This window comes from Pinus tabuliformis, chromosome 7, assembly GCF_031772625.1.
Source record: "Pinus tabuliformis cultivar Carrire ecotype Pingquan chromosome 7, CPIR1, whole genome shotgun sequence".
NCBI lineage: Eukaryota > Viridiplantae > Streptophyta > Pinopsida > Pinales > Pinaceae > Pinus > Pinus tabuliformis.
The window spans coordinates 2,044,816,447-2,044,888,535 of NC_142293.1; the positions used below are offsets into that span (position 1 = coordinate 2,044,816,447).

The window sequence follows — 72,089 nt, forward strand, 5'->3', positions numbered from 1 at the left end:
TCTCAATTTGCCTCAAGAATGGATGTCAATAGAAACTACAATCATTTGGCTGGTAGAGTTGATAATCACAGGAGTTTCTTCAATGGCCAATGTTTCTCTTGTCATAACTTTGGTCACAAAGTAGCTCAGTGTGTTGCCTACAAAACTATCATGACTAGAGAAGCTCAAAAATAGAGGAGTATGACTGGGATCATGAAAAGAACCTACAATAACTTTTCTGCTCTTGAAAATGAAATAGAATGTTCTATTTGTAACAATTTCGGTCATGAAGATTCTGAATGCAGGAGCAAGTTTCGGCAGACAACTCAGAAGGAGAAAACCTCAAGTGCCAAAATATGGAGAATGAAAGAACCACAACTAGAAAGATGTGGTATAGCCTTATATGCGGAAGGGCAGGAAAATCAATGGTACATCGATAGTGGATGTTCGAAACATATGACGGGTGATAAAGAAAAACTTCAGTCATATAGTGCCTTAGAGAAGGAGAAGAAGGTCTCATTTGGAAATGACACCCCTGCACTCATAAAAGGTAAAGGTTCTGTTCAGTTGAAAGAAAAGGTCAAAGCTGGAAATGTTATGTATGTTGATGGCTTAAAGCATAATCTATTGAGTGTCAGTCAGATGTGTGATCAAGGAACTAATGTAATATTTCGATCAAATGGATGTAGTGTTCGTGATCTTGATACGAGAAAAACAGTGATCAAAGGCATAAGAACTCCAAATAATTTATACATATTCAAAGAAGGACAACATCAATGCTATCTAAGCAAGAATGATGAACACTGGCTGTGGCACCGGAGATTAGGGCATCTAAGCTTCTCTCAAATTAGGAAAGCATGCAAATACCAGGCAGTTCGTGGTCTTCCAAACATCAGAATTCCAGATAATACAATATGCAAATCATGTCAGTTTGGTAAGCAAACTAGAACTAACTTCCCTGAGAAGGAAGTATCAACTAGCAGGACACTTGAACTTGTCCATACTGATGTATGTGGTCCATCTAGGAAAAGGTCACCTCGAGGAGAAGAATACTTTATATTAGTCATTGACAATTTTTCCAGGATGTGTTGGATAGGACTTATGAAACACAAAGACGAAGCCTTCGAAAAATTCAAATCTTTCAAAGCCTTGGTTGAAAACGAATCAGATCACAAAATCAAATGCCTCAGGTCTGATAGAGGTGGGGAGTTTACCTCAAATGAATTTTTCGATTTTTGTGAAGAACATGGAATAAGAAGGGAATTCTCTACTGCAAGGACTCCTCAACAAAATGGAGTAGTGGAAAGGATGAACAGAACGGTTCAACAAATGGCTCGTGCTATGATGGATGAGTCTGGAACTCCCGCAACTTTCTGGGGTGAAGCTGCATTTGCTGCAGTTGTTATTCTCAACAAGACAAACGTCCGGGTAAACAGCACTCAAACTCCTCATGAGCTCTGGTATGGTAAGACTCCTTCGGTAAAATATTTCAAAATTTTTGGAAGCAAATGCTATATCAAAAATACTGATGAAAATCTTGGCAAGTTTGAACCTAGAGTAGATGAAGGCATTCTCCTTGGTTACTCTCCCCACAACAAAGCATACAAGTGTTACAATAAAAGACTTGGAAGAATTGTTGACAGCATTGATGTAGTGGTTGACGAAGAAGGAAACATTCCTAGGCAAGTAAGTTCCGAAAATTTTGAAGATGATGAGGACTATCCTTCAACATCAAATCAGAATCATGATGAAGAAGAAGCTCAAGAGGCACTAGAAGAACAGATAAGGATAGAAGATAAGACTCCATCCAGATACGTTCAAAAGAATCATCCAGAATCTCAAATTCTGGGGCAGAAAGAGGCAGGTATACAAACAAGAAGAACAATTTCTGAAGCTTCAAGCTATTTGGCATTGCCCTCCTCCACTGAACCACAAAATGTAAAAGAGGCATGCAAAGATGAATGCTGGGTCAAGGTAATGGATGAAGAACTTGAGCAGATTGAAAAGAATAACACTTGGGAGTTGGTTCCTAGACCAAAGGATAAGAATGTCATAGGGACAAAAGGGATATTCAAAAACAAGTTGAATGAAAATGGGGAAGTTATTAGAAACAAGGCCACACTTGTTTATAAAGGGTATGCTCAACAAGAAGTAATAGACTTTGAAGAAACTTTTTCTCCCGTTGCTAGACTTGAGGCCATCCGAATGTTCCTTGATCTCTCAAGCTTTCAGAAGTTCAAAATATTTCAAATGGACGTGAAATCAGCTTTTCTAAATGGAGACTTAGAAGAAGAAGTGTATATTGAGCAACCAGATGGATTCATTCTTGGAAATGATCCAAAACTTGTATGCAGACTTAAGAAGGCTCTCTATGGTCTTAAACAAGCTCCAAGGGCTTGGTATTATCGTCTGGACAAATATCTTCATCAACAAGGTTTCTCAAAAGGATCAGCAGATAGCAATCTTTATATAAAAATTGAAAATAACAAATTGCTAATACTTGTTGTGTATGTTGATGATATCATCTTTGGCAGCAATGAAGAAGCTATGAGTCAAAACTTTGCCTTGGTGATGCAGAAAGAATTCGAAATGTCCTTGCTTGGAGAACTGACATATTTTCTTGGATTACAAATCCAACAAAATGAAGGTGGTATCTTTTTATCTCAAACCAAGTACCTCAAGCAGATTTTGAAGAAGTATGGCATGGAATATTCGAAACCAGTATGTACCCCTATGGTTACAGGATGTAGCCTCAGTGCAAATGATGAATCAACAGCAGTGCATCAACCAACTTATAGATCCATGATTGGAAGTCTGCTCTATTTAATAGGTACCCGACCAGACATCATGCATGCAGTGGGAATGGTTGGAAGATTTTAGGCAAATCCTAAGGAAACTAATTTTCAGGAAGTAAAGAGAATTTTCAAGTATCTTCAAGGAACTCAAAACTATGGCCTGTGGTATCTAAGAGATACAGATCTCACTCTTCATGCTTATACAGATGTAGATTGGGCTGGAAGTGTGGATGACAGAAAAAGAACAAGTGGTGGTGCATTCTTTATGGGTTCCAGATTAGTATCTTGGTTCAACAAGAAACAGAGTTCGATTGCTTTATCTACAGCTAAAGCAGAATATGTGGTTGCCGCATCTTGTTGCACACAAATCCTTTGGATGATGCAAACTTTGCAGGATTTTCAAATCACTTGTACTCCACCTATCTCCATCTTATGTGATAATACAAGTGCTATCAGTATCTCAAAGAATCTTGTCATGCATTCAAAGACTAAGCACATACCGATCAAGTATCATTTTCTCCGGGAACAAGTGTTGGAACAAAAGGTCAAATTGGAGTATGTTCCCTCTAAGGAACAAGTTGCTGATATTCTCACCAAACCACTGCCCAGGGAAACTTTTGAATACCTCAGACAGAAGCTGGGAGTAGTTGATGCATCATCTTGCTGTTGAAACTTGTCTGTTTCAGAGAAAAGTGGGTGTACGTGAGTTGCCTGAGGAGGATCCACATACATACGCCAGTTTATGCAGAGACAGTCGCGTATATGGTAGTTTGAAAGAAATCAGTGGGGACAAACTCTGGTTGAAGAAAGTCTGATATGGGTCTGACAGAGACCATCTGGCACAGGTTCAGGGGGAGCAGATAAACTTCTGATAATGCATTGTTGGCATTACATTAGAAGCTCTTGGTTCGAGTACACATCTATTTTGGGTTCATGTGGATCAGCTGCAGAAGTGTAGGTTTTAACCCCGTACAGAAATTACCTGCATACGAATTCTAAATCACAGAAAGATAAACAATGCGAGAGCATAACACATAAAACACATATACACAGAGATTTTCCCCTCGATCCCAAAACCGGGACTACCAGCTTGATTTTTCATTATATTCCTTTCAATGTTACAATACATATTTATACATGCCGAAGCATCCAAAACCATGGACCGAAAACCATAGGTAGGTTCGCCCAACCTAATATAGGGTCCAAAAAAAAAAAATTCCCAGGGCACTGCCCTGGACCCCGTAGAGGGGGGCTACCCGCCCCCCTCAAACCCCCCAGACAGGGGGGGGCGGCGCGCAATCAGCGCAACGAAGGGGGGGCTCCACCCCCCCTCTAACCCCCCGGTTCACTACGTAGGTTAGTCGTGGAAAGAATATAACACAACCCAACAATCTCCCACTTGTTGTTTTCTTTCCACAGGGGGGCACAAGAGAGCTTAGTCATTTTCCAGCCCTGAAATGCCCATTGTTTCTCTACACCAAGAGAACTTCTCAGAGCTCACAGATTTTTTCAATGCATCTGCAGTATTCTTCAAAGTGTCCACCTTTACCAGCAACACCTTTTTGTCTTCTATCATATCCCTCACAAAGTGATACTGAACATCAATGTGCTTTGTCTTTGAATGATAAGCATGGTTCTTTTCCAAGAAAATTGCACTTTGGCTGTCACAGTCTATTCTTATAGCTCCCTGTACTAACCCCATACTTGAACACAATCTCTGCAACCAAACTGCTTCCTTGCTTGCATGAGTGGCTACCATGTATTCTGCCTCTGTAGTTGATAGTGCCACTATAGATTGTTTCTTACTCATCCAACTGACTGCACCTCCAAATAGGTTAAATACATACCCACTTGTAGATCTTCTCTGATCCAGATCTCCAGCCCAGTCTGCATCAACAAAGCCACAATTATCCAACACTCTGTCCAATCCTGGTCTTCCTTGGTAGCACACACCATAATCACTAGTGCCACGCAAATACCTGAAAACCCGTTTCACTGTTGTCCAGTGCTCCTTCCCTGGTTTTGACATAAACTTGCTCAATACTCCCACTGCATGTGCAATGTCTGGTCGAGTACAGACCATTGCATACATCAAGCTACCGACTGCACTCGCATATGGAACACGGGACATGTCCTCTTCCTCTTCTTGTGTCTTGGGACACTGTTCAGCAGATAACCTCACACCTACAGGAATAGGAACCTTCACCGGTTTACTATCCTGCATATTAAACCTCTGCAGTATTGTCTCGACATACTTCCTCTGGTTTAACCAGAGCTTCCTCTTTGCCTGATCTCTTTTAATTTCCATGCCCAAAATATAGTTTGTAGCACCAAGATCTTTTATGTCGAATTTGGAGGACAATTGGGTCTTCAAATCCTGGATAATTTCTTTGTCATTTCCAACCAGCAACATATCATCCACATACAAGACCAGATAAATAACACGGTCACCAATTAATTTCAAATACACACAGTGATCTGCTTTGCTTCTGGTGAAGCCAAGTCCCCGTATAAATGTATCAAATTTCTGATACCACATCCTTGGTGACAGTTTTAACCCATACAGAGACTTCTTTAACTTGCATACCAGTTCTTTCTTACCCTTCACCGCAAAGCCTTCAGGTTGCTTCATGTAGATTTCCTCTTCCAAATCCCCGTGAAGAAATGCTATCTTCACATCCATCTGTTCTACCTCAAAATCAAAAGCAGCAGCAACAGATAAAAGTAACCTAATAGAAGTTACCTTGGCAACAGGGGAAAAAATATCACCAAAATCAATTCCCGGCACCTGGGAATAACCTTTTGCTACCAACCGAGCTTTGTATTTCTCCACCTTCCCTTCTGCATTTGTCTTCTTTTTGAACACCCATTTGCTGCCAATGGGTTTCCTTCCAGCCGGCAACTCCACCAGATCCCAAGCCTCATTTTTGTGTAAAGATGCCATTTCATCAACCATGGCCTCTTTCCAGAGTTTTTCATCCTCTGAATCCACTGCTTCCTTCACAGTTCTGGGATCATCATCAGTAACAGACAAAGCAAAATTTGAACAGAAAGCAGATGGACTATACCTTTCTGGCTGCCTTCTTTCTCGAATTGATCTTCTCAGAACCGGAGTTTGTGGCTCTTCATCTTCTGATTCCTCCTCTGTTGTAGAGTCTGATTCCTCCTCCTTTAGCTCAAACTCTATCTTCTCAGGTTCCTTTGGTTGGACTTCATGTTTAATAACATCTTTTACCTCTCTAAACACCACATCTCGACTGTACACAACCTTCCGTGTGACTGGGTTCCAAAGCTTATAACCTTTTAAACCATCCTTATACCCAATAAAGATGCACTTTTCATATTTACTATCCAACTTGGTTCGTTTCTCCTTTGGAACATGTACATATGCATCACATCCAAATACCCTCAGATGTGAAAGAGAGGGTTTCTTACCAGTCCATACTTCTTGTGGAGTCTTATCCTCCAACGCTGATGAAGGTGACCTGTTGACCAAGTAACATGCAGTATCCATCGCCTCTGCCCAGAATTCTTGTCCTAACCTGGCACCACTGAGCATGCTTCTTGCCCTTTCCATCAACGTCTTGTTCATTCTTTCTGCGACTCCATTTTGCTAAGGTGTATATGGAGTAGTCTTCTGCCGTGCTATACCACACTTCTTTCAGAATTCTTCAAATTCCTTGCCGCAAAACTCTCCACCATTATCTGTCCTCAACACCTTTATCTTCTTCTATGTTTGATTTTCCACCAGAGCCTTAAATTCTTTAAACCTGTCAAAGACTTCAGATTTCTTCTTAAGGAAATATATCCATGTATTCCTTGAGAAGTCATCTATAAATGATACATAGTACACAGACTTACCCAGTGATGGAACTTTCACAGGTCCAAACACATCACTGTGCACAAGCTCTAATATCTGTTTCGCCCTCTTAGCACCAGAGGGGAAACTCACCCGATTCTGCTTCCCATATACACAATTTTCACAGAAATCAAAATCCAAAGAGCTATTACTCATACTTTCTACCATAACTTTACCATGAAGTATTCGAAGGCCCTTCTCTCCAATATGTCCAAGCCTTTGATGCCACAGCATGGTCTTCTCTCTAGAGACCACTAGATTTTCAGCTCCACTTTCAGGAACCACAGAACTGTTACACCCATCAACAACAGTGCTACCTTGCAGCTTGTACAGAGTTCCAGTCCGAACTCCCCGCATCAATACCAGTGCTCCCCGAACCATCTTCCAGGTATCCTTCTCGAACACTGTTTTTGCACCTGCATCATCCAACTTGCTTACAGAAATCAGATTTCTGGCCAATGCAGGAATATGCAGAACACCCGAAAGTGCTCTAACCCTTCCACCTTGCAACTTCAACTTTACTTTTCCGCGACCAATGATTCTAGCCTTCCTATCATCTCCTAAGAAGACATCACCACCATCGTATTTCTCATACTCACAGAACCACTCTCTATGGGGAGTGAAGTGAAAGGATGCACCTTAGTCAATCAACCATGCCTCATGATCTACATGTGTACTTGAAGAAGCCAAGTACACATCCCCACCTTCATCTGATGTGGTTTTCGCCTCTGCAGAAGGAGCATCATCAGATCCCTTTCCTTTATCAAGAGCTTTAGATTTACAATCCCTTTTGAAGTGCCCTTCCTTTCCACATTTCCAGCACACCACCTTTACAGGTTTTCCTGGAGATTTAGATCTCCCTCTAGATTTAGATCTCCCACTCGATGACTTATTTTTGTTTCTATTCTAGGACAGTCCTCGTACAGACAAGGCATCACCATTCTCGCTCTCCATATTTTTCCATCTCATCTCCTCCATCAGCAAGGCTGAGACTATTTCATCAAACTGCAAAGCAATTGCATTGCTACCTATTGCAATAACCAGACTATCCCACGAATCTGGTATAGAACACAACAAACTGATGCACTTATCTTCATCTAGAATTTTAATATCAACAAATGCTAACTGACTTACCACAGTATTAAATGCGTTCAGATGCTCTGTCACCAAGTCTCCATCTTTCATCCTCAGGTTATACAGCTTTTTCCGTAGGAACAGTTTATTCACCAGAGACTTAGATTGGTACAAAGTCCCTAACTTGTCCCACAAAGCCTTCGTCGTAGCTTCCCCTGATACATTCAGCAATACTAAATCTGAGACACACAATTGTATTGTGCTCTTTGCCTTCCGATCCAATTTCTTCCATTCTTCATCGATGACTCCCATTGGTTTAGTACCTGGATCTACCGCGATCCACTGATCTTTATCCACCAACAGATCCTCCATCTTGAGTTTCCACAACTCAAAACTCTGACCATTGAACTTCTCGATCTCTATCTTTCCGTTGCTCGCCATCTTCTTTCACCACCAGAATCGATCTCGCAGATCTCCCACTGAACAGGGTCTACCACAGGCCCGAGCAAAACCCCTCAGCAACAAAGGCGTCCCCTTGAAGCCAAACCAGCTCTGATACCAAATGTAGGGTTTAACGCCGTACAGAAATTACCTGCATACGAATTCTAAATCACCGAAAAATAAATAATGCGAGAGCATAACACATAAAACACATATACACAGAGATTTCCCCGGATCCCAAAACCGGGACTACCAGCTTGATTTTTCATTATATTCCTTTCAATGTTACAATACATATTTATACATGCCGAAGCATCCAATACCATGGACCGAAAACCATTGCGTCCAAAACCATGGACCGAAAACCATAGGTAGGTTCGCCCAACCTAATATAGGGTCCAAAAAAAAAAATTCCCGGGGCACTGCCCCGGACCCCGTAGAGGGGGGCTACCCACCCCCCTCAAACCCCCCGGACAGAGGGGGCTGCCGCTATGCAATCGGCGCAATGAAGGGGGGGCTCCGCCCCCCCTCTAACCCCCCGGTTCACTACGTGGGTTAGTCGTGGAAAGATTATAACACAACCCAACAAGAAGGAGAACAGAAGGAAAACATGGTTGCTGATCTGAATAGTAATTGACAGATGTTGCTGATATCAGTTATTAGTGACTTTCATAAGTCTTGCTCTAGATATTTCGTCTCTATGTCATGTATATCGTTTATTGTCAAGGTCATGTAACGGCCTATTTTGGTTTCCCCACTATGCCTGGGATGAATGATGTAATGTACTTGGTTTTCATATGTAAATTTCTAGATGATCCCCACTTGGTTGGCCGATGGATGTATGTATAGAGTCTTTTGGTGATAGGAAGGTCTTTTATGATGTATAAGTCATGGTTCTTCTTGAAGAACATCTTTTTACAGATCTTGCCTACAGTCAGGGGGAGCATGGTCAGCACAGCAGAGCAGGGATTTCAGCATGTACTCAGGGGGAGCACAACCCTAATGGCACAGGTTTGGCACTATGGCACAGGTGTTGTTCTTGATGGAAACTCTCTCTGGTGACAGATCTCAGTTCAGCCTCTCAGAATGAAAGAAAAATATATATACGCAGGTTCACCATGACGTATACGCGTATACACGCGGGTTAGTCGTTCATAAGTTGCATATACGTATATACGCACTTTCATGCAAGGAAAAGCGCGTACATGTGGGAGAACTTATTTTTGGTTCGTGGTATTTAGTCCTTGGGTATTTGAACCTATGGTTTTAGGCCATGGTATCTCATCAGAAGTGTTGATCCCAAGTATTGGGTCCATGGTATTGTTTTGTTATGGTTTTGGACCATGGTATTGTGAAAGGCCTAAGACTATAAAAGAGGAAGGAGATCAGTTGGAAAAAGAGCATCTGAATTAATGAATATCTGATAAAGTGCTAGATCTGGAATATTGGTGATTGGATTATGGTGCAGAACTGGATCTGAATGAAGGAGGAACCTGAGCACAAGGAGAAGGATAAGTTCTATTGATGGGTCAAAATCTTAAGGCTTGAATAATAGTATCTTTGTATAATTTTGATATGTTATATGTGGCGCATGCTTGATCTATAAATTTGGTAATCTGGGTCAACTAATGTCTAAATGTGTGAAAGAGTGAATTATCCTTTATAGATCTATACGCAAGTTCAGTGAAGCGAAGGCACGTATACACGCTGGTTCTGTGAGTAAAAACAGCGTATACGCAGGTTGGTCCAAACACAAAAGCGTATGCACGCAGGTTTTTGGTTATTGAAGTAGCATACATCTCTTAAATTGTGTTCTATATGCTTCTGTTTATTGCTGCAGTGTTCTGGGTTCAGAATTTGGTGTGTGGTTACTGTTACTGTGTTCTGGGTACAACTATCAGAGAAGTTTCTATTTGATTCAGTGTTAATTAGTGAAAAGAAGATTGTTTGATACAGAAATTCTTGATGATTGATTGATGTTCATGGATCCAGTCTGAAAATTTATGAAACGTGGTCCCTGGAAGCAAAGAGAAGGTTGTAGCCTTCTGCAGGTAGCAGCCTGTGTACTAGTATCCAAGCTAGTACAAGAACTAAGGGGGTTGTAGCTCCCTTCCAGGAGAAGCCGGAGAACGAGAGAGGGTTGTAGCTCTCTGCAAGTAGCAACCTACGTACTGGTAAAGGACTGCACCAGTACAGAAACATTGTAAAAAGAAGTTTCTAATTAAAAGAAGATAGAGACAAATTGCAGCATGTGGTTTTCTCCCACATTGGGTTTCCACCTTATATCTTGTGTTCTTGTGTGTGATTGTCTTCTGCTCTATTTCATTGTTTCTGGTTACTGTTTATTTGATTTTGACACACAGATTAATGATCAACATCTGTGAGATAAATTAAATTATAAGTCTGCATGGTATACGCTTGTTTCCTTATATGTAGTTGCGTATATACGCGGTTTTCTCTAACTAAAGTAGCGTATATGATCTGGGTGTGAAAAAGAAAATAATTGACTTCATAACACTGATTCACCTCCCCCCCTCTCAGTATTATTTCCAACATTAAAGACTATGTCAAATGAGATGGTAGAAGTTAAAAAACAAGTAGCCGAGACCTCTACTAAGAAGCCATTTAGAAACTTTAAGAAACCAGAATCAAAACCACCTAATGCTATATCTAATGCAGAATCAGATCCTGAGAACGATGAAGAGGAAGATACAGTCTTATCATCTGACGAAACTGAGGAAGAAGAAGTTGTAGAATGTCATGGTATGTGGGACTTCATTTTGCCCAATTCAGATACTAAAAATGAACAGGAAGCTTTTCCAGAAAGTACCAGGAGTAAAGGAACCACTGAACTTGTTCAACCAACTCAAAATAAGAAGAATATGGGTCCTACTACTAAATAAAGGGTTCGCACAAAGAAGTCTATAGCAATACCTACTCAAAATCAGCCATCATCTTCCAATCCACCCTCATCATCTAAGACATTAGTAGTTGCCGACTCTATGGATTACAACATCATTGAAGACATGAAGAAAACTAGAGCAAATATCTCTATATTTGAGCTTAGCAATCTCAAACATCAACAGAAATTGTTGCTCAAAGAATTAAATGCAGTACCTTCTTCTCCTCTTCCAAATGTTGTACTGTCCAAGGCAGCTAATGGAACAGGTAAGCCACCATCCGATAGAGTAGAAGCTACTAATGTTGTTCTAATCAGAGATAGATCTAATTCCCATACTCCTCATTTTCTCTTGACCTACGAGATTTATAATAGAAATCTGCATAACTGCTTGATAGACTCAGGGGCTTCATCGAATATAATGCCAGCTTCGGTTTGTTCTAAACTAAATATAGAACCCCAAAAGTCTGCAGTGCATATTGTCCAGTTGGATAGAACTAAGGTCCAAGTATTGGGAGAAATCAATTCAGTTACCATTAGGTTATCAGCTGATCCAAGAGTAGTTCAGAGAATTGATATATTAATTGTTGATATTCCTGAGTTTTATGGTTTGATTCTAAGTAGAGATTGGTCTGAGAAACTTCATGGTTACATTTCTACCGATTGGTCTCACATGTGGCTTCCCTACAAAGGGAAGCCAAATCAGATCAAGATTGATTGGGAGAAGCATATGACTCATACTGTAATAGAATTTGAGCAACAAAACTAGCCCATAGCATTCAACAATAACATCCTTGGTAACTACTCATCTGAATCATTCTTTGGTAATTTTAGTGCTCAATCATCACCATTCTCAATTAATAGTTTCACATCTCAAATAGAAAAAATTTCCCATACAGATACATCAAGGTGTGTTAATATTGCTGAGGAAATTGTAAATAAAATTGTAGATAAACCTATATTTTGGTCTTTATATTTTGACAGGTCAAAATCTAATGACGTTGCAGGAGCAGGATGTATTTTAGTTAGTCCTGAAGGAGAAAAACTATGTTATCCTGTAGACTAGAATTTGAGTGTACAAATAATACTGCTAAATATGAAGCATTGATTCAAGGACTTTATAAAGCAATAGGCCTTAAGGTGCAATATCTGAAAGTGTTCAGTGACTCTGAAATTGTTATTAAGCAAGTCAGGAATACTATACATTGCCTTTCTAGTCACCTTAAACATTATCAATCCTTGGTACAAGACCTTGTATCTCACTTTCTAGCATTTAATATTTCTCCCATTCCTAGATCTCAGAATGCAGCAGCAGATTTACTAACCAATGTTGCTTCTAAGCTCCTTCCATCTGAGGATTACAGTCCTGATAGATTTTCAGTAGAATTAATTTTTAGACCATCGATTCCTGATAATGTCACTAACTAGCAAGTATTCAATCATGACGATGACATTTTAAATTTCTTAATTTCTGATAAGTCCTACGATGACCAAATTATTGATGAAAGTGAGCATGATCTTCAAATGAAGCAAAAACTTGAGGAGAATTCTATACCTAAAGTAGTGGTCAAGCTTGAAGATCTTTATGACATCAAAGATAGGTTTAAATAGGTTACTAATTCAAAACTTCAAAGTTCTACTTTAAGATTTGAATTAATAAATCTTGGCACTGAGGCCAAACCACAAAATATCAATCTGGGATTAGGACTTACTTCAGAAGAAAGATTTGCATTTATCAGACTATTGAATAGATATAAAAATGTCTTTGCTTGGAATTATGATGACTTGAAAACATATGATACTTATATCATACAACATACAATTCCATTGATATCTAAAGAGAAACTAGTATAGCAGAAATTAGGAAAATTCATCCGAACCTAGAAAATCAGATTAAAGTAGAGTTAAACAAACTCTTGAAGGCTAAGATAATTTTTCTTGTTAGACATTCAAAGTGGGTTTCTAACTTAGTGCCTGTTAGGAAGAAGAATGGTGACATTAGAATTTGTATTGATTTCAGAAATCTTAATAAGGCTAGTAAAAAAGATAACTTCCCACTACCAACAATGGAGCAAACTCTTCATTCAGTAGTTGGTTCTGAATTAATTTCTTTCTTACATGGTTTTTCTGGGTATAACCAAATATTGGTACACCCCAATGACAGACTCAAGACTACTTTCAGGACTAAGTGGGGAACATATGCCTACCAAAAAATGCCTTTCGGATTGATTAATGTTGGGGCTACATTCCAAAGAGCAATGGATATAGCATTCAAAGGTTTAATTAATAAGTCAGTTGTTGTCTATTTAGATGACATTACTGTCTTCTCTAAGAAAAGAGCAAATCATTTACATGATTTGAAACAAATCTTTGAACACTATAAAAGGTATGGGATTTCATTGAATCCTAAGAAGTCATTTTTTGCTCTTGACCAAGGTAAACTCTTGGGGTTCATTGTCTCAAAAGATGGTATTTATATTGATCTAGATAGAATCAAAGAGATTTATGATATTCCACTTCCACATAATAAAAAATCAATGCAATCGTTTTTAGGTCAAATAAATTTTGTAAAAAGATTTGTTCCAGATTTTTCACAGATTGTTTTACCATTACAAACCATGATCAAGAAAAACTCAGTGTTTAAATGGGGGCATAAAGAAAAGGAAGCTTTTGATTCAATCAAACAAGCAATCATAAATGCTCCTACATTAAACACTCCCAATTTTTCCAATCATTTCATTTTATACACTTTGGCATCCGATACTTCATATGCAGTTGTGTTAACACAAATCAATGATCAAAACATGGAAGCACCCATATCATTTTTTAGTTCAAATATTCAAGGTGTTGAGCTTAATTACTCCGATGTGGAAAAGCAAGCCTTTGCTGTGTTCAAATCCATTAAACACTTTAGACCCTTTCTCTTAAAGACTCATACAAAAGTAATAGTCCCTTTTTCAGCAGTAAGACAATTACTAGTCCAAAGGGAATTGGGAGAGAAGAGGGAAAACTGGGTCACGACATTACAAGAATATGATTTGGACATTAAACCAGCAAAGATTGTCAAAGGCCAAGGTTTTTGCAGGTTGTTAGCAGGAGCTTCTAACATTCAGGAACATGAAGGTTCCAACAATATTGAAGAGATCAATGAGATAAGTACCATCAATCCTGAATCCCAATATGCAGATTTGATATTTTATTTGAAAAATGGATATGCTCCTTCTAATATTTCCTATAAAAATAAACGTGCCATAAAACTGAAAGCTAAAACTTTGAGATTATTGATGATGTGTTATTTAGAAGGAATTATGATTCGGTTTTGTTAAGATGCCTTGAAAAAACTGAGGCACAAAAGGTCTTGCAGGAATTACATGATGGTCCAGCAGGAGGAAATTTTGGAGGTGATACAATAGCTCACAAAATTATACATGCTAGTTATTATTGGCCCATGTTGTTCAAGGATTCCCATGAATATCTAAGGAAATGCAGAATGTGTCAGACTACCAGTGGAAGACAAAGGAAGCCGGCATTTCCTTTGCAACCAGTCAACATCGAACAACCTTTTGAACAATGGAGACTGGATATTATCGGAGAAATTATTCCACATTCATCCAAACAGCACAGATATATCCTTACAGCCACAGATTACTTCACAAAGTGGGTAGAAGCAATTCCTTTAAAGGTAGCCAATTCTGAAGCAATTATTAACTTCATAGATCAGTTAATCATCACCAGGTTTGGAGTACCTAATGCTCTCATTTTCGATAATGCATCTTATTTCTATGGAAATACCATACTTGAATTTGCTATTAAAAGAGGGTTTAAATTGAAATACTCTGCAAACTATTACCCTCAGGGTAATGGTTTAGCATAATCGACCAATAAAAATCTTATCAAAATCATTAAGAGAATTACTGATCAAAATCAAAAGAATTGGCACAGCTCTTTAGTATTTGCACTATGGGTAGATCGCATAACACAGAAGGCCTCAATAGGCACTTCTCCATTCAATTTAGTGTATGGAAAGGAAGTTGTCATACCAGCCAACTTAGCACTCCCATCACTAGCCTTAGTGCAATTTATTGAAGAAAATCCCTCATCTTCTATTCAATTAAGACATAATCAAATCCTTAAATTAGAAGAAGAAAGGGAAAAAGCCAGAATTACACATGAAAAGCATCAACAGGTTGTTAAGTCCTCTTTTGATACAACTTCCACCGGCTCAAAATTTTTACAGATTGGTGATCTTGTTTTGAAATGGGACAAAGCCCACGAAGATAAAGGTAAACACACTAAATTTCAGAAAATGTGGCTAGGACCGTTTCAAATCATCGAGAAGATAGTCCCATCAACATTTATATTGCAAGATCTATCAGGAAAGAGAGATTCTCTTCCTGTCAATGGGCTTATCTTGAAAAAAAATTACTTAAGAAGGTAACCCCTTCTTATTTGTAAATATTCAACTTTGTGTGAATTTGTGTGGATCTGCAGTTTTGTTTGTTTGCTATAAAATAAGGTTGGAAATAGCCTTTTATTGTTCTTTACTGATTTGAAATTTGCTTAAAGAAAATAGTATTACTATTTACTTTTGATAGATGAAAACCTTAAAGGAAAAGAAGAAAGAACAAGGGAATAAGATAATAGCTAAACTCGAATGGTTGTGGAAATGAAGTCTCACCGAACCGGATATCTTGGGTTCAAATCTTGTGCTATCCTCGTGATTGGGGTGAGAAGTTAGACATGAAGATGTAGTCCTACCAAGCTTACAAAAAAAAAACAACAACAACAACAATAACAATAACAATATTTTTTTATTTTTTTTTTTTTTTTTTTTATTGGAATCGCGGAGCTGGAGATCGCGGGAGCGGAGACTGAAGACCTTCTGCGTGCAGCTGCAGCACCGCCGCCTCGGCCTGGGCCGCGAGGCCTGCCTTCCGGGCCCTGGCTTCAGCCATGGCCCAACCAGATCCTTCCCTTGGGGATGCGGAGAAAGCTTTTTCTGACCTGGTAAAGTCTCTGCCCCCTGCCCGACCGAAACCAGCAACTTCAAAATTTGTTAAGAAGTTGGATATTCTCCAAGAAGTCCAGCTGCCTCCATCTCTTCCTCGAATGGCAGCTCTATCATTAGCAGAAAAAGGGCTCATAGGGCAGTTTACAGGCTTATGGCCTTCACCAAAGATAATCCAGCGATGGGTGGAAAGGAATTGGTCCGATAAAATACAAGGAAAGATCTCGATTCGCTTCTGTGGCAAAGGCTACTATACCTTTCATTTTGAAACCAAGGCAGATAAGGATTTGATATTCAGGAACGGGCCCTATTTTATGGACTCTCGAGGGCTATATCTGAACAAGTGGACCCCTGATTTCGACCCTGAGCTAGACATCCCTAATGCGGTTCCGGTATGGGTCCGTCTTCCCCATCTGCCACTGCATTGTTGGGGAGACGAATCGGTCAAAGCAATTGGGAATGCAGTAGGTAAATACATTGACAGAAGCGAGCCCAAAGATAACATGCAAGCCTGTGCAAGGATCTGCGTAGAAGTGGACCTCGGAAAAGGACTGCCAGAAGCCATCAAGCTGAAGGTGGATGACTGGAGCTACATACAGCAGCTGGACTACGAGCAAATACCCTTTAAATGCAAGGTATGTCACGAATACGGTCATTTTGCTAATAGATGCACTAAAGTAACCAATCTGGAATCTGAAGACCAAGGAGGACAATGGGAAACTGTGAAAAAAAAGAAAGCAGCACCCCTGTCTAAACAAGAACCATCCTCTGAACATCCGGGCTCTTCCTCCCTCCGCCCCACCTCTCCCCCTCTCAATCCTCCAGGACCTTCCCAAGAACCCTCTTTCCCCTCATCCTCCAACCCTTTCCTTATTTTATCCTCTGATGATCCTCAACCTGACCAGCCCTCTCTGGAACTGTCCGATCCTCCCTTGATTACCTCGATCCTCTCTCAGCCTTTCTCTGACCCTCCCCCTCCCAGAACTACCAGAAGTTCTTCAAAAGACATTGGCGCCTCCAGTGACCTCCACAAGAAGCCGGGACCAGGAAGAAAGTCAGCCAAACAGCATCGGGAAGAAAGCACGCAAAAGGATATTGCCCTAGGGATCCAAACCCCTATGGACTCCTTCATTACAGGATCCCAAGAAAAAGAAACAGCAGGAAAAGACCATGAGAGGCGAGCACCTCCTCGCTCGAATGCCTCATGATGAAGCTTTTATCTTGGAACAGTAGGGGTATGGGGCACCCCTCCAAATCAGCTGCCCTACGAGATCTTCTCCAAATAGAAAGACCTGAAATTGTTCTGATACAAGAAACCAAACAAAGTCAAAGCGAAATGCAGAAAATTGTAGATGCCCAAAAAAACTTTTCAGGGGCCAGTAGCAACTCCAGAGGAGCTTCTGGAGGAATCACAACCATGTGGAATAATCAACACTGGGACTGTAAGTCTTCCGTCCTCAATCAAAACTGGTTAAGGACTAATCTTAGTAACAAAGAAGAGAGCCGTGACCTCATCATTTACAATGTCTATATCCCCAATCACTATCGAGAAAAGGAACAGTGCTGGAAGGATCTGAAAGAAGATATAGATAACGAGCAGAACACAAATGTCATACTAGCTGGAGACTTCAACTTAGTCCTTCATGCGAATGAGAAAAGAGGGGGCAATTTCACCTCCGACCCCTTCAGAAGTCAGATGGAAGTGATAATGTCCGAACATGAACTGATGGATATTATCCCAAAAAATAGAAAATACACCTGGAATAACAGAAGGTTGGGGCCAGGCAATATCATGGAACGATTGGACAGAATTCTGGTTAATGTCTCTCTCCTTTCCTCCTTTGCTGCTGGTCACACAAAAATTCTCAGTGCCACAGCTTCAGACCACTTTCCCATCCTCTTAACGTTGGACTCCCATTCTCAATTGGGACCAATTCCGTTCAAGTATAATCCTTTGTGGAGAGACAACGCTGAGGCTGAAGCTATCATAGAAGCAACCTGGAAGCACCATGTAGAAGGCTCTCCAAGCCATATTTGGGAAACAAAAATCAGAAATACAAGAAAAGCTCTCAAGGACTGGGCAAAAGTCAGCTATCAAGAGCCTGAAAAAATTAGGAAAAAAATACAGCAGGACTTGGAGGAAATCCAAAAACAAATAGAAGATCAAGGATTCACCCACCAGCTGAAAAGCAAAGAATGGGAAGCTCAAGGGCAGCTAATGCACACCAAGAGAGCGGAAGAAATCAAGTGGAGAATTAAATCAAGACAGCTATGGCTGAAAGAAGGTGACAAAAACACGGCTTACTTCCACAAGCAAGCCACTATCAGAAAAATAAGAAACAATGTAAATACTATAATGGACAGTCAAGGCAGCCAACATAACGACCAAGAATCCATCAAAATAGCTGCCTCCCTTCACTACAAAAGCCTCCTCACGGAAAATCAAGAAGAAGCTGACTATTCTGCGCTTTTACAGCATCTACCGAAAAGCATCTCTTCAGAGGTGAATGACAGCCTAAATCGAGAAATAACAGAGGAGGAAATCAGAAAAGCTATCTGGACCCTGCAACCGGACAAGTCTCCAGGTCCAGATGGGTTCCCAATCAATTTTTACAGGGATCATTGGCATTTGATTAAAAAAGACCTTGCAAAGATGTTGAGGGGAATTCAAAGAAAAGGGAAAATGGGGGGCTTCACAAATTCAACATTCCTCGCCCTCATTCCCAAGGAAAATCGTCCCACTTCCTTCTCCAGGTTTCGACCAATTTCATTGTGTAACTCCTCTTACAAGATTTTCACAAAAATTATAGCTTCTAGACTCCAACCCCTTCTTCCTTCCCTTATATCTGAAAATCAAGGGGGCTTCATGTCAAATAGGCAAATTCATGACACCATCACCTTGGTCCAAGAAGCCATTCATTCCAGCACATCAAGGCAAGAGAAAGGTTTTGTTCTCAAGCTCGATTTAGCCAATGCCTTTGACCGAGTAAGACACTCCTTCTTGTTTGCTGTCTTGAGGAAAATGGGATTCAATTCTGCCTTCATTAGCACCATTGCCGCTTGTATCTCAGGTCCCTGGATTTCGCCTCTCATAAATGGGCGCCCTTGCGATGCCTTTCAATCCTCAAGAGGGTTAAGGCAAGGCTGCCCTCTTTCCCCTTATCTTTTTATACTTATGGCTGAATCATTCAGCAGTACTCTAGATCATAACAGAAGAGTTGGCCTCATCTCTGGCATCAAATTCGGGAACGGAGTCAAGAACATCAACCACTCCCAATTTGCTGATGACACTCTGCTCATTGGAGGAGCTTCCACTACTATTGCAAGGCGCTTCAAGATTCTTCTCGATCAATTTATGGAGTACTCAGGGGGAGAGATCAACTTTCAAAAAAGTTGCATCTATGGATGGAATATCTCCAATCAAACTGCTCACAGCATAGCTAACATCTTTGGAGTTGCCTACAAAGCAAACTGGGATCACTTCACCTACCTTGGGATGCCGGTCACCCTGGGATCTTTAAAAGCCGCTACCTGGAATGAAATAATAGACAAAGTCAAAAGGAAGATCCAACAATGGGGAACTCAATGGCTTAATCCAGCAGGCAGAATAATTCTGCTCAAATCAGGTATATCCTCCTTACCTCTATATCGATTTACTCTTTACCAAGCTCCTGCCACATTTCATCATAAGCTGGAAACCGCCCTCCGAAATTTCTTATGGCAAGGAGGGAAAAAAGAAAAAAATAGATTCAATTTGGTCAGTTGGAAAAGTGTAATTCAATCACAGGACAGAGGTGGTCTAGGAATTAGAGCACCTAAAATCCTAAATTTGGCATTTGGGATCAAAATGGCTTGGAGATTAATTAATGAGCCAAAAGCATGGTGGAAACAGGTCATAGAAAGCAAATACCTTACCGGCAAAAGGCAAAGACTTCTTGAAATAGACATTCCCAACAGAGATTCCACCAAAATTTGGCATCTCTGCAAGAAAGCAATTCCCATCCTCAATCAAAACACCTCAAAGATCCCTGGGGGAGGGGACAGTATCAACTATGCTACAGACAAGATAATGGGTCTGCAACCTCTAAATACAATAGAAGAAGCTATCCCTTCCATTCTCCATCTCAATAGTAAAGGCATTCAGAGGCTTGATCAAATATCAAATTGGGATGCAGATACAGGAGCCTGGATTAGTTGGGAATTTCCAGTCATCCCTTCAAATCTAGAACCAAACTTCAAAATCCTCCAAAAAAACCTTCAGAATAGAGCACCCATTAAAAAAGGAGCAGCAGACGGATTTCGATGGGATCCCACGGGTTCAAGCTACACCATCAAGTCTGGCTATCAATATATCTGTAATAGCACCTATCAGATTCCCATTTGGAATCAATGGAGAACAATCTGGAAATCCGAGGCCATTCCCAAAGTTAAGTTTTTCACATGGCTGCTGTTAAAAGGCAAAGTCCTCACATCTGAAAACTTAAGAAAGAGAGGGATCAATGGTCCTTCAATATGCCCCAACTGCTGCTCAGCAGAGGAAACCATCCATCATTTGTTCCTTGACTGTCCCTTCGCGAAGAGATGCTGGATCAACTTGTCCAACTTGGGCAATATAAAATGGCAATCCCAACATAGCATTTCAGAGGCAATTCATGAATGGAGAAGGAACTGCCCATGGAAAGACAAGAGGAGCAAGATTGTCAAAAGAATTTGGGCTATCATACCTCATAACCTTCTATGGAAAATTTGGCTCACAAGAAATAAAAAGATCTTCCAAAACAAAGAGAGTAATGTCCGAATGACATGCAACAAAGCTCACATCTTGGCGCAAGAGACAATTGCAGCAAAATATACAGGAAAAATCAAAGCAGCAGATTACTCAGTGGAAGAGAGATCAGTTATCAGGCACATTCTAGGCCGACCAGGCCATCAGCAGGATACTCAGAGAACTGACAGACAGCAGCATGAACAAATTAGGGAGTGGGAAATTAGACTCCCAATCCAGGATTATAAGATGTGGATTCAGAGCAATAATTGTCCAACTCTATACTTCGATGGTGCATCAAAGTCCAACCCAGGACCAGCAGGAGCGGGAGGAGTAATATTAAATGAGTTAGGGGATGAAATCTGCAGTTATGAATGGAGCTTGGGAAAAAAAACAAACAATAATGCAGAGGCTTTAGCCCTTTATCAAGGTCTGTTGCAATTAAAAAATATGGGTATCAGAAAGGCACTAGTTTTTGGAGACTCTTCAATTATTATTCGCCTCATGAATTACAATCAGCGATCTCCTAACAGCAACCTCCAGCAACACATTGAGCGAATTAAACTCCTCCTTAAACATTTTGAAAACATCAAACTCTATCACATTCTTCGCACGCTAAACATGGAAGCTGATAAGCATGCGAATAACGCAGTGGGAAAGCAGGAAGGTGCGCTAAGGCACAACAATAGAGACACTTTCCAAATCCTGCCATGACTCAGGAAAATCCTGACACCGCCCAGATTCGCAGGTTCATCAAGTGTGCGAAGGGCATGGTCTCTACAGCAGCAGGACAAATTGCAGAGAGCATAATACGCATAAGCAGTCAAATCCGAGCTTCGATCGAGAGAATTACCTGCCATCAAAGGAAAACAAATCAATACAGTGCCGGCCTGAAGATCGAAAATACAGCAAATGGAGATTGCATAAAATATTTTGTAAAATATCTCACCAGTTCTGAGAGTCCGGATCCAGCTAGGCACTCTATCTATTGTTGGATCCAACCTATAAATATGGGCAGTAGCAAGCCAAGATTTGTCAATCAAGGTCATGCGACAGAGCAGCTACATCGGCTTGAAGCAAGCGCTCTTATTCAGAATCTCAGGAGAAACCATACTCTGGTATTGTTTCATTCTGTTTTGTTTAAATTCATTTTAACTTCTGTTGCGGTGCTTTTCAGGAAGGCCCAAGTTAGTCTCTGCAGGGTTCTCTGGAAAGCTCAAGTCCGTCTCTGCAGGGCGGCTCGTTTAGCTGCTCCTCCATCCTCTCACTCTTCGCTCTCCTCTCATCGCCTCTGCCCGCCGCTTTCAGCATCCTCCTCTCGCCTCTTCAACGAGCTCTCCCCTGCTCCCTCCTCCCTCCTTTTCACCGCTCTCACCTCTGATATTCCCCTCTGCCCCATCTGCCTCTCTACCCATAGACCTCTGGTTCTTTTTGGCTCGCGCATTTATCCCCCGCCCAACCTCCCTTCTATCCTTGTTGCTCAGGAAGCGGGAAGCACTGTCTTCTCTGACAGCGTCTCCAAATTCTGTCTCCAAGTCAGAACTTTCAATAACGTTCTAACCTCTCCCGCCCTCTGGACCTTTTTTCTTTATCGTATCTTCCTCCCTTCAATGGCGCGCAGTGAGGATTGTTTACACTGTGCTGATCTTCAAGCTGAGCTAGAAGAAATAAGGACTCAGCAGTCATTGTTAGAGGAAAAGCAGGGTCTTCTAGATGCAAGATTAGAAGAGCACGATAGGCGTCTTGACGAGCACAGTAGGAGACTTTTTGAACAGGACCGCATCAACACTAAAAAGTACAAAGCAGAAATCCAGCTTTTCATGCATAGGGTGTCCTCCCTCCAAGAGCAATTCGAGCAGCTCACAAACCGATGCGGCCATGTCGAGGAATCGCTTTCCACTCTAAAATTCTGGCTGGAAAAGAACACCATCGCCACCAGCTCCTCCAGTGTCAATCATGGAGCCAAAGATGATAAACCAGAAGAATCAACAGCAAGACACATCCAACACATCATGATTGACTGAATGAAATTCAAATGTATTTTTTTGTTATTTTCCTTTATTAGAATCTATACTAGTGCTATCTTTAACAGTAGGAAAAAAAGTAATTTAAGGACCAAGGGGGCAGCCACATTTTGTAAACCCCTTGCTCCCTCTCAGTCTGCGCAATCTATGTACCAGAGGATTCTACATCCTTGTTTTTTTCCAGAATATAATATATAGCAACCGACCATTTCAAAAAAAAAAAAAGATAATAGCTAAACTCTGAAAAACCTTTTTATTTTTGTAAAATCTTTTCAAATCTAAAAAATATTGTAAATCATTCCAAGTTGTTAGAGCCCGAATGAGGTTATCTATAAGAAGAAAAACCCTATCCAAACTTAGCATCTTCAACTCTTACATTGTCATCCATATTCTCTTAAGGAGTAAATCATTCACCCCATCCACAAAGATTGTGATTTTTCATAGTGTAATTCTAAAATATGTTTGATATAAAAGATAAGGGGTCTCATTACGAGCCTACTTACCATGATCATAGGGAACTAATTAAACTGACATTACCAATACTGCATATCAAAATAGGGTAATGGCTTATAATTATAAGACAAGGGGTCTCATCACAAGCCAACTTGTTCAGTTCAATTACAACCAGTGAATGGCATTGTCAATAGTTGGCCACCAAACCAGGACAATGGCTTTTTATCTTTTAAAAATAAAAATAAAGAAAATATGTGGAAACATATCTTTTTGGATTTACTCTTAGAAATTATACTCTAAAATGGATGGGACAATGAATGATTGAATGGTTAAAAGGTAACCCTGTCGAGACTATAAATGTTTGCTGGCAGCAGAGGCTCTACCTATGACAACGGAGTCATTATATAAGCTAAGTCGGAGAAATCTTCTTGTTTTATCTTTGTCAACCAATCAAGGCTTAAATAAACTTAGAATGTTTTATTTTTCAAGATGAGAAAGAGATTGCAGAAACATTTTCTATTATTCAGAGTTCCTGATTATCAAGTTGTCCTTAGATTTTCTCTATACTCAACGATTTTCAAATAAAGAAAGTTAGAATATTGCATTATTTTCTCAGAGATAATTGTTTCTTCCAGTGAATCGCCAATTGTTGTGTTGTACAACAACCCCCCATTTCTAAATTTTTACCCAAAAACTTTAATTAGAAATGGGTCCCTTTAAAAAACTTAGTGAAATTTGTGATTTAATAAACCCTCATGCCTGGCATTAAGCATATCATACATGAAAAACCTTTATCAAAAGGCTCAATGTAATTGAACCATTATATGAAACCTTTTGAATAAAATATAAAGTATTCCTTTGAATAATCATCATAAATATCTCTCCATTGCGATAAAGCGATCAAAGATCGCGTATCGCAATGATAAAGGGATTCACATAAAAGGTCCTCATCAAAACCTCCGATCCGATAAACGTAATCACAATCGGCAGTCAAAGGTATCATATGACAAAGAGCCAAAGCACTAGCCGATTCCCCGATTGCGATTCATAAATAAGGCGCGCATTTCAAAGATAAATCGTTAAGAGATATGGTTTGCATGCATAAGTCTTTTAAAATAATAAATTAAACCAGTTCGCTTAAAAGCATACCCCCGCCTTATTATAATTTTACTTTATCGCAATCGGAGTTATCGGGGCTTTCACACTAAACTTTACCAATTGAATTCCCCGATTGCGATTATATAAAGAAAAGGACCAAGCGATCAACTTCGTTAAAAAGTACTATTTGTGAATATGAATTTAAAAGCCATGAACCCAAACTATTCACTAAACATACCCTGCCTTATTATATTCTCCTTTATCACAATCAGAGCTATTAGTCTGAAACGCTGAAGTCCTACCCAGTGAATCTCCCGATTGCGATTTGCGATTTATCGTTGATCGCTAATCAGGGAAATCCAAAGACACGCTTGAAAGAATCATTAAGCATATGGCCGATGCGACGGGTAATTATGACATTTATTTTCTATGATTGGCGGCTATGACAATTATTAATTTCACAGTTAAGGGTGAATCCTTCGAGGATTTCACCCGTGGTAATTCTTAATTACATCCGGTTTATCATATGTGAATTGCCTTAACTCTTTTCATTTTCGTATTAGCTTTCAACGGCAATATCTCTCTGTTACGTTTTCAATTGTTTGTGCAAAATTGCTCTGAACTCATGAATCCAGAAAAGATGGGAAAGAAATCAAAGAAAGCCAAGGCCCTTGCCGCAGTTAAAGAACCAAAGCTTAATAAGAAGGGATTGATATTGGATATGATGTGCCTCAGGCTAGGAAACACAAGCTGGGAGAGTATCTATAATTTAATAGAAGCAGAAGAGCCTAAAGAACTGGAAGAGGAAGCTACAGTTGATTCCAAAAACAAATCAGAAGGAACTTTAAAAGAGTTGGCATGTTCATACCTACACAAAATAGCAGCGCGAGCCAAAGTTTTGCCATATACTAATGTGGTTAGATGGGTTGTTGAAAAAATTCCAACCACAGACCAAACATTTTCCACAGTCGATGGAAAAATATTCGGGTCATTCAAACCAGAGGATCTCAGGCAAATGTATCATCTACCTCAACAGGAAAGCGATACAACAAGGTATTTCTGGAAGCATTCGCAAAAGAAAATGACATGGAGTTAGACCCGATCAGACACTAGAGGCATTTCCCAAATAAACATAAGCATGAGTCATCGGGTATGTATTCTATTGATTCATTAGCCTCTCCTTATTGCTATGTTGGCGCTATGATGTGTAGACTGTGGGGAGTCCACGATTCTGCTAAGTTCTCTATAGACATGGTCCCATTAATGGAAGCTGCAATTCATGGTTATGTTATGGATTGGGAAAATATTCTCTCTGATAGAATAGCCACCAAGATACTGGAATATAGAAGAAAGAGGTTTGCAACTACCCGAGTCATTCCTCCTTTTTACTACAGTGCCTATATTCTCGACATCATTTGTTTTAATTCTGAATACCCCGTTCTCAGATGGAAATGGACTTCCCAGGATCCCAATCCTATCCATATCTATCACAAAGAGCTATGGAAGGCCCATTATAAGAATCATTTGTATAGAATTTGTAATGGTTTTGTTCTGCCTATATATTATTCTATATTCAATAAGCCTCCCCCTAGGATATCTGAGGAAGCAGCAATTGACCTAACAGCAATAGGAAGTTGGTTTGGAGAAGAGAAATTCACCTATGTAAGGATTTTTGGCAACCTCATTGATCCTCATGTTCTTCCTCTGTATGTTCCCGATAAATTATTGGCCCAGGAATTAGCATATCAGATAATAGTTGCGGGAATGTCAAAGACCCTTAGGGATTCCAAGAAACACATGTGGCCTACATTTCCCCTTCAGTGTGGTGTTTTTACCTTGCATGATTATAAACATGCAGAGAAAGAGGCTGAGAAAATTCAGATGTTAAATCTCGCAACTATTCTAAGGAGGTAGTATGACCCTAAACAGGTTGCCTATAATGTTACTTCTCAGGCTAAAATCATCAGATTTGATCATGAAGAAGATATATTTGATGACTTTTTTTCTTTAACGGAACTATTTTTCCAAGTTAAATGATTGGTTGTGGCTAAATTGGGAACATAAGGATTAGAAAAATTCAATAGGCTCAAGGCCCAGAGATTGGAAACCTTGCCTTTGGATTTGTTAGCTACAACCTCAAGTGAGCAAGATATTGCTAAGAATACTCCTGAAGTGAAAAAAGTTCCTGAAAAGGAGAAGACACCAGAACAGGAGCAGAGGAAAGAAACAGGTAGCGGACCCCTTGATTCGTACATCTATTTTGACCCTAAACTAATCAAGGAATGGCAACAATTTGATTCTATCATCAGTAATACTGAGAATATCCAAGGATTCACTACACCAGAGGTGTCCATGGCACAAAAATCAGTAGTCAACATAGTTCCGATTGAAGGAACAAGCGGCCCACCCAAGATTCATAAGGACATAGAAATAATTCTTGAACATCCCTCTGATGAGATTGTTTTGCATGTAGAATAAATACCACCACTAGATATCTTCTACAGCCCTAAGCATAAGGTTGTAGTCAAAAGGCAAAGGAAAAAGAGGAAAATTGATCACTCTCCTCTTTTGACTCCTCAAATGGAAATGATGAATGTGGTATGGAGGGAGGAAGTAAATCCTTCCAAAGATCTAACCAAACTTTCTCAGTATGTCGAAGCATATACAACAGCAACAATGGATAAGGCATCAGAGGTCAGTAACTTATTGAAAGAAAAGGACCAAGCGATCAGTCTGCTAGAGGCACAGTCACAGGGGAAAAAACAGAAGATAGAACAACTGGAACAGCAGTTAGCAGCACAGAAACAGCTTAATAAGCAGTTGAATGACCAATTGGTCAAAGAAAAGCAAAGAATTGATGAGCAAGCTATTCATAAGTAGCAGGAATTGTCTCAAGCATTGAGCAAGTTACAGCTATTAAATGAACAGATGAGTAAATCAAAAGAAGAGCAAATCACTCAAATGACAGTTCAGATGGAGTGATTCAAGGAATATCCTCAAGTAGGAGAATTTAGAACTGAGGCCCTAGAAATTACCAGGGCATTGTCTCGACAGTTGAACCTACTATGTTACAATATTTCATTGGCAGTTCCTCTATGCGATATCACAGCATCCATGATTGAAAAATCAGTGGATGCGAGACTAGAGTTGGAAAAAAGCGGATGAGAAATTAACAAATTTTCTGTCTTGGCAAGATTCGAAAGAGGGAAAAACTGCTAATCTCCCACAAATCCAGGAATCGCATAAAGAAATTATGTTTACTGAATGGGAGTCTCAGCTAATGAAGGGTAAGAGAGAAACATCCAGATGCAGATTAGAAACAATTAACCTGGTTGAATTAATCAACAACAGTCTATATTTATCAAATTTAGTAACGTAATGTTCTCCAGGCAAACTCCCACAATAAAATCATTAGAACAGCAGTGGAAATAGGAGCGTGAGCAAAGGGAAAAGCTGATCACAAGCATTCACAGCTTAACATGGGAAACCTTTTGGTTCTTCCTTATGAAACCACATAGTCAGCGAACAGCGATGAAATGTCTCACTGATGTAATTAGCCACATGATTTCCGAGCTTACCGATGCCACATACACAGCTTAGTTACACTCATATATCATCCGCCAGAAGTCGATCTGATGCTTGCCATTTGTCAGCTCCAATCACAAGGAGATCAGCCAATTCAATGAATCCCTTCAACCGACTGCAACACTCCTATTTCAAGATGATTTCCACATTTTTGTGATTTGGTTATACCAACACATAACATATTTCTTTCATAGTTTGTTATTTTTGTAGTATTTATATACCTTTCATGTTTTTAGAAAGGGTCCTCAATTTTTTGTATTAAGACTTGAATTGGAAGTTGCACTACTGTGTTTCCGATATATTTATTTTTATAAAAGACTAGACCAGAATTCTAAGTTTTGATACAGAAGGCTTTTATGTGATATGCACTTTTGCTTCCTATGAAAGTTTTCTCAAATTAAAAGACAAAATTTGAATGTGATTCACATCAGAGGAGATCCAAATGCATACAGTACTACTATCTATGTTTTTGCTTTATGTTTTTGTGTGAATTAAGCATTTATTAAAACTTTGCTATTATTGATGTGTATATGTTTCTACAACAATTCTTTAACCTTTCACTATTGAATGTTTCTGGAATTGTCATCTTTCATATATATATGTCAGTGATATATTATGGTTAGTGCGATAACGTTTTAATTATTACTTTGTTCAATTACTTGAACAAAGTAATTATCATATGAATTCATATTTTTATTTATGGGTATGTCATCTTCATGTTTACTTGTCAATAAGAACAATCAAGAATCGTGCTAAAGAGAAAGAATTCAAGGGAGAGATTAGTTATCTTTGTATATTTTTGTACTTTAGAATAGAGCACTTACCATTCCCGTTATATACTACCAACCAATATTAGAAAATTATATATTACGGAGCAATGGAACACATAAAATATTGCAGAAATATAAACATAGAAAACGCATAAAACAAGAGAGACACAGATATATGTGGTTCACCCAGTTTGGGCTACGTCCACCCCGAACAGCCAGTCCTTCCTTTCTATTATCCAGAAAAATGAAGAGACACAACCTACAGCAAATCCGTTGTAATATCCTCTGTTTTCTCTCACAGTCTCACCTCTCTCTGTTTCTCACTCAGAGAATACACATATATATATCACAGCCTCAAATACAATGCCCTCATACAAAGAGAGGGGTTGCCTTCTAGGGAAAAAAACCCTAAACTAAACATAAGTTCTACAGTCAGATCATCCGCCTAATGAACAGCCCAGATTGACTAGAAATTACTATACTTTTACAAGGCAATTTTACATCTATTTTTGGCTTCGGGGGCACTGCCCCCGGACCCCCCCACGTGGAGGGGTGTACAAACTTCCTGGGATATACATCCAGTTGAAACAAAAGACCTCTGAACAATCATGCTCCACACACAACAATCTCCCACTTGGAGAATGATTGTCGCAACTCCACCGCTGCTTCATTTACCGGACAATGACTCCTCTTTGGACCTGGCTATTTCTCATCTTCATCATCATCCTTGAAGACCAATTGAACTGAGCATGTTCTCAGTTTCTCCCTAGTTACAACTTTTGTTAGCATGTTTGCAGGATTCTGGCCAGTGTGTATCTTTTCCAGCTTCAACTCTCCATCTTCCGACACTGATCGTATGAAATGGTACTTGAGCTGTATGTGTTTAGTCCTGGAATGAAATGCTGAGTTCTTTGCAAGATGAATGGCACTTTGGCTATCACTGTACAATGTGCCCATATCATGCTCCTTACCCAGTTCACCCATAAACCTTTGTAGCGAAATCATTTCTTTACTAGCCTCTGTAGCAGCAACATATTCTGCTTTTGTTGTTGAAAGCGCAACAACACTTTGGATTTTTGAAACCCAACTAACAGCTGTTCCACCAACAGTAAATACATATCCTATAGTGTTCCTCCTGTTATCTCTGTCACCTGCCATATCTGCATCAACATATCCATGTAGAGAAATGTTTGAACCACCAAAGCATAATGCTTGATTTGTGGTACCTTTCAAATATCTGAGAATCCATTTCACTGCTATCCAATGTTCCTTTCCTAGACTGTTCATGTACCTGCTTACAACTCCCACTACATGTGCAATATCAGGCCTTGTGCAGACCATTGCATACATTTAGCTTCCAACTGTTGATGCATATGGAACTTTAGACATATATTCCATGTCTTCTTGGGTCTTTGGGCACATTTCCTTACTAAGTTTGAAATGGCTAGCAAAAGGTGTACTAACTGGTTTTGCATTGTGCATATTAAATATTTTCAACACCTTTTGTATGTACTCATTCTGAGACAATGTTAATTTGCGATTTTTCCTGTCTCTAGTGATTCTCATACCAAGGATTTGTTTTGCAGCTCCCAAATCCTTCATTGCATATGAATTTGCCAATTTTCTTTTGAGCACATTTATTTCCCGCATGTTAGACCCATGCAACAAGCATGTCATCTACATATAATAACAATATAATATAGCTGCCATCATTTTGATTTTTCAGATAAAAACAATGATCAGAGTGACATCCAGTATAACCTTGTTCAGACATAAACTTGTCAAATTTTAGATACCACTACCTTGGAGCCTGTTTTAAGCCATATAAGCTCTTCTTAAACCTGCACACTAGTTTCTCCTTCCCTTTCACCTCATATCCTTGTGGTTGCTGCATATATATCTCTTCCTCCAAATCCCCACGGAGAAAAGTTGTCTTTACATCTAACTGCTCAAGATGCAAATCTTCAACTGCCACTAGACTTAAAATAGTTCTGATTGAAGTCATTTTAACAACATGAGAAAATATTTCATCAAAATCAATACCTTTCTTCTGTGCAAACCCCTTCACCACAAGTCTGGCTTTGTACCTCTGTTTTCCTCCATCTTCTTCCTTCAGCCTGTAAACCCATTTATTCTTCAATGTAGTTTTTCCTGCAGGCAACCTGACTAAGTCCCGAGTTTGGTTATGCATTAAGGAGTCCATCTCTTCTTTCATGGCTACCTCCCACTTCTTCCTGCTTTCAACCTGCATTGCTTCTTCATAACATTCGGGTTCACCAGAATCAGTCAACAATAAATAATATAATGAAGGAGAGTATCGTTCAGGGGATCTACTTATCCTGGTAGATCTTCTAACACCACTTTTAGGTGTTTAGGGTGCCTGTTGTTGTTGTGGTGGTTGTTGTTGTTGTGGTTGTTGATTATTATTATTTTCAGGCACCTTTACTTTTTCAGTGATTTCATCAAGAACTACATATTCGTTGTTTTCTTTTTCTTGCTTCTTTTCCTGCAACTGATTCTTATACAAGATCTTTTCATTGAATATTACATCTCTACTCCTAATGATTTTGTGATTTTCGTAATCATATAAGCGATAAGAAAAATCATTAACACCATATCCAATAAAGGTACATTTCTTTGACTTTGCCTCAAGCTTTGTTCTATCTTCTTTATTAATATGGACAAACGCCTCACAACCAAAAGGCTTTAAAAACGAGTAGTTTACCTTTTTACCTGTCCATGCTTCCTCTGGAACACCACCATCCAAGGAACTTGAAGGCCCTCTATTTATTAGATAAACAGCAGTATCTACAGCATCTGCCCAAAACTGTAAAGGCAATCATGCATGCAATCTCATGCACCTTGCACGCTCCATGATTGTTCTATTCATCCTTTCAGACACACCATTTTCTTGTGGTGTTCTTGGAACTGTCTTCTCTCTGCGAATTCCATGCTCTGAACAGTACCTATCAAACTCTTTGCTGCAATATTCACCTCCATTGTCTGATCTAAGACACTTCAATTTCTTTCTTGTCTCAATCTCAACCAAAGCTTTCCATTTCTTGAAAGTATCAAATACATCAGATTTATTCTTAATACAATAAATCCAAGTTTTTCTAGTTGCATCATCAATAAAGGTAACACAATAACGAGAGCCACCGAGAGATGATACCTGAGCAAGTCCCCATACATCTGTATGCACAAGCTCTAATTTTTCACTATTCTTTTCTTTCCCAACTCTAAGAAATCTGACTCTCTTCTGTTTTCCATAAATGCAATTTTCACAGAAGTCCAAATCAACATTCTTCAAACCCGGAAACAAATTCCTTGAGTGAAGAATCTTCATCCCCTTTTCACTCATGTGTCCAAGCCTATGATGCCATAATGTTGCATCTGCTCCTTTGGAAGTTAAAGCATTAACAGAGTTAGAAATACCATTGCATAAATACAGTGTACAAACCTTTTCGCCTTTTGCTATTACTAGGGCTCCTTTGGTGACCTTCCAAGCTTTATCTGTGAAGGTTGCCACACAACCTTCACCGCCTAACTGCCCTGTTGAAATTAGATTTTCTTTAGATCTAGAACATGCCTTACCTCCTTTAGTAGCCATTGGTTTCCATTCTGTTATTTTACAAGAACCTTACCCATTCCAACAATTTTACAGGGTTTATCATCACCCAAATGAACTTGTCCAAAATCTCCTTGAACATAGTCATGAAAGTATTTCTTATTAGGTGTGGCATGGAATGAGGCCCCTGAATCTACCACCCAGGAATCAGTAATATTTTCGAAAGAAAGAATCAAAGCATCTTGTAACACCTCACCTATCACATTTGCTTCATGATTGTTTTCTTGTTGTGCATCTCCTTCTTTTCCCTTTCGAGATCTACAGTCTTTCTTTAGGTGTCCTTTCTTTCCGCATTTCCAGCACACTATCCCCGATCTGGACTTGGATCTGCCTTTCCTTGATTTACTACGATATCCTGAGCTCTTTCCTCTTTCCATTTTTCTTCCCCTAGACTCTGCACTCAAAGCATTTCCCAATGTCTCACCGGAGCTTTTCCATCACATTTCCTCACTAAGGATAGCACCGACAACATCATCAAACTTTAAAGTACTAGATCTAGACACAGAGTTGCTAATGGCCATTACTAAACCATTCCAACTTTCTGGAAATAAGCACAAGAATAACAGAGCTCTAACTTCATTATCAAAGTTTACCCCTACAGAACATAACTGACTTGTAACAGTATTAAAATCATTTAAATGATCTGGAACAGATCCACCTTCCGACATCTTCATATTAAATAACTGTTTCATAAGAAATACCTTGTTTGAGGCCGAGGTTTTTTCATATAGTTTCTCCAACGTCTTAATCAAACCCTCTGTCGTTGTTTCCTTCGAAATGTTGAAGGCGACCGACGCTGCAAGGCACAACCGTATTGTTCTGAGTGCCTTTCTATCGAGAAGGTTCCATTCTTCATCTTTCATATCCGTCGGCATCTTTGCTTTTCCGCCCAATGTTATGTATAGATCTTTCTGATACAGATAATCTTCCATCTGCATCTTCCACAGTGAGAAGTTTTGGCCGTTAAATTTCTCGACCCTAAACTTACCATCTTCTGCCATTGCTCCCACTCGAACGAGGAACCCTTCTTTCCTGCGAGTTTATCAACCAAATAGACCTTCGGCTCTGATACAAGTTGTTAGAAAATTATATAATATGGAGCAATGGAACACATAAAATATTGCAGAAATATAAACACAGAAAATGCATAAAACAAGAGAGACACAAATATATGTGGTTCACCCAGTTTGGGCTACGTCCACCCCGAATAGCCAGTCCTTCCTTTCTATTATCCAGCAAAATGAAGAGACACAACCTATAGCAAATCCGTTGTAATATCCTCTATTTTCTATCACAGTCTCACCTCTCTCTGTTTCTCGTGCAGAGAATACACATCTATATATCACAGCCTCAAATACAATGCCCTCATACAAAGAGAGGGGTTGCCTTCTAGGGCAAAAAACCCTAAACTAAACATAAGTTCTACTGTCAGATCATCCGCCTAATGAACGGCCCAGATTGACTAGAAATTACTACACTTTTACAAAGCAATTTTACATCTATTTTTGGCTAGAGGGGTGTACAAACTTCCTGGGGTATACATCCAACTGAAACAAAAGACCTCTGAACAATCATGCTCCACACACAACAACCAAATCATCCATCCACCCATATATCACTGGGAAACTAGTCCCATTACATCCAGTTGGAGCCACCACACCAAACGAAAAAGGAGTTGCTTTGAGGTCCGAACCGGGTGGTTTTCCCCAATATTGATGCAGTGATTTTAGAGGCATCAACACCCCTCTAAAGAAAAATGAAGGAGAAGGATCATCAAAACAAGCCTCTCCCAAGTCTCCAGTTACCTATGTTAGGAGGCATGTCACAAGGTTAGCCTCATCAAAAGGAAAAGGTATCCTACAGGAGACACAGATAGACCTACAAGAAGTAGAGGCCATCCTATAGGAAACTCTTTCAAACCTACAAGAAACACAGAAAAGGGACCATGAAGGTATCACTCAATGAGAAACAAAGGAATAAGACTAAGAACTAGGAGAACCTAGCCTACAACCAAACCTCGGCTCCTACTATAGGTTCATTGAAGGAGGTAGGGTGATACCACAGAAGTTTTCCATTCCCCTATTCTTTGAACTTGAAAAAGAGAGGGCAAGGACACACAGGTGGATGCAAATTTCCAAATCAAAAGGGGTAGAGGATATAGGCCACATGGAGGAGAAATTGCAAGAGATGGGAAGAGAACTGAGCAGCATAAGAGACAGAGAAGCAATGATGAAATCTCAGCTAGAGGCTGAGAACACATGGCTAAGGAAGCAACTATAGGAAATGGAAAGCCAATTGGAAACTATGGCCAGTTTTCCATGGAGGCAATCCAGTGTAGGATGCCAGCAAAGTATTATGCCTTGTACCTCAAGGAACAATGGCTACAATTCCAAATAAAGACCCTAGCACAAAGAGGAACTATTCCCTTCCAATACTATAAACAATTCATTGATCTCTGTGATCAAAGCACCTTGGAATATAGAGCAAAAATATCTGAGTTTTACCTACACAATTTGGCCTTGACAGATTTAAATGTGTGGGACCCAAATCCCAAGCTAGGGGACTTGCAATTGATGGCCTTAGAATCATGGATGAATCATGAGGAGGCAAGAGCTACATAGATGAAAAAGGTAATGGAAAAAGAAGAGACATAACCCCTTATGATCAGAGCAGAACAATCTAACCCAATGGTTGTCATCAACACCCACAACCTCATTGCAAATGATCCCAAGCTTGCACCAAGGTACCTTGTTATACAAGAACAGGCAGTCACACACTTTGAAGACATGTTCAGATTGCTAGGAGATGACAACTAGCAAGTCTGCCAAAGGAGATGGAACACTTTTCCTTACAGCCTAAAAATCAGAGAATATCATTCTCCTGACAAAATGAGAGAGGCACTAAATAGAACCCCAATGTATAAGCAGACACTACAAAGACTCAAAGTCAATTGGATTGGCTTGAGGCTCAGTCCACCATTTCTTTTGGGAATGTTGGAAGGAAGGAAAGAAGAAGAAGAAGAAAGCAAGCAGTGGGAAGAGATAGAGAGGAAGCTGGGATTTTATTCACAAGAAGAAGAGACTACAGTAGAAGCATGGGATGTCAGGGAAGAGACCAGAGCAATGATGGACATGGACATAGATTGAGTTGCTCAGAGGATGAGCAACACTTTCAGTAGGGGGTGATGATGAGTCTCATCATTAAGCAAATATATGGACCTTAATACACCTCCAAGGTTACTAAAATCAACTCTTCTCATGATTCCTTACATGTTTTGATTATATTTTGCTTAATGAGATGAGTAAAAGTAAGATGTTATGTCTAGTGGTCTAATGTGCATTGATTGCAAGTTTTTGGGAGAAAATTATGGCTAATTAAGGTGAAGGAACTCGAATGAGACAAGAAGGAGAGATTATAAGAGATGGACCTTCCTCATTAAATCCTCACTCATTCAAAGATCCCTCAATCAAAACACAGTATCTCGAAGTTGTAGGTAGCGAAGTCATGAGGATCATTTGCAGTCGAGCCAATGATAGTTAAGAGCTAGTTTATCTTGAGATTGGGAGCCAAGCCTCCCTAGATTTAAGGAATTTGTTGGAAACTTCAGTTGTATAAATAAGGAGGCCTAGAGCCTCATTAGGATTCAGATTTTTTATGGAAGATAGCTAAACACTTTCGAGTTGAAGGATTGTGACAAAACACTGTTATGTATTTTTTTGATATGTTAATGAAATGAGCATTCCCTTGATCCAGAACTGAGTTAACTCAGAGGGCTGAAGCTCTTGGGTTAAGTCCCAACCCTAGCAGCAGAGGTTCCTCTTACTGTACTTGTATGCTTAGGTTATTTCATAGATTACTTGTTGAATTGATTTTGGCATTGTTACATTACAAGTATTGGTGAATTTGATTAGTTTTCTTCCATTTGTGCATAGCTTTAACAGTAGCTTTAGAGAGATAAAGAAATATCAAAAAGACCGATAACATATGGATCTTGCATCATTCCTCCCTTCAGGGACCATGGTTTGAGGAAAAACCCTCATTCAACCCAAAAAGACAGAATTCTAGTTTCTTATGAAATTTAGGGTTTTTTGGCTAACTAGGTCAGTATCTTTCAGTTTTCAAAGATAGGTTGCATTTGTCATTTCTAATATCTTCAACCTTTTATTAGATTTCATGGTGTTTTCACGATAGGCTGCAAACATTTCCATGCATGAATTAGGAAAATAAATGATGAAATTCTGCTTTCCTGTGTTGATGTAAACCTCTCTTGCTTTGACATGATTTATGGGTAAATGCCAACAATGATGTGTATATTTCTAGAGTTTCAATAGGCAGAAAGACCTCATATCAACAGCCTCAGCCTAACCTTACCCATCCATGATTGCTAAAAGCCACTAATTCCATAATCTGAGTTATCATTTCACAAGGACAACTTTCCATGCTTATTGAGAAAATCCAACCATCATACAACTTTGGTTTGAGTTCTGAGGGAATCCTAACCACTTCATTGCCTTATTCCTTCCCTCACTCACCTCCCCTAAGCCCTATACCACTATCCAAATCACTTGTTATTCTTTCGGCATGTTCCTGTAGGAAAACAGGGGATCTTGTAGGTGAATTAGGACATCTTATAGGACGACCTGTAGTGGCCTATTTTGAGCCCGATTTGTTAGAAACGCATCACGAAATATAGGATAAGACCCATGGTTTCCTCCCAATCAATCTAAGCCATCACAACCATCTCTCTCCACACCTAACCCACCTACCATACAATCAAGAAGGATTTTCATTCATGTTTTCACAAAAAAAAGACAAAAAGAAAAAGGTCGTTATGCTTATTCATATGCACAGCAGTTAAGTATTTGATTAGATTAGATTGCATGCTTAAGTTAGCTAGGGTTTCACATGTGTTAGATTATAATTCTTATGAAGCAAGGTATCTTAACAAATAGCTAGATGAGTTGTGTGTTTTAAGCATCTATTTCAGTCTTTCCTTACTGCAGTAGGTAACATTTCAATTCTCTCAATTAGGGTAAAATTCTCCCTTCTCAATTGGTAATCAAACTTATTCTAAATCAATAGAAGGTTGGTTTGAGAAACCCTAGTGGTCTATCACCCACCTCTGCAGTGACAAAATAGTGGACCCATTGCATCTATTTGTGTATACAACACCGTCACCTCCAAGTTTGTACGAACCCCGGGTTGATGAAGTAAGGCTGATAGCCCCATGAGTTGTAGCATTCTTGCCACAATACTGGTGCTCATCATGCATTCCTCACAGTTTATTTGGTGTGCATTCTTACATTCAGTGTGCATTCAACTAGCGTGCCTTGAACCCAGACAATGATGGCCTCAATTGAAATAGGGGTTTCATCTTCCCTGTAAACGGTTGGCACATGGGGTTCCTAGGAGAAGTTTACGATCTAAAAATTCAAAAAGGGTATCATTACATGGAGAGATACATAAAATTGTACACCAAGTATGTTAGATATCCTAAGAAGAACAGAGGTTTATAAATTTATATTTGGACAACTCAATTTCTAAGATGATGAGATAGATGAGGCCATAGAAAATTAGGATGATAATGCCATGGAATTATTAAAATATTTGGGCACAAGATTTACCCAGACCCTAATCTAGTTGTAAGAGCAAAACAAATTCCACTCAAAGGAGAAGCAATATTTAAATCCAAGAAAACCCTTAACCTAGAAAAGATTGAAATGATCACTAAAATATGTGTGAAAAAAGTATTTGTTCTGAGGAATGGATTAAAAATGAAAGATATTCCCCAAGGACTATACAAATCCTTGATTCAAGTTGTCCTTAAAAAATTATGAATCATCACAAGCTTGATATTTCTAGTGACTGCATGAATCTAGTTATTCATTGGGTTGAAGGCACGACCATAGATGTCCCTCGTCTGTTGGCTAAAAAATATTACATTATGCCTTGTAAGAAAGTAAAATTAAGAAGGTTAAGTTCAGTTTCCAGGGAACACTGTAGAAAATTATTGATTTGTATAGACCTAGTGTTCAAACAAGGCCTTCTAAAAATTACATTAGGAGATCAAAACCAAAGAAAACCATTGAGGAAGAACCTAAACAAACTTCGACTAAAGGTGTGGAATTTTTTGCTGATACAATTTTCCATGTTAAAGATATAGTTGCTAGTGTTGTAGCAAACTTACATGTATGTATGCATGAAGATGCGGAGCAGGAAAGTATGGGCCATTATATGGAAACATGTATTGATTATTTTTCTATAATAGATAGAATTCCTTCAAAACAGTTGGAACTTTAGTATAATCACCCTTTTATGGGTGATTCAACATCTACATCTCTAAGTTTAAATGTGCAAAACACAATAGACAGTGTCAATAACAGATTTCTTTTCTCGGTATATGATAAATGATCTATTACTAACCTCTATATACAACTAGAAAGAAAATTACGAACTAAAGGAGAAAGTTATTGTTGAATGCATGAAGAAGATTCCAACATTGTAAACAACAATTGTGTAACGAACATAAAAATCAATAAAAGGGAGATAGATGCACTACAAGCAAAGTTCAAAGAAGTTTAGGCTACATCTGATGAAAATTTTAGTGAACTTGAGAGGAGTTGAGAAGAAGACCAAAGGTTTTCAATGGACCTCCATTGGTAACTTTAGATACTTTTGAGGCTAAATTAGTTAGGATATTGAATGAAAAAAGATAAATTTATTGAATATTTAAAGGTTGAATTTGAAAATAAACCTAAGAGGACCAACAAAAGCATGAATCACAAGTTAAAGAATACAAGAAAAAAATGACTAAGTTGGAGAAAACCTGTGACAGGAAAGTTAATAAGTTAAAAGAGAGATATCTTGAAATTATCCACAAAGAACACAAGATTAAAGATCTTGAAAAGGAAAATATCGACATAGTAAATAAATTGGTACTCAGAGTGGGGATAAAGGTAAGGGTAAGGGTAAAGGTACAAGTCAAGATATAGGAGTAAAACAAATGCCTTCAATGGACCTAGATAAATCCCAGCTAAAAGCATGAGTGAAGGCTTCAAAGAATACTTGTTATAGACATTTTTGTGCCTTACAGCATGGAGCATGAAATGTCCATAATCTAAGGGATCCAAAGTCCCTAAACATGTTGTTCCTACCCCTAGAGGAACAAGGCAAACCAACCACAGCAATTCACAGAAGTTCTCCACCTGAAAACACTCAAAAACAAGCCAATTCTGGATCATGTCAACTGCTCCACTAAGCATCTGCGTTGAATGTCAACTGCTACACTGGCTACCTGCGTTGAATGTCAACTCCAACACTAGCTACCTGCGCTGAGCGAGTTTGGACATGTGGCAGAGTCATTCCTCAAGGTGTCAATGCCCAGGAAGCTTCCAAAATGACACTTGCATCAAGGAATTCAACTGGTGATGAGTAAGAGGTTCCAAATCTCCAAGTGGAAGAAAGAACCTCCAAGTGGACTCAAGAACTGAGAGAGGGAGAGGACACTAGTCAGATCTCAAGCTGACTCATCCTCTCTCCAAAACATCTATATATAGATCTCCCCTCCATGGGATCTAGAGGCTGGAATTTGGTGATTGCAAAGAATTGTTGTTGGTTTGTGGCTGGAAATATTGGGTGCTTAATGCTTTGAAGGGAGCTGAAGAAGGAATTCCATTCTGCTGGGAAGGAGATGCTGGATTGGAGCCCTATGGGTTGTATCTCTTCCTGAACCCTGTTACTTATCAATAAAGCCATCTTGATTCTTTCCTATATGCTGGTGTATTTTGTATGATTGCATTAGTGTATTTGATTTACTTCTAATCCTGAATCATTTATGAATATGTATATTTGCCTTTGTATTGTGTTCTTCTCTTGTCGCAAGTAGTTGTTCTCTTGTCACAGGTAGTTGTTCTCTTGTGATCTCGTGGGATTCAAGTAGCTGTTCTCTTGAGCAAACGAGGAGACAAGTAGTTGTGGACACACAAAGAGAAGAGGATCTAGTTCGAGGGACAACCGGAAGAGAACGGTAAGTCTGCCGATCTCCCCTCTTTCCCATTTCATAAAGGAAGAATCATAATAGCTGTATTCGTTTGTTGCTAAGGCGCTGTCACACCTTAGGTGGATAGGATCATCCTGCATAGGCATTTTTCCCCACAACAAATTGGCGACTCCACTGGGGAAGAACTTGTTTATTCATTTCATTTTTGTTTCCGTCATTTGTTTACTTCATAGACTTGACAGCAACTATTGAACTGCATCTTTCCCGGATGCAAAGTAGAAAGTTGTTGCTTTGATCCAGTTGCTGGACTTGTCTATGATCTAAACTAGATCCACAAATGATTTTTGATCCTTGTGATAGTCTTTAGTACCCTATCAAAGCATCCCTCTGTTTATACCTTGCTTGTGTTTCTGATTTGGCCTGAAACAGTTGATTTTTTAGCATTTTGTGACCCAGAACTCAGGGGAAACGAGAGTTTCTCCTTCAGCGCAACTGCTGTGAAGGCAGTCTGCATTTCAACGCAGGTCCCGAAGGGGCTACCTGCGCTGAATGTCAAGTCCTCACTGTTGAGGTTGCGCTGAACCAGTTTGGCCTTGTGCAGCTGGGGTTCTTTTTCCTCTGTTGCCCTGTTTTGATCTCTGTTTTTGCAGCCTTTAACCAGCATAGGTGCCAGTCTGATAAACCCTTTTCTTTGCTTGAATTCCACCTCATTTTTGTACAAAAAGACTGTAAGTGTTTTTATGTGTTTGTGGCGTCATTTACAGTTTTCCTTTGCATGAGTAAAGTAGTCATCCTGTAGCCTTTGATTCAGATCTGATTGAGAGTGATCTTAGAAGAGAGTTCATTGGTTGTTTTAAGATTGATTATAGATTTACTTTTTGCTTATTGGTTTGAATTTGTCTCTTTCAAAGTGTCAAAACAAGTCTTTATTTCGAAAATCGCAAAGTGATTGTAATATCTTCTACCCTTGTTGATTTCGAAGAAAGTGAACTTGTTTGTATTGATCATCTTAAAAGCAAATTCAAAGTTGTGCAAAAAGCTTTCTTTGTAGGCATTAATACTAAGAAAGTGGAAAACAAACACCTGCATTGTGCATTTTGCATTTGATAAGTTTGCATGTTGGATTTAGGAAAAGTGCATTAGAGTGTGCTGATTGCTCTTTGAGAAAAGATAGTGTCTTTCTTTTCCCTTAGTAGCAAGGATTTTCAAAGTTGAAAAGATAATAAAGCTTGCTTATCATCTTTAGACCGCATTTAGGAATTTGTATCATACATCTCGTGGTGAACCTTGAAAGGCAAACTTTAAAAAGATCAACCTAAAATAAACTGAATGAACTTAACAACGCTTTGCAACATAACGCACAACATAGAGGTCTAGGCTAGAGACGTGTTCCGGCATCGTTAAGCATGGTGACTGTCGATCTCGTGGATGGTGGGTGATTCCTCCTGAGGGACGATAGCGCCAGTATGGATTGTGCTCCCACGTACCATCGCGTATATATTGGTAGACCCCTATAGGCATATATCCTTTATCCATAGGAAGCCGTGTCGGCCGCCCTACTGATCGCAATGCACTGAACACAGCATTCAAGAAGATCGACCGCCCGTACCTTAAAAAGTATTCTGCGGTTTTGCGAAAAGTGTGGCACACCCTCTGCCTAGAACTCCAGAGCATTTCCTATTGGTCTTTTTCAGACTCTATAACAGAAAAAGTCCATCCGAGCATTTGTCACTTCGGGCTCGTTAAAACATCGAAGGAGACTAGAGTCATCTTTAGCTTTTTCTCGACTCTTTAAAATTGAAAAAGCAAGTTGTGTCCAAGCGTCGTTAAAATTTATTTTAAACGGAATAATCATCACCATTCCCCCGTTGATCTTCGAAGTTAGTCTACCTTCATCACAAAGTTCTTGTAGAATCGCTAGGAAATCTTTTGGATAGACGAGATATGTCTGAACAACCATCGACATCCAGGACTGTGTCATCTGACACAGCAGCGGCAGAGCCTCCTGCTGCTACTCCAATGATGTTCGCTGGTATACCATCTGTCCCGGCAAATTGTCAACAACAAGCTGGAGTCCAATCAGAGACTGTTTCGACGACATGGTTAGTTCCTATTTCTTCATCCGGATTATCATCTGGTATTTCTTATGTTGAAACTCAACGAATTGATCCAATGTGTCTTCAAAGGCCAATCTACCCTTTAAGTACTGGATTGCCACCATATGGAGGCCAGTATGCCTTTTCATTGTTCCCCCCCCCGGAGAACAACCATATGGGAGTTTACAACAAAATTCAGGTCAAACTGGAATTACATCCAGCGGATGGGTACCAATACTGCCTCAACAACCAAGGGTTGCATATTCAATGCAACCAGTCCACCCTGTGTCAAATGTTGCCACTATACCTGGTATGGTGATTGCGTCACAAGTACAAGCGCTACCTGTGGCATGTCAACCCCAAGTTTCTCAGGTTGCCATACAACAGCCCCTTGTCTCGACAACTCAATCGCAACCTCCGGTTAGTGCCTCCTTATTTGGAGCGACTCAGGCTCAAATAAGTACTATGACTCCTCATCTTGGTCAATCATCCAGTATTGGACAACAGCAAATGGTCCAACAACCAGAGCTGGTTCAAACTCATCAACCCCCATTCCAGCAATCATATCCAGGACCTGAGCAACAAGTCTTTGTAAGTAATGGACAATCGCATTTCCAAAGCGGTTATCAACAACCATATTATAATGGTTGTGCCCATCAACCTTGTCAAAGTTGCCAGCATCAAATACATTATACGGGTATGCAAAGACCCACTGCTCAGGCGATTCCATCTTATCCTGGGTATGCTTCGCCTAACCTGAATCAGCAGTTACCTTTTGTAGCAACTCTAGAATTACCAGATCTAAACCGGCTGACGAATGATCCAATTGCTTATGCCCCTTGGTGGCCAGCGATTCCACATAAACTTCCATCAGATATTCCTAAATTTAATGGAAATCCGGGTGAAGATCCGTCGAATCATGTGATGACATTTCATCTGTGGTGTTCATCAAACACCCTGAATGATGATTCGATAAGACTTCGCCTTTTTCAGAGGACGTTAACGGGTCCAGCGGAAAAATGGTATATTGAATTGCCTAGAGCTTCATTCGACAATTTCAGTACCTTAGCCATGACTTTCTTAACCCATTTTCAATTACCGATAAGGTATGAAACGGGAACGAAACTCCTAACCAACTTCAAACAGACAACGGCCACTCACATATCTGATCATATACATGAGTGGCGACGTCGTCGTAGGATGGTAAAAACGTACGTTCCTGATCAGCTATTAGCTGAATGGTTTATCAAGTCATTACTTCCTGCCATCACGGAAGATGTGGCAAAGGGGGGAGTCGTAACGGAAGAGAAAGTCATCGCTCGTGCGCAATATCTGGACTTGGTTTACACTCAGTCCGGCACGCTCTACGACAAAATACCTGATGCCCCTAGACCGGAATTCTCAATTCCTCCTCCTCCTAAATCAAACAATGACTCTCATGTCGGCGATGGCGTGATTGGTGCAACAGACATGAAATCGACAAAGGCTATATCTAAAAAGGCTCGTAAGATTTCCGGTCAAAATGCAAATGAGGAACTTCTTGCCTCGGAAGTAAGTGCCGTGTCAAACGACAAGGGCAAACAATTGAAGCAACCAGGGGGCAAGAAGAAAAAGAAAGGGAGAAAAAGGAAACCCCCTACGGGGTGTCATATATGTGATGAGGATCATTGGACAGCAGATTGTCCATACAAAGCTGAGCTTAAAAGATTCTTTAAGAGTTCGAAAACCTCAGCTGTGTTGACTGATCCGTTTCCAAGCCCGGGAACTGAACTGGTTGCTAATCAAAATGCTTCCCGATCCCAAGTGCTTATGTTGTCTGTATCAAAGCAGAAAAATGATGCTTTGACGAGGAATAAAGATTACAGGAATCCAAAGCTGTCGAACAACAAGGCTAATGAACAACCTAGTAGTTCGAAAACAACTTTGACCGAAGTTGTGCCACCCATCGTTCCTGAGCCAATGATAAAGTCGCAAAAGGGAGTAGTACACAAATCGACATTTAATCCTTGTGCGAAAATAGCACAGATAGAGGACCTGGCCCAATCGCCATCCGCTATGTCGACACTTGAGGTACCGCTAAATTGCCTCTCCCAAGAGCAAGCTTTATTATCAGCAATAGGTGGGGTTGACCCAATGGATTCCAATCTTGTATCCTTTGACCACAAAGGGTACGATCCTCAGTTACCAGCTCAATTAGCTTTCCTTGTTCAAGTGAAATCCCTCAACAAAACTGTTCACCGAACGATTATTGATGAAGGGTCATCTACATGTATTATGTCGATGAGTTGCTGGAAAACTTTAGGATCTCCAACCTTGTCGCGATCTTCGATGACATTAAAAACATTCGACGGAAGGACATATACCCCATATGGTATCCTAAGTAACTTGAAAGTTGAACTAGGAGGGAAAACAGTAGAAATAGATGTTGAAGTCATCGATGGGAATCTTGATTACAACATCCTACTAGGAAGACCGTGGATCTATGCCATGGCCGCAGTTGTGTCGACCTACTTCAGAAAGATTGCATTTCCCTTCCAAGGAGGAATTACAATCGTCGACCAACAAACTTTTCTCCCCAACAGTTCACAAGTTACGGGAAGCATTCCAATGATCCATGGAAGAAATCATTCGCTCCAAAATATCGGAGTAGGTCTCTTAAAAGACCCTGCTTTAATGGGTACTTTTGCCCTACCGCCTCCAATTAATCTGGCGGAAGTGGCCACAGTGGAATATGAAACCTTCTACATCTAATGGATTTGGACTCCGAGGACGGTTCTTATCTCGTGTCAACCTCGTTAAAAAATGAAACAAGGAGTCCGAGGACGGTTCTTATCTCGTGTCAACCTCGTTAAAAAATGAAACAAGGAGTCATGAGGATAGTTCTTTTACTGTGTCAACCTCATTAAAAAATGAAACAAATCCCCTTTTCAAATCTCAAAGGTAAACCTTCATTCCAACCACCGAGTTGAATGCAATGAAGCTTGGGGGGCATGCAAGCGTTATTACGCTGGGGGCATGCAAACTTATCATCGAGCATTTTTAGCACATAGTTCATGCTCGTTAAAAAATAAACATAAGAACGAGCAGTTTTAGCATAAAGTTCATGCTCGTTAAAAAATAAACGCAAGATTCGAGCAGTTTTAGCACATAGTTCATGCTCGTTAAAAAATAAACATAAGTTCGAGCAGTTTTAACGCGGAATTTATGCTCGTTAAAAAATAGAAAAGCGATTGTGAGCAAGAGTTTCCTCCAGAGTTCAAGCTCATTAAAAAATGAACCTACCCCGATAAATAACCACTGTGAATGTAATATCATCAGTCGTTAAAGCCTTGGTCGTGTTTGCACCTGCCACCTCCACTTTTCATTTGGCCGATCATTCACCTCCATATGATTGTTTACCCATTTTGAGGAACAGCTGCGAAGAGTGATTTCACCTAGCCATCCTTGTGACACTGCCGTGATGGGAAAATTCCAACCTGTACCTGGAATCAGTTGCTATCCCTGTTTATCACTCGTTCCTCAAAAGACGAGTCTTCTTTAAGCTCTTTTCAATTGACTCGTAAAATATGAAAAGATTGCCGAGTCTTAGCCTTCCAACTCATTAAAGCGACCGGAAGAGCTATCCCTCCTCTAGATTTTAATCTTTTTGGACCTGAGGGATTATTGCACAAAAAGGTCGAGCGCTTGTTTTATTCGGCTCGTTAAAATTATCGAAAACTCATCCCTTCTGTATTGTTTTATACTTTTTCGGACTTAAGGGATTAGATGACGAAAAAGGAATTTTGGAGTTGACTTTATGTACCTTTTCAGACTCTCTAAAAATGAAAAGGACCGAGTTATCCTTGTCGTTAGACTCGTTAAAATTATTAAATAGCGACAAACTTGTCTTTAGACGAGAACGAGTTTCACTATCGCTAGGCTCGTTAAAACATAGCGATGGGCTTGCCCGAAGGGCAGGTTATAGAAAAAGCATATGTTATCCTCCTCAAGCTTGACAAAAATAAAGAGGTACTGGTCAGCAATGACTGGGGAAAAATTGGGAGAAAATCAAGAAAACTTTGATGGTAGCAGGTCGCTCTTGAACATGACACTTTTCCTCCGTACCACAATCGGGTTGGGTTGTCTCATTCACCGGTCACATCACCATGGTCTCGCCATATCATCCATATTTGGGGTAATGCTACTGATCCATCGCATCAGTGTCGCCGTATGTTCAAGAGAATTCGTTCAGAAAGAGTCAACCGGGTCCCATCCACTGCCATACATTATCCTTCATCCATTCATGACCGCCACCCTGAATCATATGTCACAGATCGTTTTCACCTCCATTAAAATCATTAGCTTCGTTCCGTGTCACTAATGTGGGATTCATCAAGGCCCTCCTGTGATGGATCGCTTCTTGTCGACATCAGCTCATTATCCAAGAAGTTGATCTAGGAACAACCCCTTCAGTACTTTGAAGCTTGCATGCCTCAATGGCAAGTTTCTCACTTCCAACGACAGGTATACATCAATGACCTTCGACCAGAAGATTTTGCGTGGTGTTCGACGCCAAGTCCTTTATTCACACCACGTGAATTGTACTGCAGTACCTTGAGGGTCATTATCATTATTGGTGATTCCTCTCACGCTTGTTAACGGTTTACATCATTGACCGGTAATCAAGCGATGTCTTTCCATGTTCGACTTCAGCGCAATTCTCACATGGATCGACTTGTACTTAGAGTGAAGATCGAACGAGTTTGAAGACCCTGGATCTAGTTTCATCCATCCGGGCTGCGATATATATTCAGGAAAGATAAAGACATTTGACATGTACATCATTGCAGCAGATGATCATCCTACTCAAAGGATGATAATTTCGCCAAAATTATCAGTCTACCATCAAACGATCGTCTGTTCTATGTACAAAAATGAATTTATAAAGCTGAGCATGGGAATGCCCGCCTCAGCTAGATCATGAAAGCAGTATGAATCATAATGTATTGTATTGTATCTTATTACAGGTCTCCTCCCAGCAAATGGATGAACTTCGGACCCTCCTGGATAAAGCATTTCACCCGATAAACGGCCTCATACTTTAGGGGGCAACTGTTATAGACATTTTTGTGCCTTACAGCATGGAGCATGAAATGTCCATAATCTAAGGGATCCAAAGTCCCTAAACATGTTGTTCCTACCCCTAGAGGAACAAGGCAAACCAACCATAGCAATTCACAGAAGTTCTCCACCTGAAAACACTCAAAAACAAGCCAATTCTGGATCATGTCAACTGCTCCACTGAGCATCTGCGCTGAATGTCAACTGCTACACTGGCTACCTGCGTTGAATCTCAACTCCAACACTAGCTACCTGCGCTGAGCGAGTTTGGACATGTGGCAGAGTCATTCCTCAAGGTGTCAATGCCCAGGAAGCTTCCAAAATGACACTTGCATCAAGGAATTCGACTGGTGATGAGTAAGAGGTTCCAAATCTCCAAGTGGAAGCAAGAACCTCCAAGTGGACTCAAGAACTGAGAGAGGGAGAGGACACTAGTCAGATCTCAAGCTGACTCATCCTCTCTCCAAAACATCTATATATAGATCTCTCCTCCATGGGATCTAGAGGCTGGAATTTGGTGATTGCAAAGAATTGTTGTTGGTTTGTGGCTGGAAATATTGGGTGCTTAATGCTTTGAAGGGAGCTGAAGAACGAATTCCATTCTGCTAGGAAGGAGATGCTAGATTGGAGCCCTATCGGTTGTATCTCTTCCTGAACCCTGTTACTTATCAATAAAGCCATCTTGATTCTTTCCTATATGCTGGTGTATTTTGTATGATTGCATTAGTGTATTTGATTTACTTCTAATCCTGAATCATTTATGAATATGTATATTTGCCTTTGTATTGTGTTCTTCTCTTGTCGCAAGTAGTTGTTCTCTTGTCACAGGTAGCTATTCTGTTGTGATCTCGTGGGATTCAAGTAGCTATTCTCTTGAGCAAACGAGGAGACAAGTAGCTGTGGACACACAAAGAGAAGAGGATCTAGTTCGAGGGACAACCGGAAGATAACGGTAAGTCTGCCGATCTCCCCTCTTTCCCATTTCATAAAGGAAGAAATCATAATAGCTGTATTTGTTTGTTGCTAAGGCGCTGTCACACCTTAGGTGGATAGGATTGTCGTGCATAGGCATTTTCCCCACAACAATACTATCTCAACCATTAATTATGTGGGTGATCTGTATACCTCACCACCACGTGTTGAATCATTGAAGAAGAAGGTAGTGGAGAGAGAAAAAACAATTAGATAGATACAAAACAATCTCATGAATAACCGAAAAGCATAATATTTGGGATGTGACATGGAAATACAAAATTTGTAATCCCAATTTTTTTATTTGCAACAACAATTATAGAGGCCCACGCATGAGGCAATACCACTTATGTTTATTGCAAATCAGCAACAATCGAGAGAAAATTTGCTTGAGGATTAAGTACAACAACTCACTAGTGAATTGGCCAATTCTACATATCAACTGAAATCTACAAAGGAAGATCTTAAAAGGAAGGAAACTGAGCACAAGGAGAAATATATGAAGAATGCACAATTATTGAACAGGATAAGCCAAGAAAAATCTAATTTGAGAGAAATTTATGAAAAGAAAATTTGAGGGCTTCAACAAAAATTAAAGGATGTGTTTGCTATAGCCCCAAAATAAATACAAGTCTCCACAGAAGGAAAGAGATACTCTTCTTCTAAAGAGGAGGACATGCATAATCCTCCCAAGCATCCTAGAGTTTCATAATAGAAATTTTTAGGTGTTGTATCTATGTAGACACACGCGCGCACACACACACACACATATTGTTAATTTGCATTATATATCATTATATTTTCATTAATGTGCATTTTTAATAAATTTCTAGCCTTTTTTGAGGACTTACTTTATGTCTCCTTCATGGAGTTTTTATTTGGTTGTGGTCTCACTAGGATCTAGTTACTCTTTTATTTTTGGACAATGTAATGGACTTTTACAAGTTGGTAGCTTATTGAACCAAAAAATTGTTGAAGAATCTAGGGCAATTAAGTGTAGTGTGATTCTTCTTGACTTGATAACAATTTGTGAAGAACTTTTACAATTATCTTAGCTTGATATTCTTCTTATTATTAGTGTGTTTGTTTCATCAAACTGCTACCAAAAACATAAAGACAAGAACACAGATGGTGGCTCTCTGCCAAGGCCAAAACCTCTCTCTCTTAGAGAGGAAAAACCTTCGGTAAGTTTCTCTTATTGAAGCTTCTTATTGATCACTGCAAAACCCTAGACCCTTGACTAGGATGTCCTCCAAGCACAAGTCAAGTCCTTCCTCTTTTCTGCATTATGTTCCCTGACAAATGGACTTCCTCCTTCTGACACTTTTCTCCCCAGCACTTCGTCCTTTTCTTCACTGCTTTGTCTAGAGGTAGACCTCAATTATGTTAGCTTCTTGATGAGATATTCTTCTTCCTTTCTTCAAGATATTCTTCACTTAAGGAGACACCCTTCTCTTGATCCAACGAGACTCTTCTTAAAGTATAGGTGTGATCAGGTGCTCAAAAAATAGCTCAAAATTCAAAATTGTTGAATTGGTGTGGAACCTAGATGAACGCGTAGTGCTCATCATCCTGAATCTGATGCAACTCGTTTCACACGAAACAGACTCTGTATGACTCCATAAACGAATTATGTTCACTTTCCCATATAGTTGAATTTTCAAAAACAAGGACAGCCCAGTCAACAGTCCGTACTACTAACGTGGCACTGATTGGGTAGGTTATGTGGAAGTTGACTTGATCAACGGGCTCCTTGGTGAATCACCAGGTGACAAGTGGCTTCGTTTTATTGGTCAAATTTTTGTTGTTGTGATTGGTTGAAGGAGTGGCCAACCATGAGCTGACATGTGGCCCAGCCGGAGGCTGCCATGTGGCAGCCTAAGAGGCCACCAAAAACTTGTGTATAGTCTGGACAAAGGAAGTGGGGGTCGAACCCATGACCTCCCAACTCTAATCCAAAGCCGATACCATTACACCATAACTGTTGTTGCTTAACTATAATGAATTCAAATTTTATTTAAATTTGGTTGGCGTAGAGTTCAGGGAACGGGCCAGCCGCGGTTATGTAACCAACCATGTGATCACCGTGGTAGTGGAGTGGGGGTCCGGCCAACGGGGGTGGGTCGTTGGCCTTAGCCCTCAGGCACGTGGCCCCCCATGTGGCCTAAATTTTCAAAAATTAAGTGTTAGTGGTATTTTTAACTACCTGACAATTTCACTCGGTTTTCAGGGAAATTGTCGCTCCGTTAGTGCACTTGGCAGGAGAAATTGTAGGATGATGCTGAATTTTGGGGAATTTGTGGTGCGATTAGTAGAAGATTGGGAAAGGCCATAACTTCTTTAGGTTTTAACCAAATCAGGAGCAGAAAGAGGCTACACAGGCATTTTTAGGCATTCTGGACTCATTAGAATAGGTTTCAGAAGCATTTGAGCATTGGAAACACATCTTTTTACACATTTGAGTATAATAGAGAGGCTCAAGCCATTGGAAGTTGGACCAAGCAGACGTAGCCTATGAGGTGTGAACTCCTTCATAATGTTCCTGTTGTGATGTGTTGCTGGTGTTGTTCTATACCTTTATATGATGTTGTTCAATTTCTTATTTATGTTAAATTGCTCATAAAATTAACATAAAAACTCATTTTGCAATACCTCATGAATCCTTAAGCACATGAATAGAATTTTGTTTACAATATGAGGAGGATCTTAGCACAACAAAACTAATATTCCTAATCAGATCATTTTGGTATCATATATCTTGGTTTTATTTGTGCAAGAAGGATTTAACTATTTGCAAGTTTATGTCATGCTTACAAGGTTAAAACTCAAAAGAGGAGAAGGGAAACTAGTTGAAATCCATGAAGTTGGGTCAAAGGGAAGAAGGGCAAGGTTGCCACAATCTCCACCACCAGTTCTTCCTCAAGTTGCAGTTGAGGCACCAGTGAGCATGTCTCATGAAGGAGAGACTACAATGACAAAGGATGAGAAGATCTTTAGGAAGGCTTTCTTTGATATGACAGAGATGGTGAATGTCCTCTATGAAGACAGGAATACCAGACTGTAGGGTGAAAGCTCAAAACCTCCCAAAGGAGAAGGTTCTTCAGGAGGAGGTAATGGAAATGGATGTAAACCTCCACCCTCTCCACCATCTTCTTCATCTTCTTCTTCACAAGCATCTTCACCCTCTTCCACTAACACAACCCTTACTCATGCTCATCAACGTACCTCAAAAGGAACTGGTAAATTACCCTTACTAGAAATTGATGTTAAATTTGAGTTTCCCATGTATAATGGTGAAGTGAATGTAGAAAAGCTTGATAATTGGATTTGTCAGTTGGAGTTCTATTGCAAAATTCAAAACCTTCAAGAGGATGACATAAAGATTCAATTAGCTTCCTTGAGGATGGAGGGTGCAACATTAGTATGGTGGGAATCAAAGACACAAGAGGAGATAAAAAAACAAGGTAAGATCTCAATTTCTTGGTCTGATTTCATTGTTGTAATTAAAAGAAAATTCTACCCTCTAGCTTATATGTATAAATCCATTATGAATTGGTAGAACTTTAGACAACTTAAAGGTCAAAATGTGCAAGATTACACCCAAGAATTCAGAAAAAGGTCTCTAATGTTAGGTGTAGATTTTCAATCACAAGACACGTTGTTAAAGTACATAAGGGGTTTACACAATTACCTTAGGCATACTATATTAATGTTTAATCACAATAATCTAGATTATGTGTGTGTACAAGCCACTCATCTTGAGGCAAAAGGGAAAAACACTCCATAAGAGGGTAGTAAAAATCCATTTAAGGGCAAAGAGAAGGTAAAGGGTTTCAAAGGAAAGAAAAATACATCCATTAAAAAGGAAGGAGAGAAGGAAATATGTAAACATTGTTCCAAAGAGTGTCACGATGAAGCTCATTGTTGGAAGCTTCATCTTGAGATGAAACCTAAAAAATTCAATAATAAAGGAAAAGAAAATACAACTGCTATCATTCAAGAGGATTTGGGATCTGATTCGGGTGATGAAATTAAAATTACAACCATGAGTATAAAGGGAAAGGAATCCATTGCTAGCAGTAGTATATTAAATTGTCACACTAGTACTCCAAATGAAGAAACAAGGATTGAATTATTTCATTTGAGGGTAATCTCAAAACATACAAAAATCGACACACTTTTTTAAAGTGGGTCTCAAGCCAACTTGATATCTACTGAGTTAGTCAAGAAACTTAATCTTGAAACCATTTTACATCCCAAGCCATATCCATTGGGTTGGATATGTAAGGACACAAACTTACAAGTTACAAGAAAATGTATTCTTCGGTTTGCAATCATAGCAAACTTCATTGACGAAGTTGAATTAGATGTTGTACCACTTGATATATCAGGATTTTTTTTGGGTAGTCCTTACCTCTATGATAGAAAAAAGAAATCTTCTATCGTCATGAAAACAAGTACCACTTGTTCAAACATGGTGTGGAGTATATTTTGAGAGCTCGTCGCAAGAAACTAAATCTTTCATTAGTTAATGCAGGGCAAATAAAAAGACTAGTGAATTCAAGCAAGAATTTAGTGCTTCTTATGATAAAACCCAATGTTGACGTTGATTATGAAGTGTTTGATGTTTGTAATGCAAAATTTAAATCTGATTTGTTTGATGTAGTTAACCATGATGATGAAGTGTTTTAGAAAGCAAAGGGATTTCCTCCCAAGAGGAGAATCCAAAATGAAATACCATTGCAACAAAAGTGTCTTCTTCCTAACATTAACATGCATTGGATGTCAAGAAGGGAAAGTGAAGAAATAACAAATCAAATCCAAGGATTGTTGAACAAAAGGATCATCCGACCATCTCCTTTACCATGTGGTGCACCTCTTGTTTTGGTGTCCAAGAAGAATGGAGAGCATTTCATTAAATGGGATTCAAGAAGTGGCTATCATCAAAGTAGAGTTGTTGAAGGAGACATATGGAAGATGACATTCAAAACCAAGAAAGGTTTGTTTGAATGGCTTGTTATGATTTTTGGTCTTTTTCATGCTCCTACTACTTTCATGCATATGAAGAAAGATGTATTGAAGCCATTTCTAGACATGATAGTCTACTTGGATGACATTTTCATTTTCATAAAATTTCATTATGAACATGTCATGTGTGAGAAAGAAATACTTTATGTCATATGTCAAGAACTTTTTTTATTGAAGATATCAAAGTATGTGTTGAATAAAACTTATTTGATGTGCTTGGGCCATAATATTGGAGAAGGTGAGCTGAAGTTAGACCTCTCCAAGATTGATGCCATTATGGATTGGTCAATGCTCAAGATAGTCATTTGGACAAGAGGTTTTTTGGGAGAAAACCAATGTTGGAGGAAATATTTTGTTAATTTTTCTTCTATTATAGCTCATTTTCATTCTTTGGCAGTTGTGCAAAAGGTCTTCCAGTGGGGAGGTAAACAACAAGAGACATTTGATGCTTTCAAACAAAATATTAGTTCAGCCTTTATACTTTCCCTTCTATACTTGAAAAAGTCATTTGAGTTTCAGGTTGATGTATGTGACTATGCCATGGGTGCAGTCCTAGTGCAAAATGGTAAGCCCATTTCATTTCATTCAAAAATCTTCAATGATGCAGTGATTAGTTTGCAGCGACAAAGGCACTTTCATTGGATGGGTTTTCTTCTACTATTCCACTTGGTTAAAAGGAATAAGAAAGGTATCAACGACAAGTTTGTTAATGTACTTTCTAGGCCTATTGTTTGTATAGTTACTTTCCTCAAGCATCATTTTGTTTTACATGAAAGTTATGTTCAGCAAAATACATACTTTCAATATGTACATTCAAGCTTGAGTCAAGGGAATCAAGTAGAGGAATTTGTTTACAATTTGCATCATAATGTGTTGTATCATCTTGGTAATAAGGATGTTGTTGTTGATGGTAACATGGACAAAGCCAAGGAGTTCATTGAATGACTCCAAATGGTACATCAAATAGTGTAAGATCAGCTTGAAAAGAGCAAAGGCAAGTACAAAGCAAGGCACGACAAGCATCGTGTAGATCACAAGTTCCAAGTTAGTGATAAATGGATCAAGATTGGAAAGGTGAGGGAATTGTACCCTCACTTGTTGGACAACTGAAAGTGATATTTTGGGGTCCAAAAGGCTTCCAGTGGGGAGGAATGATCAGGTGCTAAAAAATAGCTCAAAATTCAAAGTTGTCGGATTGGTGTGGAACCTATATGACCGCGTAGTTCTAGTCATCTGAATCTGGCACAACTCGTTTCGTGAGAAACAGACTCCATATTACTCCAGAAACAAGTTATGTTCACTTTCTAAACATGCGAATTTAAAAAAAAAGGACAGCCCAGTCAGCTGTCCGTAATGATGACATGGCATTGACTAGGTAGGTTATGTGGACATTGACTTGGTCAGTGGTCTCCTCGGTGAATCACTAGGTGACAAGTGGCTTCATGTTTTTGGTCAGATTTGTGTGGTTGTGATTGGTTGAAGGAGTGGCCAATCACTGGCTGACACATGGCCTAGCCGGAGGCCACCACACAGCAGCCCAGGAGGCCACCAAAAACTTGTGTATAGTCCGAGCGAAGGTAGTGGGGGTCGAACTCGCGACCTCCCAACTCTAATCCAAAGTCGATACCACTGCACCATAACCATTGTCGCTTAACCATAATGAATTCGCATTTTATTTAAAGGCCATCCACCGTTATGTAACCGCCCCATGTGACCACAGTGGTGGTGGAGTGGGAGCCCATCGGGCGAGGGTAGCCCATTGGCCTTAGTCCCCAAGCAAGTGGCCCCCCACGTGGCCTAAGTTTTCGGAAATTAAGCGTTAGCAATATTTTTAACTGTCTGACAATTTCGCTCAATTTTCGGTGAAATTGTCACTCTGGTAGTGCACTTGGCGAGCGAAATTATAGGATGATGTTGGATTTTGAGGAATTTGTGGTGCGATTAGTAGAAGATTGGGAAAGGCCATAAATTCTTCAATTTTTAACCAAATCAAGAGTAGAAAGAGGCTACACAGGAATTTTTGGGCATTCTAGACTCATTGGAGCATTGTAAACACATATTTTTACACATTTGAAAATAATAGAGAGGCCCAAGCCATTGGACGCTGGACCAAGGAGACGTAGCCCAAAAGGGGTGAACTCCTTCATCATGTTCCTGTTGTGATGTGTTGTTGGTGATGTTCTGTACATTTATATGTTGTTGTTCAGTTTCTTATTTATGTTAAATTGCTCATAAAATTAACATAAAAATTCATTTTCACTTGCAATAAACTCATGAATCCTTAAGCACGTGAATAGAATTTTGTTTATAATCTGATGAGGATCTTAGCATAGCAAAACTAATATTCCTAACCAGATCAAGGTGTATGATTTTACGACTTCCCTAGTTTTCTCACGTGCGGTACGTGCCCTAGAGAATTAGGGTACTTTTCCTTTGCAAGAGAGATAGGCTCCTTCAATTGACTTGGGAGGCCTTGTAGGCCTAGTTTCAAGCCCAAACAACACTAGTTCGTGGATTATTTGTCCCTATTGTCATACCCGCAAACTTGACCTCCTTTTCTTCGCACGTGTGACAGTTTCTAGCCCTAGAAATAGTCCTCTTCACTTCAATTTTCCTCCTCCTTCCTTCGATGCACTAAGAGACCCTTAAACTTGTCCTTTTGTCACTTATTATCAACTTATATACTTCGTTAATTTCAGAGTTGCTTGGTTGACGCTGTGAGTGAGTGGACAACCTCTATATATAGAGGATTGTCCCTCCTTTAGGCCAACATCATGACTCTAGGCCGACTTGTCTGTTTCTTCATCATTTTCATAATATTGCTTCTTTTGGAGGACTTTGCCACATGGAGAGGACTTGGAATTTGTTTGGAGGTATTCCTTTGACTCTAATATATATAAAAACATGGTTTAACATCCACTTAAGGTCTTCAACATTTTCTTTGACTATTTGACTCACCTATAGCACTTTAACATGTGTTAGACCTATTTTAATGAGCAAGAAACTCATTGACATATATTATAAAAATAATATTTATTTTCTTGAATAAATACAAATATCAAAAATACATTTATGAATACCTAACCTAGTTACATTTCCTTCAACACTCCCTCTTAATTAGGGAGGCATTCATACAACATTCCAAGGTGTTTGGCTATGTTTCAATCTTGAAGAATTCATTAGATTAACGACTTAAAAATCAGCCTCTTCGAGGGGGAAACCTCCTTTACATTACACAAATGAACAATTATTGGATGATACAAATGACAAGACCTCCTTTTTATATATAGGAGTCTAAGGGGTCCCAATACAATCAAAGCCTACATAACAATAATATTGTAGGGGCACAACAATAACAATAGTGGACTTCTATGGGGCATAATAATAACAACATGGGGACCATATGGGCACAATAATACAATAAGGGGGTTGCACTAATAACAATAAGGGGTTTCACTAGTATTATAGGGACCTAACAAGCCCATCTCCTTAAAAAAGTGTTGTCCTCAATGCTTGAATAGTTATGGATGCTTCTGTATAAAATTATCATCCTCCCATGTGGAATCTTCAGCATGTAAGTTCTTGCACTTGATGAGATACTCTAAAATTGATCGATTCCGTAGCTGTCAATTTCTTATTTTTGTGACTGCCTTTGGTTTCAATATGATTTTTCCTTCCTCATCAAGTTCTGGAAATATTGTCTGAACTGAGATCTTCTCACCTATAACCTTCTTTAAGGATGAAACATGGAAAACTGGGTGCACTCGGGAAGATGCAGGAAGCTCCAATTTGTATTACATAGTACCAATATTTTGTAACACCTTGTACGAACCATAATACTTTGATGATAATTTATTATCCTTCTTAGCTTGCTTGAGGGACATTTGTTTGCATGGCTGTAGTCATAGAAATACCCAGTCACCTACATCAAAACTTCTTTCTTTGCGATGTTGATCTGCCTGTTGTTTCATTTTATTCTGCGCCGGAGTGAGGTTATCCTTTAAGAGTTTGAGAACTTGTTGTTGATTCTCGATGTGATCTTCCACTGCTTGAACCTTAGAATTTTATTTTAAAGATGATGTGATCGACGATGGATGATATCCATAAAGTGCCATAAATGGGGACATTTTTGCTACAGTATGGAAGGAAGTGTTATATCACCATTCAGCCAGAGGCAACCACTTGACCCATTGTGTCTATTTATCAGATACAAAGCAACGAAGATATCCTTCCAAACATTTGTTCACTATCTGAGGATGATAAGATGAGCTATGAGCTAACTGAGTACCCAAATATCCCACCGCTTATACTCTAATGAAACATTTGGAGCTTTTTGCATATAATTGTTTCTCCTCCAATAGTTTGAGCACCCTATCAACATGTTGAACATGATCCTTCCAAGACTTGTTGTATATTAGTATATCATCAAAAAATACTAACACAAATTTTCTAAGGAAGAGTTTGAAAATGGAATTCATCAAACATTGAAATGTAGAAGGTGCATTGGTAAGGCCAAAAGGCATGACCAAAAATTCATAATGACCCTCATGAGTTATAAACGTTGTTTTTGGAATGTCTTCAGTCTTCATTCTGATTTAATGATATCCTGAACGAAGATCCAAATTGGTGAAGTAAATTGCTCCATGTAGTTCATCCAATAATTCATCAATGATAGGAATGGGAAATTTATCTTTAATAGTAAGCTTTTTGAGCTCCCTATAATCCATACACACACGCCATCATCCATCCTTGTTGTGTACCAATACCACTAGATCAGAGAAATAACTTTGACTAGGTTGAATTATACCAACCTCTAGCATTTTTGTAACCATACATTCAATTTCGCTCTTTTGGGCATATGGATATATGTAAGGCCTGGTGTTTTGGGGAACACTTCTTAGAATCAAATGAATAGCATGATCATGATCACGAATAGATGGGCGAACTTTGGGAGTCTCAAATATCTTGGAATGATTGTCCAATACGTTTTGGTGATATGGAGAAATATATGATTTCGATGTGGGAACGTCTAGTGAACAAAATTATGCAATTACGCCCCATTATTATTTCTTTAGAAGATTTCTCATGTTGTTAGAGCTAATTATCTTTCCGGTTTTCCCTTTGATACCCCTTAATTCAACTTCCTTTCCTTCCGAAAAATATTTCAAGAAAAGTTCTTGAAAATTAAATGATATCGTACTCAAATATTGTAGCCATTAGACTCCTAGTACAACATCTGCACCACCCATTGGAATGGAAAGCATTGAACTATTCAATACATATTCTCCCATGGATAGCTTGATATTATGGCACTTTACAAAGAAATTTATGGTTCCTCCATTTGCAACCATTACTTGACACTCTGATGCTGGATATAGGAATCAATTCAATTCCTTGGTTATCTTACAATGAATAAAATTATGGGTACTACCCGAATCAATCAACACTATTACCTTTTTCTTCTTGATATGCCCTTCTATCTTTAGAGTTTGAGGAGTGGTAATTCCTGTCAATGCATTTCAAGATATGGTCAGATTCATTTCTTCTTTCTCTCGGATTGGTTCCTGGTGTATATCCTCTTCTTTTGATGTTTCTTGTTCCCTTTCTCGCTCCTCTTCCCCCTCTATGTAAATTAATTTCTTCTCAGGACAATTATGACCTTTAGTGTATTATCTATCGCAATTTTTAAAAATCCCTTTTGCTCTTTTTTCTTCGAATTGTTGTGATGTCAACCTTGTAGGTGGTGAAAGGCTGGGAGAAACAACACTTCCATCCTTATATTAGTGAGTGGTAGGCTTCCTTGTTGCCATAATTTTGCTTTCCATTTTCCTTTCCAACCTGAATGCCTTCTCTAATGAATCAGGTTCCCAAATCTGAACCTCATGTTGGATGTTATCCTTTAAATTCCCTATGAACACATCAATCCTATGGTCCTTTGGAATATATTTTACCCTTATCTTCAATTTTTGGAAGTCCTCAATGTGCTCCATCATTGACCCCTTTTGTTTGAGATTTATCAATTAGCTAAAAAAAGTGTTTCTTTTCGTATCCTCATAATGTTCTATCATTTCTTCCGTAAAAATTGCCCAAGGTGACAAATTGTTTACGAGAGCAAATCCATCGATACCATAAAAACTGATTTGGTTCCAAATATAAAGTTGCAATGCATATTTTTTGTGTGTTTTGCACATTATGGAGATCAAAATATTGCTCCATCGGTAGTATCCATGTTACGAGATCCTTTCCATCAAACTTCCTCATATCGATATTTGGAACATGGTGAGCCTTCAATCCAACATTGAGTCTATGAAACCATGATTACCATTTTTTTTGTTCTCATCATGAGTTTTCTTTACTACCCTTTCGCCATTAGCAAGCATTTATTGTAGCAACTTTGTCAAATATGTCTTCAAATCTTCCATGTTGCCTTTAATTTTTTCTTTTATACCATCCATCTTAGCTTCCACACCCTTTGAATTCCTTCAAACTAATTTTTCAACCAAACTTATGCAAAACTTTAAAAAAAACTACACACCCTTTTTCACTTTGTAGGAGCTCGATATTGAATCTATTGTATCTCTGTAAATTTGGATCTCCAGGGTCTAAAATTTGATCCTATGATAGTCCTCTGAGTCATTTTTCCAACCCTACAAGTGTGATCAAGATTGGATTCTCCAAGGAAGAGTTATGCTAAATCTCCCACGATGACCTGATTATAGACTAGTTCAGTAGAGAGAAATTGTATGAAGTGCCACATGTCACTGTTTAGACCTTAGGACCTGAAACTTATACATAGAAAACTACAGGCCATCCTATTTCTGCAACTTTTTACTAAATTACAATTTGATGCTCAAAGAGAAAGTTATGATGATTTTCCCAGGTCACCTATTTGGGATGTAATTCGGAAGCCTATAAAAACCCTAAATGTCTTGGACCATATCTCTGAAAATATAGCGTAACAAGATCTAAAATTCGGGCCCGGGCTTCATCAAGATTTCGTCTCAAATGGGTTTTAATTTCAAAGTCTAAACCTTTGTAGAAAAAAAGTATAGTGAAACTTCCACGATGACCTATTTGCGATGGAATTCTAGAGCTTTCCAAAACCCTAACTTCCTAAGATCATATCTCCGAAAATATAGCGAGACAAGATCTGCAATTCGGACCCAAGGTGCATAACGATTTTAGCTCAAATGGGTTTTTTTTAGCTTTTGAAACTTCATAGAGAAAAAGTTATATCGAAAATGTCACAACGACCTGTTTGGAGCAGCGAAACCCTAGAATCCAAAGCTCTTATACCAAATGTTATGAAACTAGCTCACAAAAATATAGAAAAGATAGATCAATGACTTAAAAATCAACCTCTTCAAAGGGGCAACCTCCTTTACATTACACAAATGAAAAATTCTTGGATGATACAAATGACAAGACCTCCTTTCTATATATAGGAGTCTAAGCGGTCCCAATACAATCAGAGGCTACATAAGAATAATATTGCAGGGGCACAACAATAACAATAATGGGCTTCTATGAGGCGTAATAATAAAAACATGGGCATTATATGGGCACAATAACACAATAAGGGGGTTGCACTAGCAAAAATAAGGGGTTACACTAATAGTATAGGGACCTAACACTATGTTTCAATCTTGAAGAATTCACATAAGAGCAACTGGATTTGCAATCCATCTGTTATATCAACATAATAACCAATATTTTTTCCACAACAAGGCCTTGACTGACAGATCTATCTCTCAATAGATCAGATCATAATGTTGGCGAGACCAATGACTTATAGACACCTTATTCATTGTCTCTCAAGGTACATACCCACTCAGGTGTTCATTGAGTATGACCTTCTAGGACTATTCTTATCTTGAGTTCCCAACCCTCAAAGAATATTGGTTTTCTTTCCTACTCTTGCCTTGGATGCCCTACACATCCTCAAATAGTATAGGATGCCAGCTGATTATCCAATCCTCCTATTTTTTCTTCCCAAGTGAATACAAGATTGTTGTGTCTATCACTTCCTCTCAATTGAGGAAGACATGCCCAAGTATCCTCTGACAAGGCACTTTTCCAAATTCCTTTGTAATTGGGTACTTGTTATAACTCCCTCTTAGCTAGGAACTTGTCCATTCATCAAAAACTTCTTCTTTGTGGGTCCTCCAGTTGCTTGATCTCCTTCCTTCCTTTGATGTCATGAAGTATTTGTTTGAAATTATTCTTGGTAGGAAACCATCCATCGATCACTTTCCTTCCCTCTTTGTCATGTCATTTATTTCTTCATGGAAAGTGGCCTTCATGTCACATATCAGGCTCTCTTGTCATCTAATTATCCCTTGTCATCTTGTGTATGCTTCGAACTACTCTTCACATGGATGCTCCTTTGTACTTGCGTGTTCCCATGCTTTGATCTAGTAGTCCTTCATGACTTCATCTTAATATTACTTCAACATTAAATCGTGCTTTTGCTGGATGGCTTCTTCATCGTGACATCTTCGTAGAGTATAATCAATTATTTTCACCTTTCATATCTCCAAGGCCTTCATAGATGTCAAGGGTCCTTTGATCTTTTCCTTTCTTAGTCAGAGTTGTTCTGCCTTCTTTCGGGAGATGTCTTCAAAGGATTTTTGTCAAATAGTGATTCTTTGTGATCATGGTGTTCTTCACATGCTTGATCTCTTTCTTCATTTTCTTCTTCTTGGATAGATTGGTCAACCACCTTCTACTTCTTGTGAGAGTGCTTCTTCATTGCTTTCTTCTAGGACTAGTCATAATTTCTTCTTGCTTCTTAGTCAGCAATCTTATACTCCTTATGTGAGTATTTCCTTTTGCTAACCTTCATTGCATTGTAGTACATGCCTTAGAGCATGTCATTGGTGAAAGATATTCTTTCCTACTTGATCATGTCATAGAACTATTCCCATTACTCAATAATATACAAATGATAACATGACTAAACTTTGATCTTAGCTTCATTTGGTTGTCCTTCGTGTTGCCCTTCTTGCTTCATTTGTCTGCATATCATCCTTTTCTTGAATCCCATGAATGGGATTCCCAATGAGACATTTGATTTTGCTTATGAATCTTCTTTTTGAAGATTCCATCGTAGGATCTTGAAGACCCTTACCGTGCAAATGTTTCTTTCCTTTTGATGATGGAGGTCTTCTAAGATTCTTAATCACGATCAATTTTCTTTCATTGTGGATGAGATCCTATTCTAGGTATTCTCCTTCTATATGAATATCTTGAGTTATATCTACCATGCTCCTATATTCTAGAAGATATTTCTAACCATGCATTTTTTTCTAATTTATAAATGCTCCTTCTGCATGAGTATTTTGAACTCTATGTACATCATGCTTCTAGATTCTAGAAGATGTTTCTAGCCATGCAATTTTATTCTATTCCTACATGCTCGTATACTACTCAAAACTTTGAAAGAAAACTTTAAGTAAAGAGTTTGACTTAGTCATAGTAGAGATCTAAAAGATCTTCCTTCTTTTGCTTCTTATCTTCTTCTTTCAAGTCCTATGAGATTCTTCCCTTTTTCTTGTGTTATTGTTGTCCTTCTTTAGTTTATGACAATTATTTTTGTAGTGTCCATATTCTTGGGATCCATAGAAATGCAATTTGGACATATCTTTGTTGTTTTTTCTTCGTGGACCAAATTTTCCCTTTCTCTTGGCCATGGTAGCAAATGCTTGCTCTTTTGATCCCACATATTACTTTGCTATGAGTTTGGTTTCCTCTATCTTGCATAGATACCACATTTCACCTAGTGGGGTGGCTTCCTTCTTTGCATATATTCTTGATGTGAAGTTGCCCCAATCCTTAGGTAGAGCATTGAGTACTACAGTTGTCATTTCTTTTCTAGAAATGACTTCCCCTAGCTCTTGAAGTTGATCCCTCATCTCAGAGATCTTCATGAAGTAGGGAGTTATTCCTTCATTTGATATCTTCATCTTGTACAATTCATTTAGTAGAGATATCGCTTCTCCAGATGTGGTTATCGAGAATAGATCTACTAGTTTATCATAGATTTCTTTTGATTTTTCAAGTTTGGAGACATAAGAAATGAGAGAGTATTTCATGGATTCTATTAGAATCCTTTGAGCTCTTGTATCATCCTTATTATACTTCGATAAGGCTTGAGTTTGTTCCTTAGCATGAATAGTAACATTCCCTTTGATGTGTTCTAGGAGTTCATTCTCCTTAAGAAGTAAATCAGTCCTCTTCTTCCATGCAAGAAAGTAATTGGTACCTACCAATTAGTTGATTTCCTTCCAAAAAGACATTGATGTATATTTAGAAGGGGACATATACTTATTTGATAGATTTTTGAGATGCAGTAGACTTGCTTTCTCCTTAAAGACTTGATGGCTTGCCTTCCTTAGATATTGATGTTCTTCAAGTTGCTTTCTCCAAGTGGACTTGCTTGATGATGATATTTGCTTGATGACTTGTAGCTTGATGTAGGTCCTTTGATTTGATCGTCTTGTAGGTGCCTTCATGTAAGGCTCTTCTTCTAGATTTGTAGTTTTTCTTGATGAAATATAGATGGTAGATATTCTTGTCCTTGAAGTGATTGAGACTTCTTCGCTAGATGCTTCAACTTTTGTAGATGTCCTTCCTTTATGAGTGTTCTTGAGATGCCCTTTCCTTGATGTGTCACCTTATCTTTGATACTGTGTTGAAGAATATAGGGAAATTAGGTGTAGTGTGATTTTTATTGACTTGATAACAATTTGTGAAGCAATTTTACAATTATCTTAGCTTGATCTTCTTCTTCTTATTACTGTGTGTGTTTCATCAAACTGCTACCAAAAACATAAATACAAGAACACAAATGTTGGCTCTCTGCCAGGGCCAAAACCTCTCTCTCTTAGAGAGGAAAACCCTTCGGTAAGTTTCTCTTATTGAAGCTTCTTATTGATCACTGACAAACCTTAGACCTTTGACTACGATTTCCTCCAAGCACAAGTCAATTCCTTCCTCTTTTCTACACTATGTTCCCCGACACATGGACTTCCTCCTTCCGACACTTTTCTCCCTAGCACTTTGTCCTTTTCTTCACTGCTTTGTCTAGAGATAGACCTCGGATATGTTAGCTTCTTGATGAGATATTCTCTCTCCTTTCTTCAAGATATTATTCACTTAAGGAGACACCCTTCTCTTGATCCAACGAGACTCTTCTTGAAGTATAGGTGTATGACTGTATGGCTTCCCTAGTTTTCTCATGTGTGGTATGTACCCTAGAGAATTAGGGTTTTTTTCCTTCACTAGAGAGATAGGCTTCTTCGCTTGACTTGGTAGGCCTAGTTTCAAGCCCAAATAGCACTAGTTCATGGATTGTTTGTCCCTATTTTCATTACCGCATACTTGACCTCCTTTTCTTCACACGTGACTGTTTCTAGCCCTAGAAACAATCCTCTTCACTTCGGTTTTCCTCCTCCTTCCTTCACTGCACTAGGAGACCCTTAAACTTGTCCTTTTGTCACTTCTTCTCGGCTTATATACTTCATTGATTTCAGAGTTTCTTGGTTGACGTTGTGAGGGAGTGGACAACCTCTATATATAGAGGATTGTCCCTCCTTTAGGCCGACTTGAGGCCGACATCATGATTGTAGGCCGACTTGTCTATTTCTTCGTCATTTTCATCGTTTTGCTTCTTTTGGAGGACTTTGTTGCATGGAGAGGACTTGGACTTTTCTTGGAGGTATTCCTTTGACTCTAATATATAAACATATATGCTGTAACATGCCCTTAAGGTCTTAAACATTTTCTTTTTACTATTTGGCTCACTTATAGCACTTTAACGTGTGTTATACCTATTACAATGAGTAAGAAACTCATTGAAATATATTATAAAAATAATAATTCTTTTCTTGAATAAATACAAATATCAAAAGTACATTTATGAAGACCAAGCCTAGTTATGTACTAAATTTATATTTTTCTTCTCACAGTAGAACAAACTTACAATTATCTTAGTGCATCATATAGCAAAATTTACCACAAGGTGCCTCAAAAGGAAATTTGAGGGTTGTTATAGTTGGAGGTGTAATTTTAAACCAAAATGGTAAGAAAAATCTCGTCTTATGCTTAAGGGATTGGCAATGCCTCAATTAATTAGACGTAGATGTGGGCTACCTAGAAAGGTCTCTCCATTCTTCTCAAGCATGGTTTTAAGTTAGTTGTTGTAGTGGGAAACTCTAATCTTTTTTTTCCATGGGAAAATCCAGTGACTATTAATAAGAAAATTGTATAAAGCTTACATGAGATATAAATTTAGCAGCATCAAAACAAAATAGCTACAAAATAATACTATATATATCAACATCATAGGAATATAATTCACATATCTTTATCTCACCAGACAAAATATCCTTTTAAGCCTGACAAATTAATAGTAGAAAAATAAGGTTTTAAGTTTCAAGAAATTTTCAACTCTAGTTCTAGCATTCCAAAGTATCAAGCAAAAGACATAATGCCTTTAGTTAGTAAATAAACAATATACAATTTGAATCAACCATATTGACCAAGGAATGAAGTCTAGGCGTGCATTTTAGTGAAGCAAGACAATTTTGGCCTACTTGACAGAAATGCACACCAAACCTCCATTACAAGGCCAAATTGAATGATTCGACTTGGAAAGTATCCTTTTACTCATAGAAAACATTAATACAATTTAATTTTTATAATTTTACACATAGAAAATATTTTTTCTTAGGCTTAGTGATATATATCATTTTGTTTCACAATATAAATTAATGAACAGTTTTTGCATACATTTAGCTTAATGGTTTGGATTTACATTATTTTACATATACAATATATATAATTATATTTTTTAACAATTTCATATTTAATGTATTGTTATTCAATAGGCTCTTCATCCTAGTTCAGTCTGAGTCTAACCAATAAACTGACAACACCTCTAAACCATTATCAACCAATAAATGACCATTAACAATGCTAATTCTTATCCAAGTAATCCTAATTTTTCAGCCAACAATTCATACCAAAGATTGAACAATTTAAGGATATTGCAATAGGTAATTTGTATCAACACAAATAATATTGAAGCATTTCAAAATTTGGGGCATAAAAATCTTCGTTTTTTAAACATGGATTACAAATAGTTATGAAAATTTAGAAGTCTTGCTCATTTACATTATTGTCTGCAACAATGTCATCTAGTGTATCATTGTCAATGTTCATATGTTCTTTCAAGTATTTAATATTATGATCATTCTCATCTTGACCTACATCATCTTCTTCATCATTGAAATGTGACTGTAAACCATCTATATTGTAACCAGAAGTCTTTGGATCATCATTTTCTATACCATCCATATCATTGTGTTATATAACATCATCCAACTCTCGAATGTTGTCTTCCTATTCCTGAACATAACCATCTTCAATGTTCATATGTTCTTTCAAGTATTTAATATTATGATCATCCTCATCTTAACCTACATCATCTTCTTCACCATTGAAATTTGGCTATAGACCATCTATATTGTTACCATATGTCTTTGGATCATCATTTTCTATACCATCCATATCATTGTGTTATATAACATCATTCAACTCTGGACTGTAGTCTTCTTATTCTTGAACATAACCATCTTCAATGTCATTATGGATCTCAATTTCTTCGATTTTCTCTAATTCCTTTCTCTCATTTTGTTGGTCATCTCAGTATCCACTAATGCATTGTCAAATACATGCCTTAATCTTGGATCATAATATATGAAAAATATCCATTTTGGGTCCAAAATATCTTCATAGAAAAATACCTGCACATGAATGACATACATATATTAGACCTATGTTATAATAATTTTATTGTTTAATAAACACACACACACACACACACACATATATCCAAAATAAACAATGAACTAATAAGCAAAGTCTTTCGGTAGAAATCACATAAGATAAATTTTTGGCCAACGCATTTCGAACCAACAAGTGTGGTTCATCATCAGGACAAGATGAAGAGGCAAACCATGGCAAAGGCTTAAATAGAGATAAATGTAGAGACATAATTTCAAGTAACGACTATATTGCTCTCTATTTAAGCCTTTTCCATGGTCTGCCTCTTCATCTGGTCCTGATGATGAACCACACTTGTTGGTTCGAAGCGCGTCAGCCAAAAATTTCTCTTATGTAATTTCTATCGAAAGACTTTGCTTAATTCATTATGGATCACAAAAGCTTGAATACATAAATGAACTAATAGATTAGTGACCATTACCACTTCTTGTTTGAGTAAAGTGAAAGAAATACCTACTCACAACGAATTGGTAGAACATAAGGCTCCTTATCCTCTCGCAAGAACCTTGAGGAATCTATAGAAAACAATCCACTATGGGTGTCATGTCTCTGTGTCCTCTGAAATGATTCATGCCATCTACACTTAAAAATACAACATTTAAAACAGTGGCAACCTGTTGAAGCCCCGAATATCGGGTCGACAACAAGAGGGATACCCACCCGGTCCGGACCTTGGTTGGCAGCTCCTTATCCGTTTGGTATAGCGGGTCCGACTAGGGATAATGGGACCAGTTTCCCAATCTAAGGGGAGTGTGTGTGTGTGTAGAGTTGGATAATTCCGATCTAAGAGTATTTAGAGTTAATCTAATTCAAACTTCTAAACTAACTCTATGCTATTGTAATCTAATGAGAAACAACACATCTAATCTACGCTAACCCGGGGTGTATTTCTTCCATTATGCGATCTAAAGAGACTTCGAACAATAACTGGTAATAAAGATCATTCAGCTATCATAAGAATAGAAATCAATTAAGATAACCATTCTGCATAAAAAGTTAAGCAAAATAGTTGTGAACAGCATATCGCATAATAAGTTATTCATATATCAAGTACAAATAAATGACTCCACCGTACAGAAGTGCCAAATGGTAACCCACACATTCATGCATTAACATATAAACAACTGAAAACTGCATATCACTTTAAGAATATAAGCAGAAATTGGTCAAGAGATAAAAGTACCATTTATGACTAATCCTACCCATAAACTTCAAGCAATAACGATTTATATCTACTTGTTCTAACATCTACTAAGAGTACAAAAGTGCAACATCAGTAGCAGACATTAAAATGCAAACATTAATAAATCTCGATCCATCCATTCTGTTAGAGTCGGTCTAGTAGCCCTCCACCAGAGATCAAAAGATCTTTGCATTTCATAGTTAGGTGTCTCATCAGTGTGATCATGTTGCATTTCGTTAGGCATGCCATAATCTCGGTGGAAGGAGTTTATGTCGTTATTCCCCTCTTGTTTGGCACTGCTGGTTCAGGTTTGTTCAAATAAATAAAGTCCTCAAAGGGTCATTCATTTTGCTTTAAGTTTTTAGGTTTTAGGTCTAGGGTTGAGTCTAATTTTGCCTTGAGAGGTCATCAAGGACCAGCAGGCTAGAGGGATGTCCTTCATTAAACATTTCTCATCATTGTACAGCTAAATTTTTACCTTGTTCTCAAAAACTTTGTTTTTGAAAACAAGGTCATTATTTCATTTTTGTAAAAATTATCAAAATTTCAAGTTCTTCAAATGTCGAAGTGCAGCCTTGGTCTCCTTTGCCAAAGCATCCCAGAAGCTATCCCTGCAAAAATTTTCAGAAGAAATCATCATTTCAACCAATTTTTCAAAGAAATGAAATTAAAGGTCAGAGCCAATTAAAGCAAAAAGTGTCAACATTCAAACATTACAAAGTGGGTTTTGGGCAAGTAAAAAATTAAAAGGAAGCCTATAAAAGCATGCCATCCCTCATTGGTAATTCATTTGCCTCTCAACACTCCAAGAGAATAGTTGTCAAGTCGATTTCAAAGTTCATTGGGCGAATTGAGCAGTTGCAGCAGCGCGCTACGCATCAGAGGAGGCGCGCTACGCGTTGGAGGCGCGCTACGCATCAGCGCGCATTTTCCAGTTCAAATTAACTCAGGCGCTACGCATTGAAGGCGCGCTACGCATCAGGCTGGGTGCGCTACGCGTTGGGTTTCTTGCTCAGGAAATCGCCAGCAAGCCATCAAAGCTGCTTCTCTCTCCAAATTTTTTCAGCATTTAAACAAGTCAAAACAGCAGTTCATTGGGTGCACAGTCAGCATTATTTTTCAGTCACTTGCCTCCAAAACCATGTTAGAAACCAAAATAGATTATGAGCAAAGTGATGACCGTGAATCAACACCAGAGGTAGAGGTGCCAAGGAGGCATCACAGGGGTGGTAAGGGTGGTCAGCATGTCAGGGAGGAACCCACCTCTTTGGCTTATCTACAAGCTTGTCCACTTGCAGTGTCATGTTTCCGATATCTATAATGCTATGAATATTGTGAGAGAATCTCCCAAATTCAACACCACAAGGAATTGGCCCGCTTGTTTGTCCTACATTTGCACAATGGGCATGTGAATCTTGCAGGAGTGGACTTCACATTGTCACCTGAGATTGTTGCTCAAGCAACAGGGATACCCAATATTGGAGAAGAATGGAACAAGCGCAAGCAGTTGGACAGATTTCATTATGATCCATATATCAAACCTGCATATATGAGGTACCTAACTGGTGTTTTTCCCTTCAGATTCTTAAGAGATGAGTATGCACCTTTGATGAGGATCATCATTCACTATTTCACTTGTGAGAGCAGATTTTCACGTTTGTATTCGTACCATATCCGTTTGTTGATGCATTTCACACGGGTACGAATGATGAACATTCCATTCTTCATGTGCCGAAATATAGAGAGGATGGTGCCCTTGGTGCAAAGAAAGAGCTCAGCATAGCAACACAAGAGCATCTATCATTATGCACTGATCAAGATTGTGGTCATGCATCAGTTGGCACAACAGGGTATTCCATGGGAGGATTTCATTTCTCGTGACTTGTTCACAGTGCCACAGCCACCTCCTGAGGTTGTCCGTGATGAGGGAGGGCCTTCACATCAGTTTGATATTCCAGAGCCCGAGCATGTCAGCACTCCTCCTTATGTTACATATCAGAGAGGCCACAGGGTCTTATTTGCATCTGCACAGCGAGTATTATCTCCACATCAGGTGGAAGGGGTCTCGCCTTCTTCATCAGCACAGCGAGTGTTATCTCCACATCAAGTGGAAGGGGCCTCGCTTTTGACAGCAGCACAGGTACCAGAGAGAGGCAAGCAGCCCAAGATTGATGAGGGGCCATCAGGTGTTCCAGGCATAGATGTTGTTGACCTTGATATCATTTCTCCTAGCCTAGAGACAGAGGAGATCATCTAGTAGCTAAGAGCTGAAAATGACTTGTTGCAGCAAAAATTGGAGATGGCAAATTGGACAATACTTATTTGGAGCAGCGCAACGAGCAATTAGAGGATGAACACTCTCTTGATGAGTTGCGGAGGATCCGAGAAGACCGGAAATTGGCTCGCAAGAGACCCGGTGATTTGACACCTAAGGAGCAAAGCTCTATGCTCATTCAGGTGAACACACATCTAGAGAGGTTGATAGCAAAGGCAAACAGGGACAAAGACATGCTCCGACACATGAAGAATCACTATTGGGCTCGAATGCATGTGTGTAAAGCAAGAATGAAGGTGCTCAAAGGACGGTTGGCCAAGGCACTAAAACGGAGGAAAAGGCCCGATCCCCTTCATATTTTGGCTGAGGCTACCTTGAAGGAGCATGGTGCTCAATGATGCACTTCCAGCTCAAATTTCAGGAAATTTTGAGCAATTTTGGTCAATTTTGACTTTTTTGTGCCACACACAGGTTTTTGCTCTCAACGCGTAGCGCGCGCGCTACCCTGAAGATGGGCAAGTCCATTCCTCAAAAACTCAGAATGTTTGGATTTTTCATGAAAAATTACGCTTGCTCAGCAATTACCAAGACATTTCATCAGGTTTTGAGCCCTCAGAAGGTCAAAAAACATGCAAAAAATGACTTTCTGCCACTTTTTGGACACACAGGGAGTAGTCTTGGGAGATTGCAATTTTGGAGGGGCAAATGACCACCAAATTGAGAAATTCCACTTGGGCTAGAAAGTAGACATCCATACCTTTCCAACAAGCCTACTTTTTCCTCATTTGGATGCCGAGAAGTGCCTCAAAAGTTGGCTCAAAGGCGCGCTACGCGTTGAGGATTGGGGCGCTACGCATCAAGGAAGTTTGCCAGATTTTCACCTACAGCTCAGCAAAACGCAGATTTGACTAATTTTGACTTTTTGGAGTGGTTTTTCATCCTCCTTGATGTAATTGATGTAATTTTATGATTTCATGGCACTTATTTATCTCTTATAGAATATTCATTCATAAAAAGTAAAAAATTTAATGAATGAATTGGTTTCCTAGCTTATAGAGGCAAGTTGTTTTGATTGCCTAGATTGTAGTTCTCAGTTTAGAATTGGTTGAAACAGCTCCTAGGATGATGAGCTCGACCCCTAGAGGCAAGGAAAGGTGTTAGCTTGCCTATATTATGTATTTTCTTAGTAATTTTCATGGTTGGACTCTGG

The 72,089-nt window shown here is 39.0% G+C and overlaps 1 protein-coding gene across 1 annotated transcript; it reads left to right on the forward strand.

The window, feature by feature from the left end:
• The first annotated feature begins 17,391 nt into the window (after window positions 1-17,391).
• On the forward strand, window positions 17,392-21,534 carry LOC149256724 (uncharacterized). Its single transcript, XM_089455437.1, has 2 exons — window positions 17,392-18,640; window positions 19,127-21,534. Exons 1-2 carry the CDS (start codon window positions 17,392-17,394, stop codon window positions 21,532-21,534), a joined length of 3,657 nt encoding a protein of 1,218 aa, XP_089311563.1.
• The last annotated feature ends 50,555 nt before the right edge of the window (window positions 21,535-72,089 follow it).

Bases quoted from the DNA above. Each gene is read 5' to 3' on its own strand.
- LOC149256724 (XM_089455437.1), top strand. From the start codon at position 17,392: ATGCAGAAAATTGTAGATGCCCAAAAAAACTTTTCAGGGGCCAGTAGC. The intron at 18,641-19,126 runs GTCCAGATGGGT...CTTGTATCTCAG, and splicing joins GCAACCGGACAAGTCTCCAG to GTCCCTGGATTTCGCCTCTC.